The following is a 70,448-nucleotide window of genomic DNA, read 5'->3' on the forward strand; positions in this document are numbered from 1 at the left end:
TCTGCTGTGTCCACAGGAAGAAGAGTCTCCATGTGGGGAGGTGACACTGAAGCGGGACCGCTCTTTCTCAGAGCATGACTTGGCCCAGCTTCGGAGTGAAATGACATCGGGCCTCCAGTCAGTCCTTCCACCACCAGATTTGGAATCATCAAGGCCCCGAGCCAGCAGTGCACACACCTGGCGGCCAAGCACACAGGAGCAGGGCAAGTCATACCTCTCACTCACCTTGCATTCCATTTGGAGTACCCTGGCCCTCTCCATCCCAGCAGACAGCATCCTGAGTTAACCAGGGCTGGTGCTCCTGAGGTGCTTGCCCACAACCTCAGACAGGCAACCCCATTGTTATAACTTAAAAACTTCTCTTTTATTAGTAATTCCTGCCAGCTGTCCTGACAGGGCCTCTGTGTTCTCCCTCCAGGTCCCCTCCCTGTGAGTGTCCAGTCCCGGCTTGACCCCAGCTCCCTGCCTTGCAGCAACCAAAGTGCAGTGAAGGACAGGTCTGAGGCCTCTCCTGCCCCAGATGCCAATCACCGGTGGTTGGTGAGTGAGGATACATTGTCATCTGTCATGGGGGCTGGGGTACATCCCCATGACTAGGTAGGTGCCAGCCAGTTCAGGAATGGGTGGGTGTGGCCGTCTCTGTCAGATCCTAGGAAAGCTGGTCTTTGCTGCCACCTGCTGGGCCTTTGGGGCTCAGCAGCCCCAGGTCAGAGATAGAACTCACTTCCCCTGCACCTCTCAGATATATTTATATATATGGAGAGAGAGAGAGAGAGAGAGAGAGCGCACGCGCGAGTGAGCAGTTCTGGTGGTTCTGGGGATTGAACATGGGACCTTTGGTGCCTCAGTCATGAAAGTCTTTTTCCTGTCTCCTCAACCTGTAGCTCTCAGTTCCATGGGTCCAGAGGGACAGATATCTGGATGCCCTGTGCCTGGGCAGCTGTGTACTGTGACAGCTTTTATTGGGGGACGATCACGTGTGCCAAGTGATGCTCTGGTATCCTACCCCCTTCCCCTCTTTCTCTCATGAGTAAATAAATACAAATCTTTTTTTTTCTTTTTATGTACAAGTGTTATATCAACACCAGGTACTGAGACTTTTTTATTTTCTTTTTTTACAATTTATTTGATAGAACAGAGATATTGAGAGGGGAAGGGGAGATACAGAAGGAGAGGGAAAGACATAGCTGCAGCTTGACCTCACTACTAGTGACACTGCCTCCCTACAGGTGGGGACTGGGAGGCTTGAACCCACATCTTTATGCATGGTAATGTGTACACTCAGCTGGATACACCTCTGTCCAGTCCTGGTTGTATGAAAATTAATACTCCCCCACTAAAGGGGATAATTCCCCTTTGAGTCCTTATTAGTTACCTGTTGATGTGTAAAACATCACCCCATGAAGGATGATAAATGACATAGTGGGGGTTGTATTGTTAAATGGGAAACTGGGGAATGTTATGCATGTACAAACTATTGTATTTACTGTTGAATGTAAAACATTAATTCCCCAATAAAGAAATAAATTTTAAAAAAATCACCCCAAAACTTACTGCTTATGCCAGTGCATCCCTTTGTCATCTCAAGTTTCTGGGAGTCAGGAACTCAGGCTGTCTCAGCTGGATACTCTGACTCAGAGTCTTGGGAGGTTGCATTTGGATGAGAGCAAATTTGTTGTCTTGTGGGAAGGTTTTTACCAGAGCTAGTGGGTCCAGCTCTAAGGGGCTTACTGGCATCAGCTCTAAGTGGCTTCCTGGCATATCCCAGGCCTATAATTCCTCTGGTGTAGATCTCTGTACAGGGCTGTCTTCGCTCTATGGTGCCAGTTTCCTTGAGAGCACATGGTCCAAGACAGAACATAACAGAAGCCACAGTGCTTGTATACCCAAGTCTCAGAAGTAACATATTGTCATTTCCCCTTAATCTGTTCATTATTAGTGAGTTACTGTACCCATTCTAAGAGGAGAAACTCAAGGCCCAATTCTTGAAGTGAATATGAATAAATGTCAAATACTTTTTTTTTTTCTCTCTCTGCCTCTATGCTTTTTGCTGGGGCTTTTCCAGCAATGATATCAGTGGATTTTTTTTTTCTAATAGAATGGGAGAGAGGAGAGATATCACAGTACTACTTTACCATTTATGAAACTTCTTGGAATGGGTGGGGATACATAGCATAATGGTTATGCAAAGAGACACTCATACCTGAGGCTCTGAAGTCCCAGGTGTAATCCCCTGCACCACCAAAACCAGAGTTGAGCTGTGCTCTGGTAAATAAATAAATAAATAAATAAATAATTGAGGAGATGGGTGGTAGTGCAGTGGGTTTAGCATAGGTGGCGCAAAGTACAAGGACTGGCATAAGGATCCCAGTTCAAGCTCCCGGCTACCCACCTGTAGGGGAGTCACTTCACAAGCGTTGAAGCAGGTCTGCAGGTGTTTATCTTTCTCTCCCCCTCTCTGTCTTCCCCTCCTCTCTTCATTTCTCTCTGTCCTACCCAACAATGACAACATCAATAACTACAACAAGGTCAAAAGAGAATAAGCAAATAAATAAAAATTATAAAAATAAATAAAATTTTAAAATTGTAGCATGTGAAATTTCCAGAGTGTTCTTTGAGATTTGCTTCTTGTCTTGAGTTCTGCACTTGAGTCAAGCTTCCCATGCTGGGGAGCAGGCTGTGGTTCCTCTGGACCCAACATGAGAGGTGTTGGGCACATGTGCTATCAGGGGGGCTTTTACTGGGAGTGGAAGCAGTACCACCAGACTATTAGAAACCAACAGAGAACCTGGATGCTCCCAGTCTTGGTGGAGAACTGGGGTCCCAGATGCTACCCTAAATCAGCTGTAACATGCTCAGCAATGCTAGTTAGGATGACTTACTGAAAATAACATGGGAGGTTTTGTTGCCTCCTCTAGTGACAACAGACAAATTAAACTATGGGTAACAGACATTGCATGAAAAGCTTTTGTGTCATCTCACTTACAAGGAGGAAATGGGGCTTTCAGAGGCTGAGTTCTCTGCTAAGCCCTGAGGACAACCCGGGGTATGTACCAATGGGCAAACTCAGCACCACTGGACATGCACTCTGGAGTGAGGCAGGAGGCTTCCCAGGTCCTTCTTGGCTTTGAGCAGCTGCAGTGTATGTGTTTGCATGTGGGGGACAAGGTGGAGACAGTTGTTGCAAAGGTAGGTGTGGGCTGAAGGTAGCAAGTGTTAGGGAGGCTTTGCTTGCAGGACCTCACCTGAGGGTATGTGTGTGCATGACCCCTGGGGAGTATGTGTGTGTGTGTTGTGTGTGTGTGTGTGTGTGTGTGTGTGAGAGAGAGAGAGAGAGAGAGAGAGATCCCTGAGCAGGGATAATGGGAGAACAGAACATTTTAGGAAGTTTATGGGCCTGTGAAGACTGAGCCTTACAGAGTGCTGAACTGGTGTAGAGAACAGAACATTTTAGGAAGTTTATGGGCCTGTGAAGACTGAGCCTTGCAGAGTGCTGAACTGGTGTAGAGAACAGAACATTTTAGGAAGTTTATGGGCCTGTGAAGACTGAGGCTTACAGAGTGCTGAACTGGTGTAGTGGCTCTGCACATGGCCTCTGAGGCAGACAGAGCTTCAGGTTAAAAACCGCTCTCACCAGAAGCCAGAACTTCACCCCTCTAGGAAAAAAAAGACAGAGGCTTGGAGCTGTGAGCGTCTTCAGAGAGACTATGGGGAGACCCTGACTAAGCACCTCTGGACGCTCTGCCCCAGGAGTTCAGCCATCCCGTGGAAAGCCTTGCTCTGACAGTGGAGGAGGTCATTGATGTGCGCAGGGTGCTGGTGAAGGCCGAGATGGAAAAGTTTCTGCAGAATAAGGAGCTTGTCAGCAGCCTGAAAAAGGGAAAGGTGAGGGACTGGGACCCTGTACTGACCCCTCTTGAGCCAAAAGCCCTGGGGGTAGGTTGACGAGGCCAGGATTGGAGAATTCTGGACACTTGGGCTTTCACCAGGCATTTCCTTACAGATTTGCTGCTGCTGTCGGACCAAATTTCCACTATTCTCCTGGCCATCCACCTGTCTCTTCTGCAAGAGGTAAGCCTTCCCTAATTAAGCACTGTGACTATGAAAAAGATGGGATGAGAAGTAGGGAGCTGGGGCCAGCATTGTCCAGTAGAGTTTTGTGAGTATGGAAGTGGCCATCATGTACCTTGAGACAAGGGCAGTGCATCAAAGAAAAATAATTTAAATTTAATTTCAAATTGAATAACTTTTTGACCAAGGTGGAGTAATAGACATCAGACCAGGTAATATTTACCTGGAATACCAAAAACAGTAGAAAAACAAACTGTTGGGTTGTTGGAAAAATCATGACATAGTTTTGCATAGAAAAATACCTTGTGATTTTTTTTTTGACAACCCAACATATGAAACAATGATACTTAAAATACTAGATATGAAACAACAAACAGAAAGCAGATAGGATAAGCCCCACAGTGGCCTCAGTCCCTGAAATCTCTGGTCCTGAGTGAACCTGTTTTTTAAATCTTCCTACTTTACCTGATAGGACAGAGAGAAATTGAGAGGGGATGGCAGACAGAGAGGGAGAGAGGGAGATAGACATCTGCAGTCCCTCCAGCAAGTGGGGGGTAGGGACTCAAACCTGGGTTCTTATACATGGTAATGTGTATGCTATACTCGGTGTTCCACTGCCTGGCTCCTAAATTATAATTCTGATGTTTAAACATCTATAAGAAGGTACTTACTTTTGAAACCTGGCATGGGGAATAAACAAAAATAATTGTTTTTTTTAAATTATTTATTTTCCCTTTTGTTGCCCTTATTGTTTTTTTTTTATTATTGTTGTAGTTATTATTGTTGTTGTTATTGATGTTGTCATTGTTAGACAGGACAGAGAGAAATGGAGAGAGATGGGGAAAACAGAGAAGGGGAGAGAAAGATAGACATCTGCAGACTTACTTCACCGCCTGTGAAGCAACTCCCAGCAGGTGGGGAGCCGAGGGTTCAAACTGGGATTCCTTATGCCCGTCCTTGCGCTTTGCGCCATGTGCACTTAACCCGCTGCGCTACCGCCCGACTCCCAAAATAATTGCTTTTTTTAAACTGAGTACCTCAATCAAGACTTCGGCTCAGAAGGTACGTTGAAGGGAGATGTGCCAGGTATACACAAGAATGGAAAGCAGGAGAAACTCAGAGCCGAGAGGGGCAGCAGTAATTTGTGTGTACATACGAATCAGGAGAAAACCAGTACTAGAGAGTAACATGAAAGTCAAGCACTGCAGTATCTGGGGGTCAGTCAGGTGTGTGGGGTAGGAGGGGATCCAGAAGCAGTCATGTCTTTGTGAACCTCTTGATAGCTGATACCCTTCTTTTCTTCCAGAGCCGTCTGCAGCTCCTGCAGCATCAAGGTGATGACATTTGGGACTCTGAGGGGTCCTGGGGTCTGAGTGGTGAGGGGCCAGGGTGGAAAAGATTGTCACCCTTCTTAGAAGATGCAGCCTGATCAGTCATCCCTCTCTTCTGGCACAACCACTCCTACACTTTTCTTGACAGTAGGTTTTTATTTATATATGAGAGAAGAGAGAACCAGAGCATCACTCTAGCAGATTATCCACAGTGCCACTTCCTAGGTTTTTACATATTCCTTGTTAGTAGGTCAATGTCAAGAAACCCTTCACTTAAGAGCCAAGAGGTAGCTCACTGGATAGGATGTATGCTTTGCCACTTGTATGACGCAGGTTCAAGCCCCAGTATCACATAGGATTGCTCTGGCACTGGGAGAAGCTCTGGTGTACACATTACAGTATACAAGGACACAGGTTCAAGCCCCTGATCCCCAACTGCAGGGGGAAAGCTTCATGAGTGGTGAAACAGGGCTTCAGGTGTCTCTCTGTGTTTCTCTTACCTCTCCCTCCCCTCTCAATTTCTCTGTCTCTATCCAATAATAAATAAAAATATTAAAAAATAAATAACCCGTCCAAGAGGTGGTGCAGAGGATAAAGCACTGGACTCTCAAGCATGAGGTCCTGAGTTCAATCCCTGGCAGCACATGTACCAGAGTGATGTCTGGTTCTTTCTCTCTCTCCTCCTATCTTTCTCATTAATAAATAAATAAAATCTTTAAAAAAAAAACAAACCAAATAAAAGAAAATCCAAATATTAAGAAAAATCAATCTGAGGGTGATGAACTTGAGAACATGTAAGACCCCCAACTCCTGGCAGTGTCACTCTCAATAAGCCTTCCTCCTAACACAACTTCTGTGAGTGTTGGGAGAGGCTCTTTACGGCACTTCAAGGTGGTGCACACATCCAGCTATACATAGAAGTGCAAGGATAATATTTAGAAGTATATCACCCCATTGCACCTCAGCTCCAAAATAAGAATCTACTAAGTGCTAATTTTACCACCACTATTTTCTCTTCTTTCTTTTTTTCTTTCTCTATTTTTATTTATTTACTTTTATTGCTACCAGGGTTATTGTTGGGGTTTGGTACCTGCATGATGAATACATAGCTCCTGGAAGCTTTTTTTTTTTTTTTCCTTCATTTGATAGGACAGAGAGAAGTTGAGAGGGGAGGGGGAGATAGAGAAAGAGACAGACACCTGCGGTACTTGTACTGCCACTTGTGAAGCTTCTCCACTGAAGGTGGGGAGCAGGAGTTTAAGCCCCAGGTCCTTGTACATAGTGATGTGTGCACTTAACCAGATGCACCACCACCCACCCCCCTTTTCTTTTAAAATATTTATTTATGAGAGAGAGAGAAGACACCAGAGCATCACTCTGGCACATGAAGTGCTGGGGATTGACTTGGGACTTTGTGCTTGAGAGTCCAAGTCTTTATCTGCTGCATCACCACTATTTTCAAGCCTGATCAGTGTTGCCTCATAGTAAGTGTTGACTGCATACATGGCTTGGTTCTAAAACCACCAGGAAGCACCTGTCCAGGTAAGAAAAGGAGACAGCTGATGTAGAGAGTAAGGAGGTGGGATGAGTGTAGGGTGGGCAAGGAGTAGGTCAGAGGGCATGGAGGGCAGGTGGTGAACTCCGGTGTGGTCCCTGCTGCACATGATCTGAAGAGATGGCATTCAGAGGTTGCTTGCTGTGGCTCTGCTTCTGGGTGCCTGCCCATACCTCCATCCCTTTCTGTGTCATAGATGAAGATGCCTTCTAAGAAGTTTGCACACATCCCCGTCTACACACTGGGCTTTGAGAGTCCTCAGAGGGTGTCAACCGCCAAAGCCACACCAGCACAGAGAAGAGACATCTTCCAGTACGTTCTTTTTCCTTGCTGATGTCACTATTTTGGCATGACAGTGACATGGGAATAGGAACAGGTCTCTCTTTGTTGGGATACCCCTTAGAAATGGGACTCCAGAGTAGCTGTTTGAAACAGACCTTCTCATAGGTCTGGGAAAGTTTTTGTGGTGGAGACATGTCTGGACACAGGTTCTTCTTTAAGAACTTTGCCAGGATAAACTTGACTTGTTTAGGTAAACCTCCACCTGCTGAGGTGTGGGCTGTGGAGTGAAGGGGTGGTCCCCCCTGATGCCCTTTCCCCTTCAGGTCCCTGCAGGGGCCCCAGTGGCAGAGTGTGGAGGAAGCATTCCCACACATATACACCCATGGCTGTGTCCTCAAGGATGTCTGCAGTGACTGCACCAGCTTTGTGGCCGATGTGGTGCGCTCCAGCCGCAAGAGTGTGGACGCCCTCAACTCAACGCCACGGCGCACACGCCAGACTCAGTCCCTCTATGTCCCCAGTACCTGGACTTTGGACTTCAAATGACAGCCCCTAACTACTCAGGCAGAGGCCTGCTAGGAGGAGCTGGGCTAGTCCTGGATGAGGCCAAGAAAGGCCCCTCCTGAGTATACATGTACATATATATATATAGATATGTTTATGTAATATACACACAGCCTATATATTTATACGCCTTCTTGCCCCAGGTTCATATGGGCCAGGTTTACCATGGAGGCAGTTTCCTTTCAGGATCCCTTGGGTTGTGCAGGGGATGGACTGGGAAGGGGTTTTCTCACTTGGATAGGAAGAAAGATGAGTTGGAGGATGAGCAGAGGATCCAGGTGGTGGGGCTCTTGGGAAGCCCTCACCCTGTACTAATTCTCTTGTATATCTGAGGGAGACTCCATCCAGATTCCTGGGATCATGGGAGCTCTGTCTGGATGCTTATTGGGGCTGTGAGCTTTAGAGGCACCTGGGGAGCCTCTGCAAGCACTGAATATCTCCCAGCAAGCATCCTAGGCACCCTTTCCCTCCAGCTGGAAGGTCCAAGGCCTCACTTACTCACTGCCTCCCAGCTTGGCATCTGCTCCCCAGTCACCTGCCACAGGTGGGCGCTGTCCTCACATACACGGGCGCAGGGGTGGGCTATCAATGGTGGTGTTCTGGCACCAGCAAGAACTCTGTAAATCTGTACACATGGTCATTCTTGGCCTAATAAAGATGGTCTCACAGTCTTCTGAGGTGTGGCCTGAGAATTGTCAGCACAGCAGTGGGTGCTGTGGGGCGGGAGTACTGTGAGGACCCACCTGTCACCTGGGTGCAGTCAGGGGACCCACTCCACACTTGAAATCTGACTCTCAGTCTGGTGTCCTGGTCCTGTGACTATCAGAGCTACATGTAGAACAGTGGCTGCCAGTGCATGGGCAGCAGAGGATCCTTCAGCCTCATCCTAAGAGCCCTGTTCCTGCCTCAGTAGAGTGGTAGCAGCTTCACCTACTCTTCCGGGAAATGGAACTCCTGCAGATTTAGGTTGCCCACAAGTGCTGGGGAGTGGCTTCTGTCATCGTCACTGGTGATGAAATTGGTTCAAAATGGTGAAAGAATTTGGCCAAAGATATATCAGTAGTTTGCCTGAGATCAAGCCAAGGCTCCAGTGCCTGCCTCCCAGACATGGCTTAGAAGGGACCTAAAAGACAGAACTTATAACACATGGACCTGTAGGGTGGATAGTTTCACTATATGGAGTTCATGATGTCCAGTTACACAAAAGTTAGAACATCCAATAAAAAAATTACTGGGTTCAGCACCTGTTAGCAGGCAGGGAGTAATAGTGTTTTTTGTTTGTTTTAATTGCCACCAGGGTTCTCACTGGGGCTCAGTGCTGGTACTACTAATCCACCACTCCTGACGGCCATTTCCCCCCTTATTTTCATTAGGATAGAAGGAAATTGAGAGAGGGTGAGGGTGGGGGGAGATAGAGGGAAAGACAGACAGCTGCAGACCTGTTTCACTGCTCATGAAGCAGATACTCTGCAGGTGGGGAGCAGGGGCTCAAGCCTGGGGCCTTGGTACTTGGTAATTTGTGCACCACAGCCTGGCCTCAGGAGTAATAGTGTTATTTTGAAACTAGATTGGAACTGAGGGTAAGGAAACTGGCCACAGGGCCAGCAGGGAGAGAGCACCTGGGAATTAGGAGGTGCTGGAGAGAAAGTGCTGTTGTCACTGCTCTTATTCCATGAGTGAGGAAATGAGCCACAGTTCCAATGGAGGCAGACCCTGTTTTTTTTTTTTTTATTTGATAGGAAAAAGAGGAGTTGGGGGTGGGGGGGGAGAGAAAAAGAGACATCTGTAGCATTGCTTCACTGCTTGTGAAGCTTCCCCCTGCAGGTGGAGATCCCGGGTTCCTGTATGTGATAATGTGTGTGCTCAACAAGTTGTGCTACTGCCTGGCCCTAGGAGACCTAGTTCTTTTTTTTAAAAAAATATTTATTTATTCCCTTTTGTTGCCCTTGTTTTATTGTTATTTATGTCAACGTTGTTGGAAAGGACAGAGAGAAGGGGAAGATAGAGAGGGGGAGAGAAAGATAGACACCTGCAGACCTGGTTCACTACTTGTGAAGCGACTCCCCCGCAGGTAGGGAACGGGGGAGGGGGGTGGGCTGGAACCGGGATCCTTATGCCAGTTCTTGAGCTTTGGGCCACATGTGCTTAACCTGCTCTCGACTCCCTGGGAGACCTAGTTCTAATGTACACATGCATGCTTGAAAACAAGTCCATGGGCCAGGTGGTGGTGCACCTGGATGAGTGCACGTTACAATGCACAAGGAACCAAGTTCAAGGCCCTGGTCTCCTCCTGCAGGGGAAAGCTTCACAAGTCGCGAAGCAGTGCTGCAAGTGTCTCTCTCTCTCCCTACCACCCCCCTCTCTCTCAGTTTCTGGCTGCTTCTATCCAATAAATAAAGATTTTTTTTTAAAAAAGGTTGCATGGCAAGAAAAAAAAGTTCATATGAAAATAGTAAAAAAAAGAAAAAAAGAACTTTGGGGACTGCAGACAGAGGCAGTCGCAAGCTCCACTAACTTCCAGCTTCTTGCCGCTGTCCTTGGTGCTGCAGAGCAACTCCCCAGACCCTGACATAGAAAGCTGAGACCAGGAGCTGCTGCACAACCCCTCCCTCCACTTCACCTGGTTCATATCTGGAAAATCGGGGCACCTATTCTGGAACTGACTCATCCTACTGAGAATGCCTTCAGCAGAATGGGAAAGGGGATGAGGGGTCGGTGGACTCATGCTCAGAGCTCCTTGTTCAAGGAAGGCGCTGTTCATGTGCAGCCTAACGCTGTATGTTCAGTGTCCACACTACTGTCTCTTGCAGCACACAGCAGAAAACAGTTTCAGGGTGACTCTGCGTTTCCACCAACAGGCAAAGAAGAAGCCTGCGTATCATTCTACTTCACTAAGTAACACATAATTCATTCAGTCACTAGCAGTAGTACTGAACAGTCAGAATAAGAAGGGAGAGACCCTCCATGTGCTGAGCGTAACTCTTCAGTAACTGCCTTGGTGGTTGTGATGGGATGTCCTAGGGCACTCCAGCTGGAGTATGCAGGGTATGCAAGGGGCTTGAGGCAGGAGCTGTGTGTCAGCTCTGTTGAATTTCCCAGTACCCTAGTAGCCAGACCGGCAGACTGGTAGCATGGCACATTGCAAGTGCACTCCGGAAACACTTCCAACTGAAGTGAGGAACAATCAGACCCATGAAGGATAAGATGAGGTCCTCGAGACCACCCTGTCCCAGCTCCTCCTCCTTGGTCTCTGTCTTTATCATTTGAACTCTGTGGACTCACAGACCTAAAAGCAATTGTAGATGACCCCAGGGCCAAAACCTACTTGTAAAAAGGGGTATCAGTCTCCCAGGATGAGTGAGACACCTTCACATCTGCTGTGGGACTCTAGCCCCTAAAGAGAGTTTATTTTTTCGCTAGAGACAGAGTGAGAGACCACAGCACCGAAGTTTCCTTTAATACAGTGGGGGCCAGGCTTGAACCAGGGTCATGCACATGGCAAAGCAGAGTGAGCTATTCCGCTGACCCCCCTAGAGAGTCCTTAGACCTCAAGGAGGGCTCCATCTCAGAATTGCTGGGGGCGGGTCATCGGTAATTAAATCGAATTTTCCCCCATGGATCAGACACACGTGGAAGTGGCTCAGGGGCTCTGGGATGTCACCCGGCTCGGAGCTCCCTTCTAGGGGAGGTAGGCGGTGGACTGAGGAAGAGCGCTGGATGGAGCCTGCACATATCTGCAGCAATCACCTGCTGCACAGCCCTACAGGTATCCGCCTCACTCCAAGAACCGGGTCTAGCCCAACCGCCCGGGGGTCTGATGCAACCCGGAGCGTCCAACTCGCGCGATAACTCGCAGGGACTTTGCCGCAACTTTTCTGACGCCAACCGAGAACCGGAGGGGAAGTCGCGGACAGTCGCAGCGCGCAGGCGCTACAGGCCAGCTCCGCGCCAGCGCACCGTCACTGCGCAGGCGTCACCGCCCCTCTCAGCTCTGCTTCTGCGGGTCCCGGGGCATCCGCGGCCGTTGGGTCTTATGTCGCGCCGGGCCCTCCGCCGGCTGAGGGGGGAACAGCGCGGCCAGGAGCCCCTGGGGCCCGGTGCCCTGCACTTCATTCTCCGCGATGACGACGATGCGGAAGAAGGCCCCAAACGGGAGCCAGCTGGCAGGCGCCCCCGAGCCGCAGGGAAGGAAGGCGTCCGTGTCAACAACCGCTTCGAGCTGGTGGGTCAGGGGCACCCGGGGGAGGGGGGCAGCCAGTGGGGGATCGAGGCGGGGCCGCGGGGCGTGACGTCACCGGGGCGGGGCCTGGGTCGCAGACAGGTGGCGAGGTCAGACTGGCCGGGGCCGCAGTGGGGTGGGGGTGGTGGTGGTGTAGGCGTGACGTCGTGGGGGGCAGCGGGGGCGGGGCCGTGACCCTGGCCGGAGCGTGGTGGGCGGGGCGATGTTACGTCGGTCTGCCTGTGGGCGGGCCTTTGCCTTGGGGTCTGGGGGCTTCCTTCTCATCCCCCGACTTGTTCGTGGATTGACCATCACCTTGCTTGGGAGCTCTTGCTGAGTCTATGAAAACACCTGGTCTCTGCCAGCCCAGGAAGTAGTGTCTTGCTTTTGAAGTTCACCCCAGAGCTGTGATCTGTAGAAAAATCAAGGTAGATGTGCCTGGAAGAATGCTCTCTGACCTCCTCGAGCATCTGCTGTGCTCCCCCTGGACCCTCACCCCCTGTACAAAGATAGGGATGAAACAGCCATTTCAATAGGTCTGAAAGAGGAGAGGCCAGCTGCCCTGTGAGCTCTGACCCAATCTTGCAGTTGTTGCCAACTTTATTGAAGTGCGGGACCTACCCTAGGACATTGGAGTGTAGAGATGGCAAAAGGTCTTCCACCTGAAGATGTGAGACAGCTTCACCCTGTAGTCTCTGAAGGCAAAGCAGAAGTCCCCTTTCCATGTTTTCCATACTTTGTGACCACCTCTTCTGTTCCTGAATTCCGTCACGTCTACTGCCTATTATTTCTTTTCATCTCTTTCAAATTTCTTTATTTTGGAAAATTCCAAACATAGGCAAAAAGTAGAGTAGTATGTAATTTACTGATTATTTTTCTTTTTTTTTAAAAGAGCTTTCTTTTTTAAAAAAGATTTTATTTATTTATTAATGAGAAAGGTATTAGGAGAGAGAGAGAAAGAGAGAGAGAAAGAGAGAGAGGGAAAGAGCCAAACATAACTCTGGCACATGTGCTGCTAGGAATTGAACTTGGGACCTTCTGCTTGGGAGTCCTGCACTTTATCCACTGCGTCACCTCCTGGACCACTACTGGTTATTTTTCTGACTTATATCCTAAAACGGTCAAGTCTTCCTTCTCATCACAGTTGGGAAATATTTGAAATCTATGCTGATACTGGCTTGTTTTCATGAACATTTTTTTTTTATCAGATGGTATGTTCTCCCTATTCCCACACCCTCCAGATTTACCTCATAACAATAATTATTATTCACAAGGCATTTACAAGTCATAAGCACTGCTGTTAAAATGATGCTTCTCTCACAGGGGTAGAGCTCAGATTATTCCCATTGTACAAACAAGGTAGTGACATAGCAATGTAAATCCAGGCTTCTACGCAACTGGTACTCTGTACTAGGGCGTTGTCTGTGAAGCAAATTCTTATTCCTCCTGAAGAAGAAAGGAGGGTAAATGATCAGGGGTCTGGGTGTTTGGGAGAAATTTAAATGTGGCAGGTGATAATGTGCATGAATGGAGGAGAAAGTGCTTACAAGGATCTCCAGTGAAACCAGTTGGGTGGGATTGGAGGCTATGTCTGCATAGGGCTTTGCTATTTGTGTGTATGCTTCTGCTTTCTGACAGGATGTTAAATTTTCCTTCTTGATATTTGGGTTCATTTGTCCAATTCGTCTGCTCCTAGGTATCTCACAGGCATCTCAAACCCAGTGTCCTACTCTGCTAAGGGTCTCTTTGTTCTTCCTGTTGTATGGACTGCAGTCTAGAAAGCTTCTGTGACAAACCATCAGGAAGTCCTGTGGTGGCTCCTCAGGTGTGGTGACCATAGGTCATCCCTGCTTTTGTTCCTGTCCCCTTTTGTTCTTGTTCCTCTGAAGTTTGTGGGCACAATAGCCAGTGATCTTGTGAATGCTCTGATGTCACTCATTTTTCATCCTCCAGTCCCCCACAAGTTCTCCCACCTCTTGTTCACCATTCTCTAGCCACATTGATGTCCATGTACCTGGAATGCCTTGTATTCGTATGTGATATGTTCCACTCCCTCTCCTTAGGCGTTGCTTCACACCTGACTTAAAAGTACCCTCACCCCTCTAGGGATAACAAGTGGTTTATGCAACAGAATCTTATGCTTGAGAGTTGAAAATTCCAGGTTCAGTGCCCATTGTGCCATTATGTACAGCCATAAGCCAGAACTGAGCAGTGAGTGGTTTGGTGAAAAACACTCACTCACGGGGAGTCAGGCAGTAGTGTGGTGGACTAAGCGCAGGTGGCGCAAACCACAAGGACCGGCATAAGGATCCTTATAAGGTTCTAGCCCCCGGCTCCCCACCTGTAGGGGAGTCTCTTCACAAGCAGTGAAGCAGGTCTGCAGGTGTCTGTCTTTCTCTCCCCCTCTCTATCTTCCATCTTCTCTCCATTTCTCTGTCCTATCCAACAATGACAACATCAATAACAACAACAATAATAACTACAACAGTAAAACAAGGGCAACAAAAAGGGAATAAATAAATGAATAAATATTTAGAAAAAAAGAAAAGAAAAACACTCACTCACATTCTTCTTTGGTCTTCCTCCTTTTCCCTGAAGTTATTACAGAATAACCCGTATGAAAAAGAAGATACTATACAAATTACTTGTGTTTTGGGACAGAGACTTTGTTGTTAACCAGATGTAACTAGGTGGTCCTAGCTGCACTGAGACTCGGTAGGAAAGCTTACTTTATGGGTTGTCATTTTCTCCATCAAGCTCAGCAGTTACTGTCTCTGGCCAGAGTTCACACACACCAACTTTGGAGTCAGGAAGACCTCGATTTGAACCCTGTTACAGCTGTGAGAACTAGTGTCTATTTCCACATTTGTTGGTGATAAAGCTTATTTACTTCATGGATGGTCATGAGCAATCAGTAAAACAATGTGAAGTTTTTCATTCATGCTGGGCATGATTAGCATTTAACATGTGTTTATACTAAATGATGGTGAGGACAAGTGGCAGATACTGTAGAACTTCAGTGGAAACCTGTGACTCTAAGTAGTTGACTTAGAAACATTTCTATGTAACATTAATCTCTTCCTTGGATGACAGAAGAGAGCAGAGAGATAGCATCCTTTGTTTCTTTATGGCTTTGATTCTCCTCATTGCTGGCTTCTGAGTGAATTTCTTTGAAATTGGATTAGAAGACATTTTTCCTGCTTCTTTCAAATTGATTTTAAAGAATATTTAATATTTAAGAGGAAATAACACCAACTTTATGCAAATTATTTTGGGAAAGAAAGAAGACATTTGTCTTTACAAGTCTAATATAATATCTTTATTTAAAGCCTGACAGATTTTACAAAAATCTTTACCAAAACATCAGCAAACCAGTTCAGCAATATTATATCATGTATCATGACCAAATGGACTGTATCCTAGGGATGCAAAGTTGGTTAGTACTGAGAAGCAAATCAGTGTAATTCACTAGTTTACAGAATAAACAAGAAAAACCATATGACAATCTCAATAGATGTAGGAAAATTTCAGTATCTATTCATAGTGAACATTCAGGGAATGAGGGGAACTTTCCTAACTTGGTAAAAGACATCTATGAAAAGCCTAAAGTTAACATACATGAATAACTCAATGCTTTTCCCCCAAGATCTGAGACAAGGATGGCCACTTCTAGTCATCATTGTAAGAGGATCTCAGCTAGTATGACAAGGTAAGAAATAAAAGACATCCAGACTGGCAAGATAGAAGACAGTAAAACTGTATTGATAGATAGCATACATAGGATATTGTCAATAATGTACAAAGGAGTTGGGAGATAGCTCACCCAGGAGAGTGCTCACCCTACTATACATTAAGTGCATGATACATGTGCACTCTACTGGGTAAGTCACCTGGTGGCTTCATCAATTATAGTTCTTTACATTAACAATGAACAGTTGAAAATAGACTTTAAAAGTTCTACTTATAATAACATCAAAAATAAAATAAGATAAATTTTAGTAAAGACTTGCAAGATATCTGTGCTAAAAAGTAAAAAGCTGCTGGGAGAAAGGAAAGTTTAAATAGAAAGTTATACTATCTTCATGAATTAGAAGACTCACTAGTGCTAAGATGTCGGTTCTCATCCAAGGTGATCTATAGATTAAATGCGTCACAATGAAATTTCTGAGCAGACTTTATGAACAAGGTAATTACAAAATTTATATGAAGATACAAAGTAGAATGGCCAAAATAAAGATGTGTTTAATTGGATTACCAGATTTATTATTATTAGTTCTGATAACTTAAGGTAGTATGGTATTGGGAGTCAGGCAGTGGCACAGCAAGTTAAGCGCACGTGGCACAAAGCACAAGGACCGGCGTAAGGGTCCCCACCTGCAGGGGAGTCGCTTCACAGGTGGTGAAGCAGGTCTGCAGATGTCTATCTTTCTCTCCCCTTTTCTGTCTTCCTCTCTTCTCTCCACTTCTCTCTGTCCTATCCAACAATAATGACATCAATAACCACAACAATGATAAACAAGGGCAACAAAAGGGAAAATAAATATAAAACAATTTTTTTTAAAAAAAGATAGTATGGTGTTGACTTATAGCCAAATAGATTTATGTGATGGAATAAAAAATTCAGAAATTTTTTATTCATATTTATATAATCAACTAATTTTTAAAATATTTTATTTATGGGGGCCAGGTGGTGGCACACCTGGTTGAGCGCACACATTACAGTGCGCAAGGACTCAGGTTCGAGGCCCTGGTCCCCACCTGCAAGGGGAAAGCTTCACAAGTGGGGAAGCAGGGCTGCATGTGTCTCTCTGTCTCTCACCCTCGCTATCCCTCCCCTCTCAATTTCTGACTGTCTCTATACAATAAATAAATAAAGATAATACAAAAAAAATTTTATTTATTTAAATGAGAGAGATATAGGTAGAACTGAGTACTGTTCAGTTCTGGCTTATGGTGGTGCTGGGGATTGAATCTGAGACCTTTAGTGCCTTGAAGATAATTTTTTAAAAATATTTATTTCCTTTATTGTTCCCCTTGTTGTTTCCATAATTGTAGTTATTGTTGTTGTTGGTGTCGTCATTGTTGGATAGGACAGAGAAAAATGGAGAGGGGAGGGGAAGACAGGGGGAGAGAAAGATAGACACCTGCAGACCTGCTTCACCGCCTGTGAAGCTACTCCCCTACAGGTGGGGAGCTGGGGGCTCAAACCTGGATCCTTATGCCGATCCTTGCGATTTGCTCCACTTATGCTTAACCCGCTGCGCCACTGCCCGACTCCCGAACATGAAGATAATTTTACATAACCATTATGCTGTCTCCCCAGCCCCCCAATTCATTTTTTTTAAGCAATTCATTGGGAAGGGTGAGGGCAAAAAAAAAAACATCTGTGTAGTAAGTGGTGCTAGAATAACTGGCTGCATAGAAGGAAATTAATTACACATACATATACAGTATGCTCAGGGGAGACTAGACTGCACAGTAAAACTGTAATGCTTTTAGAATAAAATGAATATCTTTAAAACTTTTTTTTATTTACTTATTAACAAGTGAAAGAGGAGGACAGATAGAGAACCAGAACACGGCTGATGCCAGTGATTAGAAATAGGGCCTCATGCAAAGCACAAGGACCGGCATAAGGATCCCGGTTCGAACCCCGGCTCCCCACCTGCAGGGGAGTCGCTTCACAGGCGGTGAAGCAGGTCTGCAGGTGTCTATCTTTCTCTCCTCCTCTCTGTCTTCCCCTCCTCTCTCCATTTCTCTCTGTCCTGTCCAACAACGACAACAACAATAATAACTACAACAATGAAACAACAAGGGCAACAAAAGGGAATAAATAAAATAAATTTTTTTAAAAATTAAAAGAAAAAAAAGAAATAGGGCCTCACTCTTCAAAGTCTGGTACTTTATCCACTGTGCCACCTCCCAGGCCCTCAGGCTAAGTTCCAGAAAGGATTGGTAAGAAGTGCTTCTTTGGGGCTGGATGGTATTCTGCCTGCTTGAACACATGTTACAGTGCTCAAGGACCTGGGTTTAAAGCCTCAGGCTCCACCTGCAGGGGGAGGCTTCACTGGTAGTGAAGAAGTGCTATAGTTGTCTCTTTCTCTCACCCTTTTTGCTTCCCCTGACCTTTCTCAGTTTCTCTCTGTCCTTTCGAATAAATAAAATTAAATGAAGTATTTCATTAAGTTTAAATAGTTTCTACTCATCTAAAGATGTAGTTAGGAAAATAAATATGCAGTCTACAAACAGGATGAGAGCATCAAGTATCTACAATAGACTTGTATCTAGAATACATGAGTGGATATTATAGATTGTAAGTGCACCCAGTTAATGAGATTTCAGGAGACACTTAGAAAGAATGATATGGTACTCAACATTATTCATCAAATGCTGATTGTGGGGCATGGAGAGGTGGCTGCTCAGTAGTAGATTGTCTGCCTTATGTAAGACGTTGGGCTTTATTTCTGATACTGCAGAAAAACAGGAAAGACCAAAACATATTGAACATCGTAAATGGTAGAAGAATGCTTTGGTATTTCATTAAGAAATAGCGTGGGAATTGAGTGGTAGTGCAGTGGGTTAAGCGCACATGGCACAAAGCGCAAGGGCTGGTATAAGAATCCTGGTACCTACCGGGTTAAGGATCCTGGTTCGACCCCCCAGCTTCCCACCTGTAGGAGGTCACTTCGCAAGTGGTGAAGCAGGTCTGCAGGTGTCTGTCTTTCCTCCTCTCTGTCTTCCCCTCCTCTCTTGATTTTTCTCTGACCTATCCAACAACAATAACAACTACAACAAGGGCACCAAAAAATGGTCTCCAGGAGCAATGGATTCATAGTGCAGACACCAAGCCCCAGTGATAACCCTGGAGGTAAAAAAAAAAAAAAAAAAAAAAGGAAAGGAAAAAAAGGAAAAGAAAAGAAATAGCATTATGGATGGGAGAGATAAGGTTATACAAATATTTTTATGCTTGAGGCGCCAAAGCCCCAGGTTCAGTTTCTACCACTATCATAAACCAGAGCTGAGTGGTGCTCTGGGAGAAAGAGAAGAGAAAGGTAGACAGAAAATTGTACCACTTTATACTGCAAAAATTAGAAGTATGGATAGTGTCCATTGTTGGTGAGAATGTGAGGCCCACAGCTTCCCAGGAGAAAAGGAGATCTGACCATTCCACACTAACTTTGCCCCAACAACCCAGTTATTCTACTTATAGATGCTTATTCTTGAAACTTCCACATTAATATTCATAGCAGCTTTATCATAGAAGTTGCAGATAGGGACCAGGAGGTGGTGCACCTGGTTAAGCGCACACATTACAGTGCGCAAGGACCCAGGTTCAAGCCCCTGGTCCCCACCTGCAGAGGGAAAGCTTCACAATTGGTAAAGCAGGGCTGCAGGTGTCTCTGTATAACTCCCTCTTTACCTCCCCCTTCCCCCTCAGTTTCTGTCTCTATCCAATAATAAATAAATAAATTTTTAAAAATTAAAAAAAAAGTTGCAGATAGAAAATAACTGAGGGGTCCTGTGATAGCAAACACATACAGGTAAAATAGTATGTTCTGTCCACACAGAGGCCCACTGGTAGTAACAAAGAACTGACTCATGGTATAAGCAACAATAAGATGGACTTGTAAAACATTAAAGTCATACTCTTTGATTCTGTTTTCTTGACTGTCTAGAATTAGGCAAAAGTCCTCTTTGGTAAAAAGATGTTAGTGTTTGCTAGGGTCAGTAGGAGGTACTGTTTGGGAAAAGCAAGCAGCACATTTCTGGGGTTGATGCTTCGATCCTGATAAGATGGGTCACACAATTACACAATTGCCAGTACTTTCACTGTACATTCATTTGAAGATATGGAAATTCTACCTTAGGTCTGATGGATAGGACCTTTTTGAATTTGTTTCTCATAGGGACCTTGAAATTGAGGAATGTGACAACTTTAGGATACAAATAAAATTTATGTCAGGATGTTGGACAGTTTTCTTTGTGCATGCCATTGTACATAAGTGGTGATCTGAACAAGCTAGATCCTCCCTGCAAACAAAATTAGTCTGGATATGCTGTTAGTATGCTCTATGGGTATATGTAGAACTTTCCTTTGCAGTAGGAACTAAGATTGGCACAGAGCTTATCATGAATTTGAATTTCTCAGAACACCTGAAATTAAAAAAAACAGAGAAGGAGGGGGCTAAGAAATTATGCTTTTAGCAAGTGAATATGACATTGTAAAAGTAAACCAGCACCACTTCCCAGAGGTGCCTTGGCAGCACCATTGAGTTGAATGTTTAAGAGAGTGTAGGTGCCCCACAGTTTAACAGAAATGTCCAGGGAGAGTCCTGTTCTAGGTCTTAGCCAGACCACATATCGCCCCCACCCCCACTCCCCCAGTGAAAGCACCTGTGATGGGAATCACCATCACACCAACATTACATAATGTTGTTAGAAGTATATAATTCCTGCATTTGCAAGGAATTATTATTATCTTTATTTATTTATTGGACAGAGACAGCCAGAAATCAGAATGGAAATGGGGTGATACAGAGGTAAAGAGACAGAGACCTGTGGCACTGCTTCACCACTCACAAAGCTTACCTTGTAGATGGGGACCAGGGAGTCCAACCCATGTCCTTGAGCATTTTAACGTGCACTCAACTCGGTGCACTACCACCTGCCCCCCCCCCAGGTACTCTTTTTTAAAAAAAATATTTATTCCCTTTTTGTTGCCCTTGTTTTATTGTTGTAGTTATTGTTGTTATTAATGTTGTTGTTGTTGGATAGGACAGAGAGAAATGGAGAGAGGAGGCGAAGACAGAGGGGGAGAGAAAGATAGGTACCTGCAGACCTGCTTCACCACTTGTGAAGTGACTCCCCTGTAGGTGGGGGAGCCGGGGGCTCAAACCGGGATCCTTATACTCATTCTTGCACTTTGTGCCACTTGCACTTAACCTGCTGTGCTACCACCCGACTCCCCCCAGGTGCTCTTTGTATGAGAAAAGAATCTGTGGGTTTTCTAGGTGGACAGGCATATTTGCCTGAATTTTATTTTTTTGCTACATAGAAATTTTTTTGATATTTATTTATTTTCCCTTTTGTTGCCCTTGTTGTTTTTTTTATTGTTGTTGTAGTGCTACATAGAAATTTTTACTGGTTTAAAATAAATAAAAGCATAGTGCAGGAAGTCATCTCAGATACTGGCAACTTTCAATCTCTTTATATCTATCATGGGGAAATCTGCAAGTACAGAATCCTAGTTTTATTTTAAAAGTCATCTCAGACTTGCTGGGGTTAAAGTAGATTTTGTTTTTCTTTTTTAGAACTTTATATTTTTCAGATGTTCTAAATTGGACCTTTGTGTTCCTGATTGAAGCATCAGATTTGGTTTATAAAGCATTGTACCATGTTAGCTTTTTACTTGTGTATTCATTTACTAGCTAAAGGACCAGAACTTGTGTGCACCACTGCTTCTTTCTTCCCACACTTTCTCTCTGCTCCAGAATGTGTGTGTGTGTGTGTGTGTGTCTGTCTTGAGACATTTCCCATTCAGCATTGTGCTTGTAAGGTTCGTGTGTGTGTGTGTGTGTGTGTGTGTGTGTGTTTCCTTCTACACTCTGCTATGGAAGGCTCCACTGCGTGGACTGTTATTTTTATGTTCATGTATTTTATTATCAGGAAGAAATTTCTAGATGGTTGGGTCCCTACTGGCTACTTTTTTGCACTTTGATTGTTGGGCATCAGAGGGAAGAGAAAAGGAGTGAATGTGTTGGTTGAACATATGTATGTACACTTTTTACCCTGGGGCTACTCCTAAAGGAAATAGATTATGATGTTGGAGGATTCTTCTTTCTGTTAGTTTAGTTCTGAGGTAGATACTTTATGCCCATACGCCCCAGCCAGCACTTACTGAGACCCACCAGTGAAGTAACCCTGAAATAAAACAAGCACTATATCCCACCAGATATTAATATTCTTCCCATCATCCTCAAAGTGACCTTGAGCATATTACTCACTAGCTCAGTTCTGCTAACACATGCCATTTGGTGACTGGATAGGATGTAACATACTGTTTTTTTTTCCCATCCACCTTACAGATAAACATTGAGGACCTGGAGGAGGGGCCTGTGGTGAATGGAGAAAGGTCTGATGGCCAGCTCACAGACAGTGTGGTGTTGGGCAACAAGAGGAGGTCTCAGAGTGGAAGTGTAGAGCCTAAGAAAGATGGAGAAACAACTGGCAAGACCTCATCCCCTGAGCAGGTGTGGAATCATGGGGAGACCAAGAAGCCTCAGAACCCATGCTGTCTTATTTTCTCAGTTTTATTTTATTAATTTTTCTGGCTACCCCAAATTTTCTTGGGAGCCCTGATCAGCTTTGCTTGGAATCCTCAAGACATGGCTCTCAAAAATACCAGCTGCAGGACCCCTGAAGCAAGTATCTCTGGCAAGAGATTTTCCTCCTGTATCTTGGAGGGTGCTCTGGGCATATGAGCACATCCGTGTGTTCTATGTGACTGCCAGCACTCCAGTTGGGGGCTGGAGATGTGACCAGCTTGTCACTCCTTCAAGAACTGTGCAGTCAGGTTTGTGTTGGAGTGTGACTTCAGTGCTTCATGCCATATAAGAGTGTCTCCACAGGAGGTCTCCTATCATTTAACAAGTGCCAGTGTGAATCTGGTAGAGATGACCAGACAGATACAGCTGCCAGGTGCAGCCAGGGGACTTGATCCAGCAGAGTTCAGGCAGCAGGAGACTTCTCTGACCAAGGAGGGGCCAAGTGACAGGACTGGAGTTTTTCAGGCAGTGAGTCAGTGGTGTGGGCTGGTTGGGAAAATAAGGCTTTCTGGTGGAGAGAGGTTGACAGATGATGAACAATGGTTCAGATCCCTGGGAGCCTCATGAGGAGAGACAGGATGGGAGACCAGGTGGTGATGCACCTGGTTGAGTGTATATGTTACACAAGGATCTGGGTTCAAGCCCCCCAGTCCCCACCTGCAGGGGGAAAGCTTCACAGTTGGTGAAGCAGGTCTGCAGATGTCTGTCTGTCTCTCCCTCTCTGGCTCCCCCTTCCTCTCTAATAAATAAAGATAATTAAAAAATTTATTAAGAAAAGGGGGGGGTTGGGAGGTAGCACAGCGGGTTAAGTGCACATGGTGCAAAGCACAAGGACTGGCCTAAGGATCCCAGTCAAACCCCCCAGCTCCCCAGCTCCCCAGCTCCCCAGCAGGGGAGTCACTTCATAGGCAGTGAAGCAGGTCTGCAAGTATCTGTCTTTCTCTCCCCCTCTCTGTCTTCCCTCCTCTCTCCATTTCTCTCTGCCCTATCTAACAATGATGACATCAATGACAACACCACCCATGTTCATCGGGGAAGCAATTACAGAAGCCAGACCTTCCACCTTCTGCATCCCATAATGACCCTGGGTCCATGCTCCCAGAGGGCTAGAGAATGGGAAAGCTATCAGGGGAGGGGGTGAGATGCAGAGTTCTGATGGTGGGAATTGTGTGGAGTTGTACATCTCTTATCCTATGGTTTTGTCAGTGTTTCCTTTTTATAAATAACAATAATAACTACAACAATGAAAAACAAGGGCAACAAAAGGGAAAAAATATATATATATATGGAGATGCGGAACTTGTAAGAAAAAGAAATTTCCAGACATCTGGGAAGTCAGAAGGGATATTGCCACAGCACTCTATCTCACAAATTTTTCATGCCATGCATCTGCTGTATTTCTTGGTGTTTAGGACATCTCTATCTTTTTTGTTTTTAATTTTTTATTTATTGTCCCTTTTGTTGCTCTTGTTGTTTTTTTATTGTTGTAATTATTGTTACTGATGTCATTGTTAGATAGGACAGAGAGAAATGGAGAGAGGAAGGGAATATGGGGAGAGAAAGATACCCGCAGACCTGCTTCACTGCCTGTGAAGTGACTCCCCTGCAGGTAGGGAGCTGGGGATCCTTATGCTGGTCTTGGCGCTTTGCACCACGTGTGCTTAACCTACTGCGCTACCACCTGACTCCCATGGGCATTTCTATCTTTATTGATAAAAAAACGTGCTTCTTTTGTTAGTCTAATACAAGTGGCAAACTCCGAAAGAAGAAAAAGAAGCAGAAGAACAAGAAAAACTCTACAGGTGAAAGCTCGGTAAGTGTGGCAGACCAGCTTTGGCTTGTGTTTCTGCTTTCTCCTCTCTGTTCTGGGATAGGCGTCAGTTCCTCTCTTCATTAGGAAAATGGCTAATTCAGTCATGGAAAATTACTCAACCAAAAATTGCTTCTGTATTGTTGGTTCCTGTGGGCTCAATTACCACTCTTGATTGAGCTTTCCATTTTCTGGCAACCATCCAGAAGGGAGGCTCTCGCTTATTGGTGGTACGGGGAATTGAACCTGGGACTTCAGGGCCTCAGGCTTGAGAGTCTCTTTGTATAACCACTATGCTATCTCCCCCGCCCGAGGCTCTTCATTCAGTGGCACAAGTCCTTCTGGGTCTACTGACCCCTGGGCTTGAACTGTTTCTAGTGTTAAAGGTCTAATTTGATGATCCATCGTGAAAAGTAGATATATTCCCATGGTTGCCCCATCCTCATCTGATTGTATTTGTCTTGAAAAGAGGTGAATCTTTTGTTACTCTGCTGGCATCACAAGTTTGGCTCAGTTACCAGAGGAAGAGAGCAGACCTGAAAGACATATGGCCTTCAGCCCCAGTGCTCTCCAGTCTTTATGGTTCTGTGATTCTCTGTGTTAAGAGATTCTTTCTAAATGCAGGTCCAAAAAACTGTTTGAATGATGCTGTTTTTCAGGAAGTAAAAAAATAAAAAATATACTGCTTGTTCTTTGTAAGAAATAAATCTTTTATTATTATGGTATTTATTATTTATGCATTTATTAATGAGAAAGGGAGAAGAGAGCAAGAGAACCAGATCATCACTCTGTTACATGTTTTGCTAGAGATTGAACTTCAAGGGCCAGGTGATGGCGCACTTGATTGAGTGCACATGTTATAATGTACAAGGACCTGAGTTTGAGCCCTTGGTTCCTATCTGCAGGAGGAAATTTTTGCTAGTATTGAAGCAGTGTTGCAGATGTGTCTCTATATCTCTCCCTCTTGTTTTCTTATTTTTTTAATTTTTTTATCTTTATTTATTTATTGGATAGAGACAGCCAGAAATTGAAAGAGAAGAAGGAGACAGAGAGGGAGAGAGCCAGAGAGACACCTGCAGTCCTGCTTCACCACTTGTCAAGCTTTCCCCCTGCAGGTGGGGACCAGGGGCTCGAACTTGGGTCCTTGTGCACTGTAATATGTGCGCTCAACCAGGTGCACCATCACCCAGCCCTTCTCTCCCTCTCTTATCACCCCCTTCCCTCTTGATTTCTGCCGGTCTCTGTCCAATAAATAAATAAAGATAACAAACTTTTTTTAAAAAGGATTGAACTTGAGACCTCATGCTTAAGAATCTAATACTTTATTCACTGGACTACCTCTTGGGCTGTTGTGACAATAAAGCCATTGTGGTGATTTTGTTTCATATGTTGTTTTGGGGTCTTAGGAAAACGGACTGGAAGACATCGATCGCATCTTGGAGCGGATTGAGGACAACAGTGGCCTCACCCGTCCAGGCCCACCACCTCTGAGCTCCAAGAAACATGTCCTGTATGTGGAGCACAGGTGCGCCTCCCTCCTGCCATCCTACAGACTCATTCTTGAAAAGAATAAAGTTAACTTATAAGCCAGGCAGTGGCGCACCCAGTTAAGTGCACATATTACCATACTCAAAGGTGCAGGTTTGAGTCCCCCACCCCTCACTCCCACCTGCAGGGGAACACTTCATGAGCGATAAAGCAGGTCTGCAGGTGTCTGTCCTTCTCTCTCTCTCTCTGTCTTCCCTCCCTCCTCAATTTTGCTTTATCCTGTCATATCAAATATAACAGAAAGAGAGAGAGGAAGAAAAAAAGAAAGAAAAGAAAAAAAAAAAGGCCACCGGGAACAGTATATTCTAGTGTTGGCATTGAGCTCCAGCAATAACCCTGGTGACAATTAAAAAAAAAAAAAAAAAGAAAAGGAAAAAAAGTTAACTGACTTTATTTAAAAATATTATGAGTTTCCATCAAAGAGAGAGGGACGGAGAAAGAGATGTCCAACCCTCTTTCCAGGGACCCTTCACAGTACTTTCTGTTCTTAGAGCATCTTTTCTGATCTGCGTTTATTTTTTGTTTGTCTGCTTTAGTTTAGAGAAAGAGTTAAAGAGACTATAACACTGAGACATACTTCAATGTGGTGGGGAATAAGCTCGATCCTGGGTTGAGCACATGGCAAAGTAGCACACTATCCAAGGGAGCTATTTTGCTGGCCCTTGAACTGTGTATTAAGGAAGCTGTCATTTGAGGGCCAGGAGAGAGCTCACCCAGTAGAGTGCACACCTTACCATGCCAAAGGGTCTGTGCTCAAATCCCTAGCCACCCACAGCAGACCACCGTACAGGGTATAGCTTTATGAGCAGTGGAGCAGTGCTGTGATATCTTGCCTCTCTCCCTTGCTGTCAGAAGTAGTGGAATTGTGTAGGGATGAAGCCCTGGCAAAAGCCCTGGTACAAAAAGAGAAAAAAAGTAAGTTATCATTCTGGGATGACCATCCATCTCTTGTACCTGAATGTACTGTTTCCAACCTTAAAAAGCCATTTTTTGGGGGGCAAGGTGGTGGCACACCTGGTTGAGTGCACATGTTACAATGTGCAAGGACCCAGGCTCGAGCCCCCAGTCCCCACCTGCAGGGGGAAAACTTCACAAGTGGTGAAGCAGGGTTTCAGGTGTCTCTCTCCCTTTCTATCTCTCTATTCCTTCTCAATTTCTGGCTGTCTCTATCCAATAAACAAAGATAAAAAAAATATTTTTAAAAGTAAAAAAAAAGAAGAAGCCGCCATTTTTATCCCAACTCAGTTCAGTCAGTTGCCCATACTCTCTGACCTGCCTTGGTCATTGTGGTTTTGAGACAACAGTCCTCTAACTTACCTTTTACACCAAAATACCTGTTCTCCTAGATGGATTTTTATGTGACTTTCTAAATTTCTAAAATTCCTAGAATCATTGAGTTAAAATTTCAATTCTCTAGACACTTGAATCCAGACACAGAACTGAAGAGGTATTTCGGTGCTCGAGCAGTCCTGGGGGAACAAAGGTAAGACTGACTCCTGTGCATTCTCAAAGAGGAGGGAGCATTACTGAGGTCAGCTAGATCCCTGGGAGAATTTGTTTTTTAATATTTATTTATTCCCTTTGTTGCCCTTGTTGTTTTATTGTTGTAGTTATTATTGTTGTTATTGATGCCATCATTGTTGGATAGGACAGAGAGAAATGGAGAGAGGAGGGGAAGACAGGGGGGAGAGAAAGACAGACACCTGCAGACCTGATTCACTGCCTGTGAAATAACTCCCCTGAAGGTGGGGAGCCGAGGGCTCGAACTGGGATCCTTACGCTGGTCCTTGCACTTTGCGCCACCTGGGCTTAACCCACTGTGCTACTGCTCAACTCCCGGGAGAATGTTGAAAGCCATAGTGAGATGACTGTCCCGGTTGAGCACACACTTTATCATACATGAGGAACCAGATTCAAACCCGTGTCACCACATGGGAGCATCTGCACTAGGAAGTTAAATGAGCAGTGGAGCAGTTCCAGGCAAAACCCTGGTGGCAAGACAAAAAAAAAAAATCTAATGTCATTTTTGGGATATAAATTAGTGGTAAGTTGTATGCTTTGCATTATGAGGTCTTGAATTTGATCCTGGCGGTATTCTTATCCGCCAAGATAAAAAGAAAAGTTAAAAAAAAAAGTAAAATAAAACTTTATAACATGGGGGTAGGGGAACAAATGAAAAATCATAACACAGGTGAAAAATAGCCTTGATGTGGGGGCTGGGTGGTAGCACAACGGGTTAAGTGCACATGGTGCGAAGCACAAGGACCAGCATAAGGATCCCGGTTTGAGCCTCCAGCTCCTCACTTGCAGGAAGGTCGCTTCACGGGTGGTGAAGCAGGTCTGCAGGTGTCTGTCTTTCTCTCCCCCTCTCTGTTTTCCCCTCCTCTCTCGATTTCTCTCTGTCCTATTCAATAACAACAACAGTGACAACAATAATAACGAGCAATAAAATGGGGAAAATGTCCTCCAGGAACAGTGGATTCGCAGTGCAGGCAATAACCCTGGAGGCAAAAAAGAAAGACAGAAAGAAAAAAAAATAGTCTTAATGTTTGAAGATTTATGTCTTTGTTTTTGTTTGTGTGTTTTTTTAGAATGTATTTATTTATTCATGAGAAAGATAGGTGGAGAGAGAAAGAACCCCTCTGGTACATGTGCTGCTGGGGATTGAACTCCAGACCTCATGGTTGAGAATCCAGTGCTTTATCCACTGCGTCACCTCCCAGACCATGAGTTTTATGTCATTGTTTATGAATAAAGTTGAGATTTTTTTTTCCTTTTTGTATTTTGCTTTTTTTGTTTTATTATGTTATTTATGATACTAGCGTTCTGACTTTATGCCTCCTTTTTGAAATATTAGTGAAAAATATGCTTGTTTCTGAGTATTTGTTTCCTTCTTTGTAGGTCCTCAAATTTTGCTTCATTTTTATCTTTTCTACCATATTATTGGACTGTCTTTCTTTTTTCTTTCTCTGTTCTTTCAGATTCTTGTTTCCAATTTGGTCATGCAATGGCTGTGATATTTGTTACACTGTTTTTTATTCTTGTCACACTTGTGAAAGCCTTACCACTACCACCACCCCTCCTGACCCCACTACTCCCCCAGCCCCCAGTTTTGTTTCCACAACTCCTGCAAGGTCAGGTATTAAGGTAAACTGTGCTTTGTCCTCTCTCCAGGCCACGGCAGAGACAGCGCATATATCCCAAGTGTACGTGGCTGACAACCCCTAAGAGTACTTGGCCCCGGTACACCAAACCAGGTGAGGAGCTGTGAGGGATTGACTAGGCATGCTTGAGTGTGTGCACCTTGGGTCAGGCTATTCGTCTGTGGAAAACCAGTGTATAATTGTGTGAGTTTATGTTTTCCTCTTCAAGCCAGACCTTGAACATACTGGCATAGCTTAGAGCCCAAGACCCTGGTGTCTGGGCTCAGATACCAGCAGTATGTGTGTTGGGCTCCATCTCGTACAATATTGCTCTGGATCATGTTATATAGGAAGCAATCAACTTCATTTTCAAAGTGTTTGAAACTAGTAAATACATATAATTTAAAGAGAAATTTTATTGTATTGTAAAATAGCAAATACATACAATTTATTAAAGAGAAGTGACAGAAAAGCTTGGGGTACACAGAACATGCCCTGTTGGGTACTTGGATGTATGATATGGAGGCCATTTGAGAACCCTCAAACCTTTGGGATTCCAGGTCTGTGCAGGCAGAAGGGAGTCAGGGATATTCACTATGAGTGACATCGTTGAGATGTGCTTTGACGTCACAGACAATGAGCCTTAGTTCCTGTTGGATATCTTCTGTCCTGTCTTCCCCCATACTCTCACCTCCCTACTAGAAGGCCTGTGCATGAGCAGAAGTGGAGCATATTGGCTGCATGGCTAATGCCTACCTGTGGGGTTTAACCTTTGATGCAGCTATCAGGAGAGAAGGAACTAAGGCTACCTAGAACCAGCAGCTCTTTCACGAAGCACTAAAAGGAGATGTAGGTTTTTGATTTTCTCACAGGGTGCTGAACATCAACCCTCAGAGTCAGACACAAGGAACAGAGAGAAAGGCTTCAGTCCTGGGCAGTAAGCAAGCAGTGTCTAGCTGGTGAGATGGCAGGGCCTGTGAGTGCTCCCAGACATAGTTGTGCATCCATCCGTGCTTTTAGAGGAACAGAGTAGACACACTGTTGCATCCTGAGCCAGCTGCCAGGCCAACATGCCCATTGGTGCCCACGAACAGAGGCTTTTTGCCAGGAGTTCCAACAGATGGATGTGCACTCTCACCCAGGTCTGTCTATGCGGCTGCTGGAATCCCGGAAAGGCCTGTCCTGGTTTGCATTTGAGCATAGCGAGGAGTACCAGCACACACAGCACAAGTTCCTGGCTGCTGTGGAGTCCATGGAGCCCAACAACATTGTGGTATTTGCACTTGGGAGGCAACTGACCTGTGTCCTTGACCAAGAGCAGCCCATCCTCCAGGCTTCTCTGACTCGCATGGGCACATGGGTTGCAAGGGATCCACTATTTTCTTCTGAGCAGAAGCAGGTTATGGGCTGGCTACATAGCTCACTTGGATAGTGTGCTGCTTTGCCATCTGTGCAACCCAGCTTCGAGCTCAGCCCCCACTGCATTGAAGGAAGCTTCAGTACTGTGGTCTTTTCCTTGCACTCTTTCTACCCCTCTGCCTCTGCCTAAGGAAAAAAAAAAAAAGAAGAGGGAGTCGGGCAGTAGCTTAGCGGGTTAAGCGCATGTGGCGCGAAGCGCAAGGACTGGCCTAAGGATCCTGGTTCAAGCCCCGGCTCCCCACCTGTAGGGGAGTTGCTTTACAGGCGGTGAAGCAGTATAACAACGATAAAAAAGCAAGGGCAACAAAAGGGAAAATAAATAAATATAAAATAAAAAAGAAGAAGAAGAAGAAAGCTGCCTGTGTCTTAGGCCTGGGGGACAGTGCAGTGGGGATACTAAGCAGGGATCAGTCGTATGTGCATGGTTCCCTGGGTTGAAATGTTGGAAGGAAGGGCCTGCCTGGAGCTTGGGACCTTCCTGCCAGTAGCCCTCAACCTTCCTGCCTCTCCTGCCTTCCATTAGGTTCTACTGCAGACCAGCCCCTATCACGTGGACTCGCTCCTACAGCTCAGCGACGCCTGCCGCTTTCAGGAAGATCAAGAAATGGCCCGGGACCTTGTGGGTAGGTGCCGCCTGCTCCACTTACATGCTGCTTAACATAGTTCAGATCATTTTCATCATTCACCCAGGCGTCCTGCAAGCAACTGCTTTCTGCTTTCTGCCTCTGAGTTTGCCTGTTATGGTATTGCCTGTGCATGGAGTCAAAGGATGATCTGTGGCGATGAGTTGCATGTCATGCCTCCTTTGGCTCAGTGATGCTCTGCTGTGAGACTGGACCAGGCTTTGTTTACCTGCCAACCCTTGAGACATGCTTGGCCTGTCTCACTTCCTGGCCTGGGGAGTGGATTCTGTGTGAAGGTGTGCTGCCAGATTGCACTTCTGTTGGATGTAAGTTCAAAGTGGTGGCAATGCTCTGAATGCATGTTCATGCCTGGTTACTTTCAAAATTCCAGTGACAACGACCTTCCAAAGCTTTCCTTGTTAGCGTCAGACACATTGGGGCTACAGTTATCACGGAGTGGCTGTGACACCTGCTTTACTATTTGTGTGGCCCACAGAGAGAGCTCTGTACAGCATGGAGTGTGCCTTCCACCCTCTCTTCAGCCTCACCAGTGGAATTTGCCGGCTGGATTACCGCAGACCTGAGAACAGGTAAGGAGCTGCCTGAGCACTTCCTGCCCTTTCTTGGGGTTGTGTCAGTATGGGTGACGTAGGTACCTGTGTGTGCCAAAATAAAGTGACCAGGGCCCATTCACAAGGGGTGTCACTCAGTAACTTAGAAAAGCACTTTTACCTGTGGAAGTCCAGGTTCTAGAAGGATGGATTGGACTGGTAGAGGCAAGTCTGTCCCAGTCCACTGTGGCGGGCCTGTAATTGTGTTTTCTTGTACTTTTGGACAGAGGGTTCTGCCTCTGAGTTTATAGTATACTGGAAAGCTTTGTGGGCATATGTGATGCTGCTGAGATCAATTGGTAGTCCGAGTGCAACCTCATCCTGCCCCTTGTAAGGATTGAGGGGTGGTATAATAGAAGCTCTGTGCTGTACTGTCTCTCTCTCTCTCTATTTGAATGAAAAAGCAATCCAGAAGTGGTGAATTCATACATGTACAAGACCTAAACTCGAAAGAAAGAAGGGAGGAAAGAGAGAGAGAAAGAAAGAGGCTGGGTGGTGGTACACTGGGTTAAGCACACAAAAGGGAAAATAAATAAATTTAAAAAAATTTTAAAAGACTGCTAGAAAGGAAAAAACAAAAAAAAAGGTAGGGAGGAAGAAAGAAAAAGAAAAAATGGCTGCCTGGAGCAGCGGATTCATAATGCCGGCACCAAGCCCTAGCGGTAACCCAGATGGCAATAAAAAAAAGAAGAAGAAAAAGAAAAGGGCCAAGCAGTGGTGCACCTGGTTAAGTGCTCACATTATAATACACAAGGACCCAGGTTCAAGCCCCTGGTTCCCACCTGCAGGGGGAAAGCTTCATGAGTGGTGAAGCAGGGCTGCAGGTGTCTTCTCTGTCTCTCTCCCTCTCTACCTCTCCCCTCCCTTCTCAATTTCTCTGCCTCTACCTGATTATAAATAAATAAATAACTGTAAAATCTAAAAAAGAAAGAAAAAAGAAGAAATTACTAAATAGTGACTTAATTATAGGAATTTTTTTTTGTTCCCTTAAATGATAAATTGTAATAACAATAAAAAGCAACAAGACTAAGGCTTCAAATAGCAAACTTGGTTTTTTGTGGATACACATATATAACTACAAGCAACAAGCAGAGTGTCACCTTCTCTGCAGACACAAGGATACTCACAGAGATTAGGGCACATGCATGCAAGGACCCCAGCAGCAGAGGGTGGACACAGTAGAGTATGCAAGGCTTCCTGCCATGGCCTTGCCGCCTCTCATTTACCCAGAACTGTCTTGGGTTTAGGAGCTTCTACCTGGCCCTCTACAAGCAAATGAGCTTCCTGGAGAAGCGTGGCTGCCCCCGCACTGCGCTGGAGTACTGCAAGCTCATCCTGAGGTAAGTAAGTGCTCACCTTGCTGCCCAACCTGCACAGTGACCATGAGCCCAGGATGTGCACACCTTCCCACTCTGGGTATTCTCTCTACTCCCCTCTGTTCATGTCATTGCCTTTGAAGCCTGGAGCCAGATGAAGACCCCCTGTGCATGCTGTTACTTGTGGACCACCTGGCCTTGCGGGCACGGAACTATGAGTACTTGATCCGCCTCTTCCAGGAGTGGGAGGTAGGTATGAGTATTGTCACAGTTGGTCCTATGTGTTCCAAGGTGCTTCTGGGTCCTTTTGTTCTTTCTTTTTGCAGAGGAGGTCCCTGGTGTGGGCTGGGCAGTGGCACACTCAGTTAAGCACACATAGTACTATGTACAAAGATCCGGGTTCCATCTCCCACTCCTTGCCTGCAGCGAGAATGCTTAACAAGTGGTGAAGCAGGTCTGAAGATGTCTCCCTCTCTGTCTTCCTTTGTCCTAGTGAATAAAATGGGGGAGGGGAGGGAGTGGCCAGCAGCATAGTGCCAGCAGCAAGCTACAGCAGTAACCCTGGTGGCAAAATAAAATTAAAAAAAGAAAGAGGGAGTTGGGCATTAGCATAGCGGGTTAAGCGCAGGTGGTGCCAAGTGCAAAGACCGGTGGAAGGATCCCGGTTCAAGCCCCCAGCTCCCCAGCTGCAGGGGAGTTGCTTCACAGGCGGTGAAGCAGGTCTGCAGGTGTTTATCTTTCTCTCCCCCTCTCTGTCTTCCCCTCCTCTCTCCATTTCTCTCTGTCCTATCCAACGATGATGACAAAGAAAGAAAAATCCTGGTATGAGATGCAATAACCCTTATCCTATATAAAGAGATGCCAACAAAAGCCCTGGAGCTGGTCACGGAGCTCTCAGGCCACCAAAATGTCTATGAACTTTGCATTTTTTCCCTTTATCTTGAAGCCCCTACTTCGTTTCCTCACCTGATATAGGCTCATCGGAACCTGTCCCAACTCCCGAATTTTGCCTTCTCTGTGCCATTGGCATATTTCCTGTTGAGTCAACAAGCAGACCTTCCTGAGCAGGAGCTCAGCTCTGCAAGGGACAAAGCCTCCCTCCTGATCCAACAGGCACTCATCATGTTCCCTGGAGGTGGGTGTGTCTGGCAGTCCCCACCACCAAGGATGAGACCCAGCTCTACTTCTAAAAAGACACATTCTTTAATAAGACCCTAAAACATGCTCTAGTTACAGCTTAGAGACTGAAAATGAGTCTGAACTGATTTTGAATTCAGAGTAGCTTGGGTTTTAGAGTCTTTCAATATGGACAGTTTATATGAGATAATTCTACCATCTTAAGATGTGGCATTTTCTAGAGAAGGGAGCATCACATAAAGGCTGGACATTTGAGAAGGCAGGAAGTAGGACTAGAGAGGCCATATCAACAAACTAGTGTTTTGCTCTACAAATTCATTTTCCATTGGTTTGAAGAACTTAAGAGATAAATTGCTTCCCCACCTGTAGGGGAGTCGCTTCACAGGTGGTGAAGCAGGTGTCTATCTTTCTCTCCCCCTCTCTGTCTTCCCCTCCTCTCTCAATTTCTCTCTGTCCTATCAGACAACAATAACAACACTGATAAACAACAAGGAAGGGCAACAAAAGGGAAAAAATGGCCTCCAGGAGCAGTGGATTCGTAGTGCAGGCTGAGCCCCAGCAATAACCCTGGAGGCAAAAAAAAAAAGAGAGAGAAAGAGAGAGATTGCTCTGGAGCCACACAGAGGCCCTTGTGGGTTCCCAGAAAAAGGTCAGGTGTAGATGTGGAGACAGACCTATGGATTCATGTCCTGGTTGACAGTTGGCCACTTCCAGCACATCCTTAAAATGCTCTGTGACCCGAGAAGCTTGCTGTCCTATCACCGTCCTGGTGGAGGAGTCCTCCCACCGTCAACTTCACAGGGAGCCATGTTCCGGGGATGAGCCATGTAGCTTGTGTGTGATATCCACATGGTCCCCAGTAGGTGCTAACTGAGAGGGGTGGCACTTAAGGCCTGGCCCCAGTGCCTCCCCCCAGCCTACAGGTGGAGCATGTAGTTTTTACAATCAGAATGTCCAGTTCAGGTGCTTGGGGGCCAAGGGTGATTATTTCAGGTGCAGGCAGGGCTCCCGTAGGACTAGTATGGGGGGGACCCAGTCTCATCACCTGGATGTTGGCTCCTCCCTCAGCATTAGGCTGCAGGGGGTGACATAATGTCTGCTCCCCCTACAGTGCTAATCCCGCTGCTCGAGTACTGCAGTGTGCGGCCTGATGCAGCCGTTGCCAACCACCGCTTCTTTGGCCCTGACGCTGAGATAAGGTAGGAACTGCACACTCCCCTGTGAGAGGAATGGGCACCCCACTGGGCAGGGTTAAGAGCACAGACTAAGGATGTCTCACAGCACTTACTTAGGCCTTGCACTTCATGTCCATGGTGTCATCAGCCTGGCTTATGAGGCACACGGCCTACAGCCTAAAGCGTCAGATCTCATGGCAGGCAGGCAGTGGGTGGGGCATTTGGAACATTTGCTACTATCAGTTGAGAGCTGACTTACTCTTTTGCAGGGGTTAATGCGGTCAAAATCTCTGTGTTGACTTGTAATACCTTTTGCAAATTTCCTGTAAGAAATAAATGCAGGATGTGGGTTGACATAAAGCAGGGTGGGTCTTCTTGGTCTCTGAGTGGGAAGATGTGTGTGTTCTTTTTCTTTTTCTTTCTGCTAAGGCGCTCAACGCCTACTAAAGAGTACGCACCTGTGTACTCATCCTGGGCAATGGTGTGCCTGTCCCAGCCCCCTTGGAAAGCTCCCTCTCCAAGCTGCTGGCTGCCCTATAGGTGCCAATGGGCTCATGGAGGCATGGACACATGGGGTCTCCTGACAGGCCCCACCCTCCCACAGCCAGCCCCCTGCCCTGAGCCAGCTGGTGAGCCTGTATCTTGGGAGGTCACACTTCCTCTGGAAAGAGCCTGCCACCATGAACTGGCTGGAGGAGAATGTCCGTGAGGTTCTGCGAACAGTGGATGCAGGGGACCCTGCTGTAGAAGCCTGTGAGAACAGGTGAGTAGGGACAGCGAGCAGGTATATGAGCTAGGCGCCAAGTGGGAACAGGGTCTGGTCCCATTTCACATGCTGCTTCTTGTTTCCTGGGTGCCAGGCGGAAGGTGCTCTACCAGCGTGCACCCAGAAATATCCACCGCCATGTGGTCCTCTCTGAGATTAAGGAAGCAGTGGCTGCTCTGCCCCCGGTAAGAAAAAGGGCTGAAAATGGGAGCTTTGTGTAAGTTGGTTGGTCACATGTACTTAGTCCTCCTGCAATTAGACTATCCCCCAGGGCTGGCAAGCTGGGTTTTCATGTGCAGAAGTTCCTGCTTCTACTGCTAGTGTTCAGATACTCTAGTTTGAGAAGCAGAGCCCCGCCTGATGCTGTTAAGACTTTAGGAGCTCAGCCATGGCTTAGTGGCTCATCTGCAGCCCTGACATGACATCTTGATATTATCTTAGGTCACAATATTTGTGAGCAGTGACTGTGGGACTCCTCTTCACGCTACACACATTAGCTCAGCAGTGTAGTCACAGTCTTCTGACTAGGATAGAGCATCCCGGTGGGAAGTGGGACCCCCTCCCCATTTCTAAGTACAGTAGCCACAGCCTTTCAGCCAAGCTCACACCTGTCAGACTACTGACTCTCAGCAGGTAGTACCCATCCAAATTGAACTCCACTCAAATACTCTTCTGTGTCCCTTTCTCAAGGATGTGACTACGCAGTCTGTGATGGGATTTGACCCTCTGCCTCCTCTGGATACCATCTACTCCTACGTCAGGCCAGAGAGGTACTTCCCTACCTCTCACTCTGCTCTTTGCTTAGCCAGTTCTAAGGTCAGTGCTGGAGGCTCACTCAGCCTTGCTTCCTGCAGACAGAAGCAAGGTCCTCAGAGATGAGTACCTATGAATACATATAAAGTCAAAACTGCAGTAAGAAACTATAAACAGGGCTGGAGAGTGGTCTGGGAGGTGGCACAGTGGATAAAGCATTGGACCCTCAAGCATGCGGTCCCAAGTTCAATCCTTAGCAGCACATGCACCAGAGTGATGCCTGGTTCTTTCTCTATTTCCTGCTATCGTTCTCATTAATAAATAAAATCTTTAAAAATAAATAGGGAGTTGGGCAGTAGTGCAGCGGGTTAAGTGCATGTGGTGCAAAGCGCAAGGACCAGCCTAAGGATCCCGGTTCAAGCCCCCGGCTCCCCACCTGCAGAGGAGGAGTCGCTTCACAGGCGGTGAAGCAGGTCAGCAGGTGTCTTATCTTTCTGTCCCCCTCTGTCTTCCCCTCCTCTCTCCATTTCTCTCTGTCCTATCCAACAACGATGACATCAACAATAGCTACAGCAACAATAAAAACAAGGGCAACAAAAAAAAATAAATATTAAATAAATAAATAAATAAATAAATAGGGCTGGAGAGACAGTACAATGGTTATACAAATAACTTTAAAGCCAGAGGCTCTGATGTCTCAGGTTCAGTCTCTGGCACCACCATAGCTAAAGCCAAGCAGTGCTCTGTGAAGGAAGGGAGGGAGGGAGGGAGAAATGAACTGTGAATAAAACATGATGATCTGACTCAGGAAGTGACAGTTACACTGAGACTGATGGAAGTGCCTTAACTGAGTTCTGGGTGGAAAGGGTTCCATGCCAGCACATGTGAAGGGCATATCTGGATAGCTGCCAGTGGGTATGGCATCTTTCAGAACTGTGTTGTGAAAAGTCTTTTTATTTTTTTTTATTTTTGACCTTTAGCTGAGTCATCCTCATCTTGAGCCCACTAACACCATAATGTTAGTCACAGGTTTTCCCAGGGAACATGTGTTTCCAGCCCTCATAGAACCATAAAGTTCTTTTTTTTTCTTTTTTGCCACTATGCTTATTGCTAGGGCTTAGTGCCTGCATGGCAAATTCACTGCTCCTGGCAGCCATTTTTCCTTTTTTCTTTTGGTGTGATAGAAATAGGGGTAGAGAGAAAGACCAAGTGGTGGCACTGGTGGCACACCTGGTTAAATGCACACATTACAGTGTAAAAAGACCTGGGTTCAAGCCTCAGTCCCCACCTGCAGGGGGAAGCTTCACAAGTGGTGAAGCAGTGTTGGCAGGTGTCTCTCTCTCCCTATCTCCCCCTTTCCCTCTCAGTTTCTCTGGCTGTATCCAAGATAACTAAAAAATAAAATAATTGGGGAGTCTGATGGTAGCGCAGTGGTTAAGCGCATGTGGCACAAAGCGCAAAGACCAGCATAAGCATCCCGGTTCAAGCCGCCGGCTCCCCACCTGCAGGGGAGTCGCTTCACAGGCGGTGAAGCAGGTCTGCAGGTGTCTATCTTTCTCTCCCCCTCTCTGTCTTCCCTCCTCTCCATGTCTCTCTGCCCTATCCAACAACGACGACATCAATAACAACAGCAACAATAAAAACAAGGGCAACAGGGAAAATAAATATAATAAAAAAATTTTAAAATAAATAAATAATTTGGGAAGGAAGGAACCTGCGATCGATTCCACTGCTCATGAAGCTTCCACCTGCTGATGGAAACTGGAGTCCTCACCCATGGTAACTTGTGTACTTTACTGGTGGTGCCACTGCCCAGCCCCAAAATCCTCTTTTTTTCTTCTTCTTCTTATGAATTATATTGTAAAACTTAGATTATGTGTTTCTAGGGAATTAGTTTCCAGTTAAATCCTCCAGTAGGTTATGATGAAAATCATCGTTAGTTTTGTTTGGTTTAAAGAGAAGCTGCCCAGCTGGGCGTGTCCACTGAGGAATACTCATAATGTTTTGCTTGCTTCCCTGCACACCACAGACTTCCTAACTCCAAAGTCTAGGTAGTTGTTCTGGAGCAGGACTGCAGTGCCATGTTTCACCAGGTGGGGTCTCCACTAAACATGTCCTAGAATTACTCTGGATATGACCAGTTTATCCTCCCTCTATTGTTAAGTGCTGAAAAACTAGAAATAACAGCTTTTCTTAAACGCATGATACCTGGGAGTCAGGCGGTAGTGCAGTGGGTTAAGCGCAGGTGGCGCAAAGCGCAAGGATCGGCATAAGGATCCTGGTTAGAGCCTCCGGCTCCCCACCTGCAGGGGAGTTGGTTGACAAGCAGTGAAGCAGGTCTGCAGGTGTCTGTCTTTCTCTCCCCCTCTGTCTTCCCCTCCTTTATCCATTTCTCTCTGTCCTATCCAACAATGACGACATCAAGAACAATAATATCTAAAACAATAAAACAACAAGGGCAACAAAAGGAAATAAATAAATCTTAAAAAAAAAGATTAAAAAAAAAGCATGATACCTATGCAGTAGCTGATGCCCACTTGGCTCATCAGGCCAGGTTCTAAAGCACCTGAGCCATGTCCCCGTTATCTCTGATATCCACAGCCTAACCCAAGCTGATTAGGAGTCTTTAGGCCTGTCCCTCCTTTGGAACCCAGTGCCCCCAGCCCAGCACCTCTACTTCTCTCCCAAACTGCTGCTTGGGACTTCTTTTCTGTCCCTATTCAAGTGAAGAAGAACACAGAAATACCTTTATTATTTTATTTTATTTTAAACCTTTATTGGCTCTCTTTCAGACTAAGTCCTGTCAACCATGGAAACACTATCGCCCTCTTCTTTCGGTCTCTGTTGCCAAATTACACTGCAGAGGTATGTGGCATGGGGTAATAAGCTGGTTCTGGCACACACACCTAGGGTTCCATTAGCTTTTCCAGGAAGCTGGGCCTGCCTGCCTGAGACTAGCTGCCAAGTTGGGGGAGCATCACTGGCAATGACTTTGTGACCTTGCCTGGTTAGATTTGGACATCAGGTTACTAGGGGCTTCCTCCCCTCAGCAGGGTGCTGGGTGGAGTGCTGGGTGGAGTCCTGGATACCTGGATAGCACTTCCTCAGACAAGTCTCATTGCTTCAGGGGGAGAGGCTGGAGGATGGAGGAGCTGGGGGTCTGAACCCAAACCAAGGCTTGAATAGGCTGATGCTGGCTGTGCGGGATATGATGGCCAACTTCCACTTCCAGGACCCTGAGCTGCCTCGTGAGGACCACCCTGAGGGAGACCACCCTGAAGGGGACGGGGAGTGGGACTGAGGGATGGAACCCCACCCTGTGTAATTATGTTCCTGATTACTGTTCTGGTCAGAATTGGCCAGTTCCCTGCAGTAGAGATGCTGACTCTGTTATTGGCTTGTTTCTCATATAAACGTGATGGGTCACACTCTGAGGGGGACTCTTCTTTCCCAAGTTGGGCCAGTGCCTATCATGAGACAGGTAGTTAGTTCCCTGTCCACACCATCCCCTGAGGTTTCCCAGGGAGACCATGTCACATGGGCACAGAGAACTGGCCTTGAGCCCCATGTAAGCTTTGACTTGCTCTATAGAGTTGGAGGTAGTGGGGCAGTGAGGGGTCCTACAATTTCTAGCTTAGCAACCCTGCTGGACACGAATGTGTATAAACTTGAGACTGGAACCTGGAATAGCCAGACCCAGGGAGGTCCCAAGTCATTAGGGTAGACACCACAGATCGGTACCTATCTGATCTGACAGAAATTTTTTCCTGTAAAGTTTCAATGCACTGTTGAGTTAGAAGTCTGAGACAGATTTGGGAAAAGAAATTGTGCTGGCACCTCTGGGAATGTGCACACACAAATTAGGAGATTGTTTATTTTGGGGGTGAATGTGGCTTGGGGCTGATTTCAATTCTGGCATACTTGATTGACAGCTCAGACTCATAGGGAGGCTGATCATTTGATTCTGGAAGGATCCATGACACAGGTTTAAAGCTGCACTAGGGGTTTGGCTACCAATAATTTTCAATACCCTTTCATTATTATTATTATTTTTAACCAGAGCACTGCTCAGCTCTGGCTTATGGTGGTATGGGGGATTGAACCTGGGACTTTGGAGTCTCAGGCATGAAAGTCCTTTGCATAACCATTATGCTATCTGTCTCCACCCAATTATTACACTTTCATTATCCTTATGCAGTAGATAAGAGGCTAAGAGGAATCAGGCAGTAGTGCAGCGGGTTAAGACAGGTAAGGATCCCGGTTCGAGTCCCCAGCTCCCCACCTGCAGGGGAGTCACTTCACAGGCAGTGAAGCAGGTCTGCAGGTATCTATCTTTCTCTGCCCCTCTCTGTCTTCCCCTCCTCTCTCCATTTTTCTCTGTCCTATCCAACAACAATGACATCAGTAATAACAACAGTAATAACTACAACAATAAAATCTTTAAAAATAAATAAATAAAAGGGCAACAAAAGGGAATAAGCGAATAAATATTTTTAAAAAAAAAAGGAATCATTATCCCACATGCTCCTAGGCAGTGCTTCTTCTACTGGATTTGATGGGAAGAATAGATATGGTTGAAATAATCCCATCTGTGGTCCAGGAGGTGGCATCGTGGATAAACCATTGAACTCTCAAGCATGAGGTCTTGAGTTCAATCCCTGGCAGTACATGTACCAGAGTGATGTCTGTTTCTTTTCTCTCTCTCTCTCTCCTATCTTTCTCATAAATAAATAAACTAGCATATATATACATATATATGTATAAGAAATAATTCCATATGACCTAGAACCACCTGCTTCTACTGTTCCACTCAGGATTACTTGTGGTGAGCTTCAGTCAGTAAGACCAAGTCTATTGAGCATCATATGGAGGTGGGCTTGTTCTCTGAAAAAGACGAGCATGCCAGAAGAATGTGGCACTCTGCCTCCACTAGCCTTAAATGCATCCCCGTAGGGTCTGGGTGGTAGCGCAGCAGGTTAAGCAAAGCACACCAACTGGTGTAAGGATCCCAGTTTGAGCCCCCAGCTCCCCACCTGCAGGGGGGGGGTCACTTCACAAGCAGTGGAGCAGATCTGCAGCTATCTTTCCTCCTCTCTCAATTTCTCTCTGTCCTATCTAGCAATAACAACAACAGTAAATAATAAGGGAAACAAAAGGGAAAAAATGGCCTCCAGGAGCAGTGGATTCATAGTGTAGGCACTGAGCCCCAGCAATAACCCTGGAGACAAAAAAATAAAAATTCTCACCCCCCCAAAAAAAAATTGCATTTCAGCACAGTTGTGATGTCTAGAGCTACTGCAACCATTTTACAACCAAGAGTTTACATTAAAAGAAAGATAGTGGGGCCGTGTAGTAGTGCAGTGGGTTAAGCACACATGGTGCAAAGTGCAAGGACCAGCATTAGGATCCTGGTTTGAGCCCCCAGCTCCCCACCTGCAGGGGGGTCTATCTCTCCCTCTCTGTCGTCCCCTCCTCTCTCAGTTTTTCTGTTCTATCCAACAACAGTGACATCAATAACAATAATAATAACAGCAATGATAAAAAGGGAAAAAATAACCTCCAGGAGCAGTGGATTCATAGTACAGGCACTGAACCCCAGCAGTAATCCTGGAGGCAAAAAAAGAAAAAAGAAAAAGAGTGGTCCGGGAGTAGATAAAGCATAAAGCATTGGGCTCTCAAGCATGAGGTCCTTAGTTCAATCCCCGGAAGCACATGTACCAGAGGTTCTTTCTCATAAATAAATAAATAATAGGACAAGGATATAGTTTACTATAATTACATGCCTGAGATCCTAGAGGTCCCAGGTTCAATCCCTGGCATCACCCTATGCAAGAGCAGTGTTCTGAGTTGATCTGTGTGCCTCCTTCCCCTACACACCCCTCGTCTTTCCCTCTCTCTCCCTCTTTCCCTTCCTCCAGATTCTCTTCCTCATGAAGTATGTTGATCTTAAAAAATAATAGTAATAATAAATAATAATAATATAATGAAATAAAAGAGAGGGACCGGTTAAGTGCATGAGTTAAGTGCACACACTACAGTGTGCAAGGACCCCGGCTCAAGCCCCTGGTCCCTACCTACAGGAGGAAAGCTTCACAAGTGGTGGAGTAGAGCTGCAGGTGTCTCTCTCCCTATCTTCCCTCTTCTCAATTTCTGTCTCTGTCCAATAATAAATAAAATTTTATTTTAAAAATAGTAAATAGGAAAGACTGTGTTCTAGGAGGAGGCACATAAATTGAAGAAACTGTTCACCTCCAGCCCTGTTCTCCAGAGATCATTAGATCATCCATGCCGTGGTCACTGTGCTGCTTGGTTTACATCATTACTTGCAAATGAACCTTTTTTAATGGAAATGGCTTTGAAGTGTCTGCCCAGTGTCTGGGCAAGAATGTGTTGATCCTTCTCAGGCCTGCTTCCCTGTGTCCTTTCCTATTGAGTCAGACCCACCTCAGGGTCATTATTGTGGACATCTGAAGGGGTCATATAATTTACCCACTCCTTGATTTTAAAGGAACTCACAAAATAGACTTCCCTTGAACTAAAACACCAGCTCTGGATCAGGCTTTCTTGCAGTCTCATCCTGGATAGCCACCTAAGGGCTGGCCTGTGGCTGACCCTCTGGAACCTTCATGAAGAAGCAGGGTCAGGTGCCAGCTTGGTGGCCAGGCAGTGATCTTCACCTTTCCCCAGGGTAGCTATCACTGGATGCAGCCACCCCTAACTGCAGTGAGACCATGCCCAGTTCACTGAACGCCAGTTCTTGATGTTGGAGGTGCGGAAGAACAAGACTAAGGAGTGTCACTCACCCCCTACATGAAGTCAAGCACGTGACCTCTTGGTGGGTGCTCTGAAAGTGTATCGCTGCACCCACACACACACATACACCCGCTTTATGACTGTCCTCACTCAGTTTCTCCAGGACCACCAGAGGTGGAATTGATGCAGTAACCTTAGGACTAATGGATTTCATGTAGACATTTCCACTATGACCACAACTGATCAGAAAGCTGACCTACCAGCTCAGCTGTACCTGTATCCCCATAAAGCCCTAGTAGGAATGCTACCAATAACAAATGAGAGTTCTGAGGCAAATCCAGGAAGAGGACTGTGGTCTGCCAAAGGCTACGGCATTCTCACGCCCTTTGAAGTTCCAGGCTGGGGGAAGGGGCTTGTCCATTTCAAAGGCCTCATTTATGGAGCTAGAAAGACCGACATCCTTGAAGTGGGATGACACAGCTAGGGGCTGTAGACGCTCAGTGGGACTGGGACACTGATGGGAGCCCCTGGGCCCTGTCCTTGCCTCCCTACCAGGAAAAGAGTAGGAGGGGTGTTTATGTCCCCCTTCCTCACTGGGGAGTGAAAGGAGGCTTCATTACCAGCTGACTACTGGGTTTCACCATCAGAAGCACATGCTTGTGCCCCCTGGGGCCTATTCACTGACCACCACACAGACAAGGCTTAGTGCCAATTTTGTGTGGAGCAAGTTCCAAAATGAGGAAAGGCAACTGAAGATCCAGGAGAGACCCTGGGCTGAGGTGACTCCAAGGTTTTGGGGCAACAAGGCTTTACAGATGATTGATTTGGGTGCTGCTTTTCTAGTTTTGTCCAACCTGCATATTTATAATTTGTGTACATTTATGTCTGATGTGCTTCAATAGAAAGCACAAAAGTAGAGCTACTCAGGAGGTGGCACAGAGACTAGAGCATCAGATTTGCAAGCGTGAAGTCGAGTTTGATCAGCAGCATCTCATGCTAGAGTGATACTCTGGGTCTCTTCTCTCATTAATAAATGAGTAAATCTTAGGAGTCGGGCAGTAGCCCAGTGGGTTAAGTGCATGTGGCGCAAAGCACAAGGACCCGTGTAAGGATCCCAGTTTGAGCCCCGGCTCTCCACCTGCAGGGGAGTCATTTCACAGGCGGTGAAGCAGGTCTGCAGGTGTTTTTCTCTCCCCCTCTCTGTCTTCCCCTCCTCTCTCTATTTCTCTCTGTCCTATCCAACAATAACAGCAATAATAACTACAACAATAAAACAAGGGCAATAAAAGGGAATAAATAAATATTTAAAAAATGAGTAAATCTTTAAAAAAAAACAAATTTTAAAAAAGGTGGAAAGAGCTTTGTGAGCTAGACACTGCAGCTGCAAGAATTACAGCCAATCCTTGATATGAGTGAATATGATCGTATGGTTGCAGTGTGTGGGGCTTGGCTGAGAGTGGGTGTACCACAAGCACCTCCCTCCACTTCCCCTTCAGTGAGAAAGTGCTTGAAGGGCTGGACAGTCCTGGACTGTTCCTGGGCCCTTGGAATACCACACAGCTGGAGGCTGAAATCTCCCTCTGAAGTAGGCGCTGGCTGCAAGCCTCTGATGCTTTCCACAGACGAAGTAAGGGCTGTTCTGTCATCTGTGTCCCTGCCTGACTCCAGGATGAACCGGAGGGGGTCTCATCCTTAGAAAGCAAAGGCCAGCAAAGAGGATTTATGGGGGGAGGGTTGTCCTCAGCATATACAGTGGGGTAGAAGTTAGGCCTGGAAGTGGACGACAACAGCCATTGGCTTCAAGGCAGAGATCAAACAAGATTTCAAGGAACTGGTGCCTGGGACAGTACAGAGGGAGGGACAAGTCCAGTGGAAGTCCCACATAAGACTGGGAATGAAGGCCTGGATGAGAACACTAGGGTTGAGGGCCAGTCCTGGGTGACATTCAGGCCACCTGGCGGTGGAGTGAGGCGCCAGTGCTAATGGGAACACACCCATCATGTGGCTACCCTGAGGAGGAGGGGCTCTGGACAACTAAAGAAGCAAAGAAAAACTCCATTCTTCCTTGAACCACAGCCCACCCCTGGCCTGGGGAGAAGCAGGAGACAGCAAGAGGTATTGCAATGTCCTGGCTGAGTGACCACAGCTCTAAGGAGGAGGTGGGTGGTGGGCTGAGAAATAGAAGAGAGGAGGCAAGTCCAAGGGCTGGCACCACAGCTTGGCCCACCTGGGAGAGAGTGAATGAGTGTATGTGTGTGTCCTTTCAGGAAGACATACTCAAACTGGCCTTTGTACAGCCAGAGAGAAGTTGAGGGGAGGGCAGCCCTGCGGGGACACAGGAGCCCTGCCGATAGCATCATGAGCTGAGTAGAGGAGCCAGAGGGTGAGTATGGCGGTGCAGGGTACCCAATGTATACTGCTGGGCTCTGTCAACCTCACCTCCCTAGCCACCCCCCACTTTGGGCTGGCTGTCAACCAGACGGGGCCAAGGTGCCTGGAGGTGACCATTCCTGATGGACTCTTCCTCTGCCTGGGGCTGGCCAGCCTGCTGGAGAATATGCTGGTGGTGGCCGCCGTGGCCAAGAACTGCAACCTGCACTCACCCATGTACTTCTTCATTGGCTGCCTGGCCGTGTCTGACCTGCTGGTGAGTGTAGGCACCCTGCTGGAGACTGCTGTCATGCTGCTGCTGGAGGCCCAGGTGATGGTTGTCCATGCCACCCTGGTGCAACAGCTGGACAACGTCATCGATGCTTTTGTGTGCAGCGCCATGGTGTCCAGCCTCTGCTTCCTGGGTGCCATCGCTGTGGACCGATACATCTCCATCTTCTACGCACTGCGCTACCACAGCATCATGACACTGTCGCGTGCCTGGAGAGCCATCGCTGTCATCTGGGTGGCCAGCATCCTCTCTGGGGCCTTCTTCGTTGCCTTCTATAGCCACTTGGCAGTCCTGCTGTGTCTTGTCAGCTTCTTTGTGGCCATGCTGGTGCTCATGGTGGTGCTGTATATCCACATGCTGACCCGAGCCTGCCAGCATGCCCGGCACATCACCAAGCTGCACAAAGCCCGGCACCCTATTCACCAGGGCATCAGTCTCAAGGGTGCTGCCACCCTCACCATCCTGCTGGGTGTCTTCTTCCTCTGCTGGGGTCCCTTCTTCCTGCACCTCTTGCTTATCGTACTCTGTCCCCAGCACCCCACTTGTGGCTGTGTCTTCAAGAACTTCAATCTCTTCCTGACCCTCATCCTCTGCAACACTATTGTGGACCCCCTCATCTATGCCTTCCGCAGCCAGGAGCTCAGGAAGACACTGCAGGAGGTCTTGCTCTGCTTCTGGTGAGGGTCGGGCTGAGTGCTGGGAAGAGGGAGGCTGTGGCACCCTGGGGTCCTTCTCCTGCATAACCTCGTCTATCAAAGATGAGAAGACACAGAGCCTCTGGGACTGGGGAGAAAAAAAATTGAGTATATCCAGGAGAAGCTTTTGAGGAGACAAGGGCCATAACTCCTGCACACTCAACCTCCACCCAGATCATGGAAGGACCTGTCTATACTCGAGTTGACTGTCATGTTATGCATGTACAAACTATTGTACTTACTGTTGGATGTAAAACATTAATTCCCCAATAAAAAAAAAGTGAGAAGGAAAAAAGAGTTGACTGTCAACTCTGGGGACATATGTCTTGCCCATGTACTGACAAAACTGCATCGACAGAGTGAAACTAGCCATCAGGAGCACAGCTGTGAGGACTCTGTGACCAGCTGAGATCTGACTTTGCAAGACTGCCTCAGGCAGAAGAACTGGGCTCACTGACCAGGAGTTGGAAGCTCAGTGGTGACTGCAGTGTGTGTGTGTCTGGTAGGAGGTAGGTTTCAGCCTGTCTGCACTACCCAATGCCTGAATCAGGGACTAGGGCTGGGGTCTTATGGCTGCAAAGTGATGGGTAATAAATGCATTATCATTTCAGCTCCTTCCAGAAGTTGCTAGGAACTTGATGAGCTTGGGGAAAAGGCTAGGGACAGAAGGAGGAGAAGTGAAGAGGGGGGAAAGTCCCAGAAACCACAGATGAGGACACCAAGTGCCAAGGGGAGAGAGTGGAGACCCCAGTGGTACATACTCTGCTGCTGCATCTCTGCCTTCTCTCTGTGGTGCAAAGCCCAGATCTGATGAATTAGAGCACAGAGCCCCCTTGATGACGAGACTAGGACACCATCCAGGCTGCCCTCAGCTGCAGTAGAAGCAAGACACCATGTGTATCCCTAGCCAGTGCTTATCCCTCTCCCCAATATTGCAACCCCCTTCCTCCATGTCTGCTCAAGAGCTATCCAGTGGCCCATAGTGTGGGGGAGCAAGCAGCTATGATCTTCTGCCCTGCCCCCATGACAGTACAATCCTCTTGGGAGAGGGTCAGTGCTCAGTCATCCTGGGAAATATCTGAAGCAAGATCCCCAAGATGAGGTGAGGCTACCCTGGGACTAGGGGTGTCCAAACCTAAGTCACAGGGGATTGGGTGTCTGGGTCAGACCAGTTCTCTGAGTCCTCCCTCTACTGCAACCGTGAACCTCTCACTGAACAACCCATCTGTCTTCCACACTCAAGCCCTTACTGGTCCAGACTCAGTGGAGACAGCTTTCCCAGTGACTGCAGCCCCCTTGGCAGCCCACCCGCCTCAGCACTGCCAGTCAACTCCCACCCTTCATGATACGTGACCTCAGGACTGGGAGCTGCTTCCTGGCAGGGCAAGCCTTTGCTGGGAGACAGGACGGTGAGTCAGCCTAGAGCCTGCACCAGAGCCCTCTGGGGACAGAGGGAGACTGGCCTGGCAGGAGGCCATTCTACAGGGAGGAGGCTGGGATGATGCAAAGTCCCTCCCTTGGCTCAGACAAGGAGGCATCGTGGGCTTCAGGAAAGAGCCAGATGCTCAGCAAGGACCCCAGAACAGAGATAGGGAGGGACCCAGGCAGATGGAAGCCAACCACAGAAAGCCACCTCACCATACATTGTGGGGGAGGGCATCTCCGGAGAACAAAAGACCCATTTCTAACTCACCAAACTGGGGAGCTCAGGAGGGGAACCAAAGGGACACACACACAGACACACACACGCCCAAGCACTGGCTACAGGCATGCCCTCAACCTGTTCAGCCTCCTGTTGTAGCCGGTGCACTGACCGTGGCTGCAGCCTTCCCGGAAGATGCTGTCACTGAAACCTCAAAGGGTGATTTCCCCTAGTGTCCAGCCTGGAGAATATGAGGCCATGATGGCTGTATGAGCACAGTGGCTGTACTGAAACCTTACCCCCGCCCCCGACTCCCTTTTGACCAGTAGACTCACTCCTGGTCCCTCCACCCCCAGGCACAAACCAGCTTTCTGCACAGCTGCCCCTACCTCTATTCGCCCCCCACCAAGTTGGTCTCACTTGGCCCTACTTGGACCACGAGTGTCGGAGAGAGCCAGATGCTGCCTACCTCCCTCCTCCTGCCAGTCCCCTGCCTGCCTGTGTTCTTGCTCAGGACTCCTTGCACCACAGCTAGAGGCCAACACTTTTCTGGCTGGGGGCACAAAGCACTCCCACAAGTAAAGTGCTCTTGGAATCTCATGGGGCAAGAGGGCTATGGCAAGAGGGAGCTTTCTTTCTTCTCCAGGCTCAGTGTCTGCTGGAGCTCTGCCTTCCTTTCCAGCCATGGGGGATCGCACGAAGCTCCGGGTACCTAGTCTGTCCTCTCCTGCCACGTTTGGAGTGGGGAGCGGGGGCCGGTCCCTAGACCCCTAGACGGGTGCGGGGAAGAAATATCATCCACACAAAGCGCGGGGCGGGGCTGCTGCCGGGGTGGAGGACCGAGAGCCGGGGCTCCCATTGTCCTCACCGCATCCAGCCGCTGGCCCCTCCCCTCTGCCGCGCGGATCCGCAGATCCCGAGGAGGGGCGGGGGTGGGCGGCTGCGGGCCAGGCGGGCCGCGGTGCCGATGCTGCTACCACATCCCGCAGCCGGTGCCGCATTCTCTGCAGCGGCTGGATTGGCCACACGGTGACGTCAGCGGGCGGGGCCGGGCCTATAAGAGCGGGCGGCGGGGGCGCCCTGCCCTCCGCAGCCCCCGGCCCGTCAGCGCGTCTGCAGCCGCCCGCCTCGCTCCGAGCATGAGGGAGATCGTGCACATCCAGGCCGGCCAATGCGGCAACCAGATCGGGGCCAAGGTGAGACCGCGTCCCAGCGCGCACACCCCACACCTCAGCATGCCCGCACTGCGCACACCCTGATCCCCAGCGGGACCCCTAGGGCGCACAGCCCACGCTTCAGCTGGGCAGCACTGCGCACACCCCAAGTCCCAAAAGGACCCCCACACCCCCAGTACACACACCCCGCTTCCCCTCCCGCATCCAGACTCAGGTGGGAGAAAGCCAGAACGGCGCGCACACTCCGAACCGCACCCCTGCAAAGCCAAGAACAAAGGGACGAGCTGGGTCTCCGCGCTAAGGGCTGGGATGCAGGGTCCCTGCGCGCTGCTATCACCCTGCCTACCCTGTTCCCCGTAGGGCGTCCACGTTGTGCCGTCTCCACTGCGGCAGGTGCAGCTGGGACTTAGGGCGTGGCCCTCTCGTTCGAGGTCACAGCTCAGCCCTGAGCCAGATGAGGGATTCTGTAGGTTTGTGTCTGCGTGTGTGTGTGTGTGGGGGGGGAGTGTTCCATTCAAACGCAGCCTGATTTTCTCTATCTCAAATGTCGTCCAAGGGATTAGAGCCGCCGCCCCCATGCCCCCACCCCCCAACCGCAGCTCCCAGGCTTGCCCTGACAACCTTCATCCTCCTGGCCACGCCCTATTCCTTTGTTGGAGGGGGAAGGGCTGGGTCCGAATTGAGGGTGACCTTGGAGAGTCCCTCCGCATAGCCCCTTCTCAACAAACTCCTGTGAGTGACCGCACCCTGCCAGGACCACGAGTCTAGGGTTCAGAGGCGGGAACAAAGAAGAGAGATGCCACACCCGCCCTCTCCTATAGTCACCACTTCACAGATGTTGAGACTGAAGGGGCAGTCCCCACTCCCCCAAATTCAGCAGGCAGTCACACGTCCCCAAATCTGGAACATTACTTCTACCAAGGTCACCCGCAAGTGGAGAGACAGAGCCCCAACGCCCCTGGTTCCTCCCAGAAAGCCACTCAGGCGGGGTGGGTAGGGTCCGTGTCTGGTGGGTTCCCCTCAATCTGGGGGAAGAGACACCTTTGTCAGGACCAAGGCCAGGGACCCAGAGAGGGGTAGTTTGCAGAAAGAGGCGGGGTAGGAGAAAGGTCCTGGAGGGGAAGGGACCGGGAAAGGTTTCTCTGGAGGCTGTTGCCATAGAAACCAGGGGAGAACAAAAAGCTAATTAAGATGGGGCTGGGGTGGCCACGTGGCTGACATGTAAATTGCAGGTTGGGCTCTAGGGTGGAGGCGCCTGAAATGGGGTAAACCAGAGAGACTCCCTAATCCCCAGGAAGAAGACAGCTGTGCCTGCCAGGAAGGAGGCTGGGGGTGGGAGGGAGGGAAGGGGGGCCTCTGAGACAGGCCTCAAATCAAATCAAGGCTCCTGGGGCAGTGGCTGACAGCTGCCCTGGTCAGGAGGGAGGAGCCTTCTTCATTAATGTGGTCACAGGGGCCAGGCCTACCCTGAATATCTGCTCCTGGTAAGGCCAGGGGTCACTGGGGGATGGTCTCCTGCTTGGGTAGGGAGTGGCCATCCAGGGAATGGCTCTGCATCCTCTTCCATGGCTGGACTGGCCAGTGTTGTGGCCCTCAAGGTCACAGAGGAGGCAGACAGGCCCACACCCAAGCTACACCGGGAAATAGACACAGGCAGCCCGAATGCTGGATCATACCTTCCTGCTCCTCTGTGCTGAAGACCTTTGGCTCATTTATTCCCTTTTATTCCTTTATATTTTTCTCTTTTCTCTTTTTTTTTAAATTTCTTTATTGGGGAATTAATGTTCTTTTTTCTTCTTTCTGAAGTTTATATTTGATTTTCTTTAAAGAATGGATTTTTTGGAAGTTTTTTATACTCTTTTTTATTAATTTTTAATGGATAGAGACAGGCAGAAATTGAGAGGAGAGGGTATGTAGAGAGGGAGAGAGACAGAGAGACATCTGCAGCAGCCCTGCTTCACCACTCATGAAGCCTTCCCCCTGCAGGTGAGGACCAGGGGCTTGAACCTGGGTCCTTGTGCACTGCAGTGTATGCGCTTAACCAGGTGCGCCACCGCCTGGCCCCCTATATTTGATTTTTTAAAGCAATTCAAAGAACAGAGAGGTGAAAGGGGGAGGTAAAGAATCTATCTCCCTCATCCACTGCTGCATTTTACATACCAGTGGAAATACATTAGCCCTTTGGGTTTGGGGAAGAAGGCATAGAGGTGGCTTAATATTCTCTGGGATATTAAGATTGCTGGTCCCACCTGTATGGGGACATTGTTCAGAAACTGGTTGTGGACTCCCCAAAGGGGGAACTCCAAACTTCCTGTCTATCTCCAGCAGCAGCTGACCGGGTGGGCAAGAGACTGCGCCTCTTGAATGCAGGTCCTTGTGGGATGCCTGGCTCAGCAGAAAAAGCCTGCCTGCTTTACAGTGTTATGGGTTGGGGTGGGGTTGGTGAATGTAGGCCTTTGGGGGTAGCAGAGAATATCCCTCTCCTGGGAAGGAGTACAAGGGCACCAAGGACTTTTGACAGTGACCAATCGCCTTGGGTAGCCTTGTAAGAATTCAGGGAAATAGTATATCACCCTTCCCCAAGCAGAGATGCCAGGAGATTGAGACCCAAAAACAGGAATTCCAGTATTGGTCTGCTTAGACAACTCAGGTTGGGCGGGGGACCCCATCCGCATTCCTCCTCCCCTAGGGAGGGCAGGGCAGTCCTGGAGTCTTTGTCTGCGCCCCTCCACCGCCACTGGGAGGGGCATGGGGCGGGGCCCTGGTCCTTACTACCAATGAGAGGAGGAATTTCTTTCTCTCCGCCCCGCTCCCCTCCTCCCTGCCTGTAAATAGGTCAGGGCGTGGGGCTTGGTAGGGTCATGTTACTGGTGGGGGGGGTTTCCACCTCCTGAGTTGAGGAGCGAGCCCCCTTAAAGCCCTGTACTGCATAGCCTAGGACTTCCGAGTTCAAGGCTTGACAGCTTGTCAGCACCGCGGACAGCAGCACATAACTCCCCCACTCCCACACCAAAGCAGGCAGATGCTCCCTGTGGTCTGGAATGGGAGTGGAGCCTGGTCCCAATATTTTCTCCTCTGTAGACTTGATCACAGTAATTAAAAAAAATTTTTTTCTCTATGTGAATGAAAGAGAGGAGAGAGAGAGAGGACCATAGGGTTGTGATGTAGTACTGGGGACTGAACCTGTGGCCTCTGCTCTAATAAGCTGAGCTGTCTTTTCAGCTATGGTAATTTCTATTAATTTACGTATTATTTATATTTTATTATATGAAATATGAAGTTTTATTTTATTGTTAAATACTACATATTTCACTAGGAATTTATTATTTTAGGTTACATTTTTTCATTTAAAAATATTTCTTTATTCCTTTTTGTTGTCCTTGTTATAGTTATTATTGATGTCATTATTGTTGGATAGGACAGAGAGAAATGGAGAGAGGAGGGGAAGACAGAGATGGGGAGAGAAAGATAGACACCCGCAGACCTGCTTCACCGCCTGTGAAGCAACTCCCCTGCAGGTGGAGAGCCAGGGGCTCAAACCGGGATCCTTATGCTGGTCTTTGTGCCACGTGTGCTTAACCCTCTGCGTTACCGCCCAACTCCTTCGTTTTTTAAAATATTTATTTACTGAGCTGAGGAGGTAGCATAATGGCTATACAAAAGACTCTCATGCTTGAGGCTCTGAGGCCCCAGGTTCAATTCCCAGAGCCACCATAAGCCACAGCTGAGCAGTGCTCTGGTCTTTCTGTGTCTGTGTTTCTCTCTCTCTTTCTCTCTTAAATACCGGGTTCTATTTATTTATTTCTTTTTTTAAAAATATATATATATTTTTATTTATTCCCTTTTGTTGCCCTTGTTGTTTTATTGTTGTAGTTATTATTGTTGTTGTCATCATTGTTGGATAGGACAGAGAGAAACGGAGAGAGGAGGGGAAGACAGAGAGGGGGAGAGAAAGATAGACACCTGCAGACCTGCTTCACCACCTGTGAAGCGACTCCCCTGCAGGTGGGGAGCCGGGGTTCGAACCGGGATCCTTATGCCGGTCCTTGTGCTTTGCGCCACCTGTGCTTAACCCGCTGCACTACAGCCCGACTTCCTATTTATTTATTTCTTTACTTATGTATTTACTTATGAGAAAGATAGGAGGAGAGAAAGAACCAGACATAACTCTGGTACATGTGCTGCTGGGGATTGAACTCAGGACTTCATGTTTGAGAATCCAATGCTTTATCCACTGTGCCACCTTCCTGACCACTCTCTGTGTGTTTCTCCATCTCTTTCTCATTAAAAAAATAATCAAAGGGAGTTGAGTGGTAGCGCAGCTGGTTAAGCGCACGTGGCTCAAAGCGCAAGGACCAGCATAAGGATCCTGGTTTGAGATCCTGGCTCCCCACCTGCAGGGGAGTCACTTCACAAGTGATGAAGCAGGTCTGCAGGTGTCTATCTTTCTTTTCCCCCTCTGTCTTCCCTTCCTCTCTCCATTTCTCTCTGTCCTATCCAACGACATCAATAACAACAGTAATAACTACAACAATAAAACAACAAGGGCAACAAAAGGGAATAAATAAATATATATTTTTAAATATTAAAAAATCAAAATATTTGAAAAGTATTTATTAATGAGAAAGAGATGGAGGGAGGGAGAACTAGAGCATTATTCTGGCACATGCAGTATCAGAGACTGAACTCAGGACCTCATGCTTGTGAGCTCAGCACTTTGTCCACTGCATGACCTACCAGGCCACTTAAGTTACTGCTTTTATTAGTTTTTTTTTTTAATTTCTTTATTGGGGAATTAATGTTTTACATTCAACAATAAATATAATAGTTTGTACATGCATAATATTTCCCAGTTTTCCATATAACAATACAACCCCCACTAGGTCCATTGTGATCCTTCTTGGATCTGTATTTTCCCCATTCACCCACCCCAGAGTCTTTTACTGTGGTGCAATACGCCAATTCCATTTCAGGTTCTACTTCTGTTTTCTTTTCTGATCTTGTTTTTCAACTTCTGCCTGAGAGTGAGATCATCCCATATTCATCCTTCTGTTTCTGACTTATTTCACTTAACATGAATTTTTCAAGGTCCATCCAAGATCGGCTGAAAATGGTGAAGTCACCATCTTTTATAGCTGAGTAGTATTCCATTGTATATATATATATCACAACTTGCTCAGCCACTCATCTGTTGTTGGACACCTGGGTTGCTTCCGGGTTTTGGCTATTACAAATTGTGCTGCCAAGAACATATGTGTATACAGATCTTTTTGGATAGGTGTGTTGGGTCCTTTTTTTTTTAATTTAAAAATGGAAACACTGACAAGACCATAGGATAAGAGAGATAAAATTCCACATAATTCCTACCACCAGAAATCTGTACCTAGCCCCTCGCTTGATAGCTTTCTTATTCTTTTTTTTTTAATTAATTAATTATTTATTCCCTTTTGTTGCCCTTGTTTTGTTTTATTGTTGTGGTTATTGTTATTGTTGTCGTCATTGTTGGATAGGACAGGGAGAAATGGAGGGAAGACAGAGAGGGGACCTGCAGACCTGCTTCATCGCTTGTGAAGCGACTCCCCGGCAGGTGGGGAGCCAGGGCTCGAACTGGGATCCTTACCCCGGTCCTTGCGCTCTGTGTCACCTGCGCTTAACCCGCTGCACTACAGCCCGATTCCCTATTTTTTTAAAAGACTCTATTTATTTATTCATGAGAAAGATAGGAGAAGAGAAAGAACCAGACATCACTCTGGTACATGTGCTTCCGGGGTTCAAACTCATGACCTCATGGTTGATAATCCAGTGCTTTATGCACTGCACCACCTCCTGGACCACAGCTTTCCTATTCTTTAACCCTCTGGGAGTATGGACCCAGGGTCATCATGGGGTGCAAAATGTGGAAGGTCTGGCTTCTCTAATTGCTTCCCCACTGAACATGGGTGTTGGCAGGTCAATCTATACTCCCAGCCTGTCTTTCTTTCCCTGCTTTTATTAATTTTAACTACCAATGGAATTATTAATATAGTCTTCTTAAAAAAAAAAAAAGACCATTTTGGGAGTCAGGCAGTAGCGCAGCGGGTTAAGTGCACGTGGCACAAAGCGCAAGGACTGGCATAAGGATCCCGGGGTCCTTATGCTGTGTCTGTCAGAGCATCTTTTTATAGATAAGCACGTGCTAACAGTTTCCAGACTTCTAACTGAGCAGTTTTTCTGCTTGCCCATAATTCACATAGTAGAGACCCACTGTTTTTGGTGTTCTCAGGGCCTTAACCGTCACTAACCTTTTTGAAGTCAGCCAACCCTCAAGCACAAGGGGAGGGACCCAGACTGTGCTGCCTTCACTTCACCCCAGGATGTGTCTACAAGTGCTGACACTCATCCCATACATGCCTTTGTCCACATTCACTTCCTCTAGTCTCACAATGGCCTATTTCAATCATCAGGTTGGGAACAGAGTTGGGACATGAAGTACATGAATGCTCAGCCTGGCCACTAGCCTGTGCTTTCCTGCCCTAAGGCAGTAGGGTGGGCAGCATAGTCTTGGGAAATGTGGCCCTATGTGGGAGTCTCGGTGACTCAGTCAAGTGGTGGCCACTTGAGGACCCTGTGGTCCCCATGAGTTACAGCTTAAGATGTTCACTCCGTTGGACCCTATCCCATGCCTTGACACTGAGAGCATATGTTTCCTGGATTCCCTTGCTTTTTGTGGGCAGTACTTTACCTTCTTTGTGCTGCATTTTCCTTACCTAAAAGGGAATAATGAATGACTCTCTCTCTTTTTAAAATATTTTTATCTTTTTTTTAATTTAAATTTTTTTAAATTTTATTTATTTACTTTCCCTTTTGTTGCCCTTGTTGTTTTTATTGTTGTAGTTATTATTGTTGTCATTGTTGTTGGATAGGACAGAGAGAAATGGAGAGAGGAGGGGAAGACAGAGGGAAGGAGAGAAAGATAGACACCTACAGACCTGCTTCACGAACTGTGAAGCGACTCCTCTGCAGGTGGGGAGCTGGGAGCTCGAACCGGGATCCTTACGCTGGTCCTTGTGCTTCGTGCCACGTGCGCTTAACCCGCTGCGCTACCACCCAACTCCCTTTGATTATTGTTTTTAATGAGAAACCCAACTCCCTTTTAAATATTTTTTAAAAACTTTATTTATTATTGGATAGCGACAGAGATAAATTGAGAGGGAAGGGGGAATAGAAAATGAAAGAGACAGAGAGATGCCTGCAGTCCTACTTCACCACTCATAAAACTTTCCCTCTACTGGCGGGGACCAGGGGCTTAAAGTGGGGTTCTTGGGCACTGTAGTGTATGTACTTAATTAGGTGCACCACCACCTGTCTTCATGAATGACTCTCCAACTGAGTGCTGATGACTCATCCCTGGGGCAAAGGTGGACACAGTCCTTCATGCCTGGATGGCTGTGTCTGGAGGCTGACTCTGTGTCAGTGAGCCCAAGTCACCCAGTACTCGCTCACAAAATTCCCACAATTTTGTAGTATGACAGCTATTTCTGAAGTCATTCAAAGGGATTAGTGCAGGCCTAGGGTCCAAGTCCCTCATTTCATACTCAGGGTTATGAGGTAAGGAGGAAAGGGCTCTGGGACTCATGGCTGCCTCCTTATCTGTTTCCCCTGCAGTTCTGGGAGGTCATCAGTGATGAGCATGGAATTGACCCAAGTGGCAACTATGTGGGTGACTCGGACCTGCAGCTGGAGCGCATCAGCGTGTACTACAACGAGGCCTCCTGTGAGCCTACCCTGCTGGGCCCCCAGAGTGGGAGGGCTCTCGGGTGGTGGACACCATATGGGATTCAAATATGATCACTAGCCAACATGCATGGTACAGGGGGTTGGGCAGAGCTGGTCATGTCCCCTTGCAGCAGTCCTTGGGGATAAGCAGAGCAGATTTCACCTGGAGGGCTCAGATGGTCTAGCAGTGTTTATAGAATCTAGTGACATCCCCCTGCCCATGTGGCCTTGGGGTTGGCCCTACTGTTCAGACTCACCCATGACCCTACATGGTCAAGTTTCATGTGAAGAGTGTCTTTAAACTCACCTTGGGTTCCAGCTCTGCCCCAGAGTCCCAGCTCTTAGAGTGAACATATATAGCTGGTAGGCTGAAAGGATAGAGAGGCAGGAAGAGCCCTAACCTCTCATTTGCAATCTGCCCCTCTCCCCTTAGCTCACAAGTATGTCCCCCGGGCCATCCTGGTCGATCTGGAGCCTGGAACCATGGACAGTGTCCGGTCTGGGGCCTTTGGGCACCTCTTCAGGCCTGACAACTTCATCTTCGGTAAGTTTTCCCCTGCCCGTGGAAATGGGGACTGGAATGGACTCCATCATGAACAAACCAAAAGGTTCCAACACTACCTTACAGAACAGGACTCATTTCCTCATTTTGCAATTGGCAAAATTTTTGCAGAACAAAAACCACTTGTATTTCAGGCAGAACAAGATGTGAAACAGAATGTTTGTTTGTTTATTGGATAGAGACAGACAGAAATTGAGAGGAAGGGAAGATAAAGAGAGAGACAGAGAGACATCTGCAGCCCTGCTTCACCACTTGTGAAGCTTCCCCCTGCAGGTGGGGACCAGGGGCTTGAACCTGGGTCCTTGAGCACTGTAATGTGAGCACTCAACCAGGTGCGCCACCACCCAGCCCCGGAAACAGAATGTTTAATGTGGATAAATGTCACAGAATCTGCACAGTCAGGACTTCAGAAATGAGTGCTCACATTTGCCATGTGATCTGATTAGGAGGCTAGACCAGCCCAGGCCTGTGACTCTGGTGACCATGGATGCTCTCCCATTTCTCCTCCCAGAGTTTAGTACCCCAACTGAACACCTGCTAGGGACTCTGGAAGTTGCAGTTTACGACTTCCCACAGGAAGCAGAACAGGCAGCAACTCAAGATTATCAATTCTTGACCAGAGCCCTGAATCCTATGTGCCAGTATTGGTATCCCCAACACAGAGTGGTTGGCAAGGGGAGGGGAGAGTTATGGATGGAATAAGAGGCTGTACTCCATGGCACTGCCTCACTTTATACAGCTCAGCTCCCATTGTTATTGTCCTCTGGGGTGAGATGTTCTGGCATGCACTTGACATCTGATCCCACCCGTGTCCCCAACTCCCTCACACACAGGTCAGAGTGGAGCGGGCAACAACTGGGCCAAAGGTCACTACACCGAGGGAGCCGAGTTGGTAGACTCAGTTCTGGACGTGGTGCGGAAGGAGTGTGAGAATTGCGACTGCCTGCAGGGCTTCCAGTTGACCCACTCTCTGGGTGGTGGCACGGGGTCTGGCATGGGCACCCTGCTCATCAGCAAGGTGCGTGAGGAATACCCTGACCGCATCATGAACACCTTCAGCGTGGTACCCTCACCCAAGGTGTCAGACACGGTGGTAGAGCCCTACAACGCCACCCTGTCCATCCACCAGCTGGTGGAGAATACAGATGAGACCTACTGCATCGACAATGAGGCCCTCTACGACATCTGCTTCCGCACCCTCAAGCTGGCCACCCCCACCTATGGCGACCTCAATCACCTGGTGTCAGCCACCATGAGTGGCGTCACCACCTCTCTGCGCTTCCCTGGCCAGCTCAATGCTGACCTGCGCAAGCTGGCTGTGAACATGGTGCCCTTCCCACGCCTGCACTTCTTCATGCCTGGCTTTGCCCCACTCACAGCGCGAGGCAGCCAGCAGTACCGTGCTCTGACCGTGCCTGAGCTCACCCAGCAGATGTTTGATGCCAAGAACATGATGGCCGCCTGCGACCCCCGCCATGGCCGCTACCTGACCGTGGCCACTGTCTTCCGGGGCCGCATGTCCATGAAGGAGGTGGATGAGCAGATGCTGGCCATCCAGAGCAAGAACAGCAGCTACTTCGTGGAGTGGATTCCCAACAATGTCAAGGTGGCTGTGTGTGACATCCCGCCCCGGGGGCTGAAGATGTCCTCCACCTTCATCGGCAATAGCACGGCAATCCAAGAGCTGTTCAAACGCATCTCAGAGCAGTTCACAGCCATGTTCCGGCGCAAGGCCTTCTTGCACTGGTACACGGGCGAGGGCATGGACGAGATGGAGTTCACTGAGGCCGAGAGCAACATGAATGACCTGGTGTCTGAATACCAGCAGTACCAGGACGCCACAGCTGAGGAGGAGGGTGAGATGTATGAAGATGACGATGAGGAGTCTGAGGCTCAGGGTCCCAAGTGAGGCAGCTGCTGGTGTGGCCCAGCTACCCAGCTGCCCAGCTGCCCAGGGGCCACCCCTGGGGCCTAGTGTCTGTCCTTCAGTATTTGCAGCATTCCTACCCCAGGGGCCATCTTGGTGGTCTTCCTGACCAGGTCGTCTCCATTTTGTGTTGTTCGTTTGTCTCTGTTTTGATGTGGGCTGCAGTCCTGATGTTTTCTTTCTTCTTCTTCTTCTTCTTTTTTTTTTTTTTACTAGTTTTTGTTTATATTTGGGGGGACACTTAATAAAAATTATTGCTGTCAGATAATCTTGTGTGGTTCTAAAGATTTCTTTTTCATTCTGCAACATTGGGTCTTCAAAGGGGGGGAGGAAGGTCAGACTGATGGAAGTGGGGGTGAGGAGAGCTGGCTATTAGATTGAAGCTAATGGCTTTCCTGGAGCCAGCAGGTGTCTTCAGGTATGGCCTCTGGACCACGTGGGATTGGAGAGGTAGGGGTTCAGGAGGAAGCACATGAGAATGCCACCCCCCGAACCTCAGGCATTCTCTGACTCGGGAGCCATCTCTAATCTCACAGAGGAGAAACACTTCAGAACTTTCCTTTGACTTATCTGAGTATTGGACCTCAAAGGTAGACAGTAAGGTACCCAAACTAGGGAGTTGAGGGGACACCTTGAGTGCTCCCTAGAATAAATGTAAATCTGTACTGGGGAGACAGCATAAAGGTTCTGATGTCCTTGGTTCAGTCCTTGGCACCACCATAAGCCAGAGCTGAGCAGTCACTCCCTCTCTCTCTCTCTATGTCTATCTATCTAATTAAAATAAAACATTAAAAAAGGAGAGCCGGTGGTAGCACACCAGGTTAAGCGCATATAGTGCGAAGTGCAAGGAATGGCACAAAAATCCCAGTTTGAGCCCCCCGGCTCCTCACCTGCAGGGGAGTCGCTTCACAAAAGGTGAAGCAGGTCTTTCTGTCTTCCCCTCCTCTCTCAATTTCTCTCTGTCCTATACAACAGCAACAACAATAACAACATCAATAGAAAAAAAACTGTTTGCCATTCGTAGTGCGGGCACTGAACCTCAGCAATAACCTTGGAGACAAAAGAAAAGAAAAAGAAAGAAGAAAGAAAAGAAAAACATGGACAGGAGGATCAGGGCTTAGGCCTGAAAGCAACATGCAGGCCTGTGTGCCCTTTAGTGGTCATTTCTAGGGACATCAGTGGCAGCCCAGAGATGCTGCACAGAGATAACTGGTGGAGCACAGACCTCTCCACTCCGCCTCTCTGCCTTCCACACCTTGGGGGGGGGGGTGTCTCATCAAGCCTGGTCTCCAGCCCCTTCCAGTATGAAAGCAGCCCCACTGCTGGTAGCACCCCAAGTGTGAGTCTGCAGAAGAGGAGAGACAGGTGCTGCCAATCTTGGCTCTAGACTGGGATCCTGATACCCTGGAAAGACCCAGGTCTGGGTTTCTGGCCCTGAGCCAGGGCTGGAATGCAGATATGAGCCCTCTCTTTGTAATTTTATTTATTTCTTATTGCGTGGAGACAGAGTAATTGAGAGGTAAGGGGAGATGGGAGGGATGGAAGGGAGGAGGGAGGGAAGGAGGGAGAGAGAGGTGAAGCACTGCTTCACCAGTGATGAAGCTTTCCCCCTAAAGGTGGGAACTAGGGGGAGTCTGGAGGTAGTGCAGCGGGTTAACTGGCGCAAACCGCAAGGACCTACATAAGGATCCCTTTTCAAGTCCCAGGCTCCCCACCTACAGGGAAGTTGCTTCACAAGTGGTGAAGCAGGTCAACAGGTGTCTTTCTCTCCCCCTGTCTTCCCCTTGTCTCTCCATTTCTCTCTGTCCTATCTAACAACAATGACATTAATAACAACAACAATACTACAACAATAAAAAAATAAGGGCAACAAAAGGGAATAAATAAATTTTAAAAAAACATTTAAAAACAGGTGGGGACCAGGGACTTGAACTCAGGTCATTGCACATTATATGTGTGTCAACCAAGTGCACCACTGCCTGGCCCCCTACAGATGTGAGTCTAGGAGCTGGTGCTACTGGGGTCTAGGCAGTCACAAGTGCTCACTGCCCCAGAGCCATGCTCTGCCTCTGGGTTAGGGTGGTGTGGTGAGAGGGGAGACTTTTTTAAAAATAATTTATTTCTTTATTGGGGAATTAATGCTTTACATTCAACAGTAAATACAATAGTTTGTACATGCATAACATTCCCCAGATTCCCATTTAATAATACAACCCCCACTATGTCATTCATCATCTTTCATGGACCTGTATTCTCCCCACCCACCCACCCACCCACCCCAGAGTCTTTTACTTTGGTGTAATACTCCAATTCCATTTCAGGTTCGACTTGTGTTTTCTTTTCTGGTCTTGTTTTTCAACTTCAGCCTGAGAGTGAGATCATCCCATATTCATCCTTCTGTTTCTGACTTATTTCACTCAACATTATTTTTTCAAGGTCCATCCAAGATCGGCTAAAAACGGTGAAGTCACCATTTTTTACAGCTGAGTAGTATTCCATTGTGTATATAACCACAACTTGCTCAGCCACTCATCTGTTGTTGGACACCTGGGTTGCTTCCAGGTTTTGGCTATTACAAATTGTGCTGCCAAGAACATATGTGTACACAGATCTTTTTGGATGGATGTGTTGGGTTTCTTAGGATATATCCCCAGGAGGGGAATTGCAGGGTCATAGGGTAGGTCCATTTCTAGCCTTCTGAGAGTTCTCCAGACTGTTCTCCACAGAGGTTGGACCAATTGACATTCCCACCAGCAGTGTAGGAGGGTTCCTTTGACCCCACACCGAGAGGGGAGACTTTGTTGGTTCCTGGCAGTTAAGTGTCCTGACAGCTGGTGAAAAAGAACTTCTCAGGATTGCTGGTTTCCCCACAGTGGTGCCACCCTGACATTGTTCTGGTTCTCAAAGGTTTTGTGATCAAAGAAGAACTGAGACCAACCTAGTAGTGACAGGTCTTTCCATTTCCTTCCAAGGCCAGAGGCTCCTGCAGGGCTACCCCCCACTCTTCTGAGACAACACCCACTCTGTTGTGTGTGAGACCCAGGTTTCTCTCCCATAACTATGTCAGGGAAGGGTGCTTCCAGAGCGGTGTTTCTTCCAGTGTGGTCCTCCCCCTGGAAGGGTCTGTACAGTCAAGCCCCCCCTTACATCCCTACTCCCACCAAATACGTGCTTTCGTCACTCAGGAGCTCCCACCCTGACTTTATGAACTGCTTCAAGAACAATCCGTTGCTTCTCTCTCCAGAATCATACCCAGTTTCAGCTGTTGCATGTTGTGGAGGTGCTGGAGGAATGGATCCAGCAAGTAGCAGAGCATGGCACCCCCATTCCTCAGGAGAAGTGATGTACTTCCCAGTCATTCACTTGCAGTAAACCCTCACTGCTCCCCACATGACAGACACACCCAACCCAGGCTCTGCAGGCATTCCTCCTACAGCACCCCTGAGCTGGGGACTGGTGGCTGCTTCACTCACTAGCTTCAGAGAGACTGATTGGGAACATACATGGACTGTTGCTAGAATAGCCCACAGTGCTTGCTCCTACATAGGTCTGTTATCCTTACAGAAGGGAGTTTTTTTTTTCTTTTTTTTCTTTCTTTATTGGGGAATTAATGTTTTACATTCAGCAGTAAATACAATAGTTTGTACATGCATAACATTCCCCAGTTTCCCATATAACAATACAACCCCCACTAGGCCCTCAGAAGGGAGTTTCTTTCCAGGGAGTGGGAGCCCCAAATCAAAGAAGAAGCCAGCTTGGTGTCTGCTCACTCTGCAGAACTTCTTTAAGAGACTGCTGCAAGCACAATTCCACTGTGACGTTCGAGAATTATACACATGTTGGCCAGCAAAATAGCTCACCTGGATAGTGCACTTGTTTTGTCATTCATGTGAGCAATCTAGGCTTGAGCCTGAGTTTGTAACTTAAAAAAATTTTTTTAGAATTTATTTATTTATTAATGATAAAGATAGGAGGAGAGGGAAAGAACCAGACATCACTCTGGTACATGTGCTTCTGGGGATTAAACTTGGGTCCACATGCTTGAGAATCCAATGCTTTACCACTGTGCCACCTCCCAGACCACTAAAATTTTTTTAATATTTTATTTATTTATTAATGAGAAAGATAGGAGAGACAGAAAGAACCAGACATCACTCTGGTACATGTGCTGCCGGGGATTGAACTCAGCCAGTGCCTTAGCCACTGTACCACCTCATGGACCACTAAATTTTTTTTTAATCTTTATTTATTGGCTAGAGATAGCCAGAAATCAAGAGGGTAGAGGGTGATAGAGAGGGAGAGAAACAGACACCTGTAGCCCTGCTTCACTCGCAAAGCTTTCTCTCTGCAGGTGGCGGCTGGGGGCTTGAACCTGGGTCCTTGCACATTGTAACGTGCATTCAACCAGGTGCTGCACCATCACCTGCCCCACCCCCAGGTTTGAACTTTGGTGCTGTGATGCCTTTTCCCCATCCCTCTCTCTCTCTCTCTTTCTCTTTCTTTCCTTTCCCCTTCTCCTTTCTCTTTCCCATCTCCTACCCCTCCCTGTCCCTCTTTCCCTTCTCCCTCTGCCCCTTTCTCTTCATCTTCTATTTTTACCAGAACACTGCTCAACTCTGGCTTATGGTGGTGTGATGGATTGAACCTTGGACCTCACAGACTAAGGTATGATAGTATGTTTGCATAACCATTATGCTCTCTCTGCCAACTCTGTCTCTGTCTCTCTCTCTCTGAAAAAGGCAGACTGGAGCTGTGAAGCCCTGGTGATGACAAAAAGGACAAGGAGAAGGAAGAGGAAGAGGAGGAAAACAATATACATTGCTTGTGACTTTTCCACAATATCAGACTTGATTCATTCAATAGCACACAAAGGAAAGCAAATTCACTAGTTTCAAGTCATGAAATCAGGATACTCGGGCTGGGTAGTGGCACACCTGGTCGAGTGCATATGTTACAATGTACAAGGACCTAGGTTCAAAGCCCTAGTCCCCATCTGCAGGAGGGAAGCAGTGGTGAAGCAGTGCTGCAAATGTGTCTCTATCTCTTTGACTCCTTCTCTATCTTCCTCTTCTTTATTGGATTGTCTCTATCCAATAAAGAAGAAGGAGGAGGAGGAGAACGAAGATGAAGAGGAGGACAAGGGTGAGGAGGAGGAGGAGCAAGCTGTGCAGGGAGAGGAAAAAGGTCTTAGGTTGAAGGTCCCAAATGGAGCTGGAGGTGGGGTCCTGGAAAGGGAGTGACTTGTGGCTTCAGCTAGGTTTCAGATGTCAGTTTCTAGGTGTGAGAGCTTCAGGTGGGGCCATTATCTCAGCAAAGAGAGCAGGACCCTCTGCAATTCACAGCTGGCAGTAGTGAGAACAGTTCAGCTTCTGCAGTCCCTTTTTATATTGAATTTAAAGCAGGTGGTTATTGTCAAATGTAAGTACCTTATGCCTGCAATAGATTATTGTAATTGCCTTGGATGTTCACACTTGCTTACCACTTTTCACCAAAATGCAAAATGAAGTTATTACACTCATTACAGGGATGGTTGTGTTGGGGTCAAAGGTCTCAGTGGCTGTTTTACCCTCAGGTGTTCTGACTCTCACCTGGAGATGGCAGGGGTCCATTCCTGAGCACACTCCGGGCACTCATGAGGACCCCACCCATCCACATTTCCTGTGCTTCCTGCTTGGTTGCCGTGCAAGACCAGCCAGTAGTTGGAGATAAGGATGGCCAGTAACACCAAAACTTCAGACTGACAATGAATTACATTCTGCTTGGGAGCAAGTTTATGTTTTAATAAATTATTATTATTATCAAAGATTTATTAGGGATCACACGATGGCACATTTGACTTAGCACAAACATTACAAGGCACGAGGACCCTGGGTTCAAGCCCCTGGTACCCACCTGGAGAGAGGAAGCTTCATGAGGAGTGAAGTAATGTTGTAGGTATCTCTCTCTTATACTATATTGCCTCCAGGGTTATCACTAGGGCTCAGTGCCAGCACTATGAAGGCACTGCTACTGGGGGCCATTTTTCCCATTTTGTTGCCCTCGTTGCTCTTGTTGTGGTTGTTGTTGTTATAGCTGTTGTTGTTGTTGAATAGGACAGAGAGAAATCGAGAGAGGAGAGGAAGACAGAGAGGAGGAGAAAAAGACAGACCTGCAGACCTGCTTCACTGCTTGTGAAGCAACCTCCCTGAAGGTGGGGAGCGGGTTCAAACCGGGATCCTTACGCCGGACCTTGCACTTGCGCCATGTGCGCTTAACCCGCTGTGCTACCCCCAACCCCCCAATTTCTGTTTCTATCTAAAATAAACTAAAATATTAGAAATATTCTGAGAGAGAAAGAAAGAGGAGGAAAGAGAGAGATAGAGTAGCTTTGGAGAGATAGAGTAACTTTGGGAGGCCAGGCGGTGACACAACGGGTTAAGTGCAATGGTGCAAAGAGCAGGAACCAGCTCAAGGATCTGAGTTTGAGCCCTGGCTCCCCACCTGCGGGGTTGGGGGTGGTGGTGTCTCTTCACAGGTGGTGAAGCAGGTCTTCAGGTGTCCATCTTTCTCTCCCCCTGTCTCTCCCTTTTCTCTCATTTTCTCTCTGTCTAATCCAACAACAACAAAATGGAAAAAAAAGGCCTCCAGGAGCAAATGGATTTCTAATGCAGGCACTGAGCCCCAGGGTAACCCTGGAGGCAAAAAAAAATAGCACCATTTTGGCCTATATGATGCAGGGAATCAGATTCACATTTGAGACTGTAACTTTACCCTTTGTTGTATCTCCCAGGTTGAATAATAATAGTAGTTATTATTATTATTATTAGTAGTAGTAGTAGTAGTATTTTGCCTCCAGGGCTTTCCTGAGGCTTTGCACCTGTGTGATTCCATCTCTTCCAATGAACTCTTTTTTTTTTTTTTCCCCTTCAGCTAAGATAGCAGAAGAGGTTATTTATTGTACTAGGGTTACATTCAGCCACAACAAGAACACAACTAGTCCAGAATGTTCAGAATGTCCAATCCAAGACAAAGGATCAAAAGGGACTGTGTTTTGATATGAGCAATGAAGATCCCTTAAGATGCTTGCATAGGATCCAATGACAGTGAAGGCTCTAGATCCGATGAACCAAGTTCTAGGCTACAGCACAGAGTCCAATGTGTACCAGCACCTCTGGTCTCCAGCATCCCTTATTCCTGCTCCTGTGGCTTCCATGGGTGCACAAGACTACTTGGACCTCTGCCTCATCTTCCTTTTTTTTTTTTTTCTTTTCTTTTCTTTTCTTTTTTTTTTTACTCATTCACTCATTGTGATACTAGATTTTTGCTCATGTCATAGCACCTACACAAGTCCACCTCTCCCAGATAACATTCCCCACCCCACCCCTTTCAATCACAGGTAGAAATAGACAAGGGGCAGCAAGATATTTGACTTGAATAGTAGCGTGTTTGCTTTTTTTTATTTCTTTACTGGGGAATTAATGTTTTATATTCAACAGTAAATACAATAGTTTGTACATGCATAATATTTCCCAGTTTTCCATATAACAATACAACCCTAGGTCCTCTGTCATCCTTCTTAGAACTGTATTCTCCCCACCCACCCCAGAGTCTTTTACTTTGGTGCAATACGCCAATTCCATTTCAGGTTCTACTTCTGTTTTCTCTTCTGAACTTGTTTTTCAACTTCTGCCTGAGAGTGAGATCATCCCATATTCATCCTTCCGTTTCTGACTTATTTCACTCAACATTATTTTTTCAAGGTCCATCCAAGATCAGTTGAAAACGGTGAAGTCACCATTTTTGATAGCTGAATAATATTCCATTGTGTATATATACCACAACTTGCTCAGCCACTCATCTGTTGTTGGACACCTGGGTTGCTTCCAGGTTTTGGCTATTACAAATTGTGCTGCTGGGAGTCGGGCGGTAGCGCAGCGGGTTAAGCCGGGTTAAGTGCAGGTGGCACTAAGCACAAGGACCAGCGGAAGGATCCCGGTTCGAGCCCCCGGCTCCCCACCTGCAGAGGAGTCGCTTCACAAGCGGTGAAGCAGGTCTGCAGGTGTCTGTCTTTCTCTCCCTCTCTCTATCTTCCCCTCCTCTCTCCATTTCTCTCTGTCCTATCCAACAACAATGGCATCAATAATAACTACAACAATAAAACAACAAGGGCAACAAAAGGAGTAAATAAAATTAAATAAATAAATAAAATTTAAAAAAATTAAAAAAAAACAAATTGTCCTGCCAAGAACATATGTGTACACAGATCTTTTTGGATGGATGTGTTGGGTTCCTTAGGATCTATCCCCAGGAGAGGAATTGCAGGATCATAGGGTAGGTCCATTTCTAGCCTTCTGAGAGTTCTCCAGACTGTTCTCCACAGAGGTTGGACCAATTGACATTCCCACCAGCAGTGTAGAAGGGTTCCTTTGACCCCACACCCTCTTCAGCATTTGCTGCTGTTCCCTTTTCTGATGTATGCCATTCTCACAGGAGTGAAGTGGTATCTTGTTGTTGTCTTTATTTGCATTTCTCTGACAATCAGAGACTTGGAGCATTTTTTCATGTGTTTCTCGGCCTTTTTGGATCTCTTCTGTGTTGAATATTCTGTCCATGTCCTCCCCCCATTTTTGTATGGGGTTATGTGTTGTCTTGTTGAGATTTGCAAGTTCTTTATATATTCTGGTTATTAGCCTTTTGTCTGATGTAAAGATCTTCTCCCATTCTGTGAGGGGTCTCTTGGTTTGGGTAGTAGTTTCCGTAGCTGTGCAGAAGCTTTTTAATTTGATGTAGTCCCATAGGTTTACGCTTGTCTTAGTCTTCTTTGTAATTGGGTTTGTTTCATTGAAGATGTCTCTAAAATTTATGCAGAAAAGAGTTCTGCCAATATTTTCCTCTAAGTATCTGATAGTTTGTGGTCTAACATCCAAGTCCTTGATCCACTTGGAATTTACTTTTGTATTTGGTGAAATATAGTGGTTCAGTTTCGTTCTTCTGCATGTTTCAACCCATTGTTTCCAACACCATTTGTTGAAGAGACTCTGCTTTCCCCATTTAACAGTCTGGGCACCTTTGTCAAAGATTAGATGTCCATAGGTGTGGGGGCTTACTTCTGGGCTCTCAATTCTATTCCACTGGTCAGTGTGTCCATTCATGTTCCAGTACCAAGCAGTTTTGATTGACAATGGCCCTATAACACAGTTTGAGATCTGGGAATGTGATGCCTCCAGTTCTGTTCTTTTTTTCTCAAGATTGTTATAGCAATTCTAGGTCTTTTCTGGTTCCAGATAAACATTTGTAGTATTTGTTCTATTCTCCTAAAAAATGTGCTTGGGATCTTGATGGGGATAGCATTCAATTTGTAGATGGCTCTGGGTAGTATATTCATTTTGATGATGTTAATTCTTCCAACCTATGAACATGGAATATCTTTCCACTTCTTTATATCTTTTTTAACTTCCTTGAGTAGTGACTCATAATTTTCAGTATACAAGTCTTTCACTTCTTTGGTTAGTTTTACTCCTAGATATTTTATTGTTTTTGTTGCTATAGTAAAAGGAATTGATTTCTGGATTTCAATTTCTTCTAACTTATTGTTGGCATAGAGGAATGCCACTGACTTTTGAATGTTAATTTTGTAGCCTGACACCTTACTGTATTGCCTGATGATTTCCAAAAGCTTCCTGCTGGATTCCTTAGGTTTTTCTTTTTTTTTTTTTTTTAATAACACAATTTTTTAAATATTTATTTTATTTATTTATTCTCTTTGTTGCCCTTCCTTAGTTTTTTCTGTGTATACTATCATGTCATTTGCAAATAGGGAGAGTCTGACTTCTTCTCTTCCAATCTTTATCCCTTTAATTCCTTGCTCCTGCCTGATTGCTATGGCAAGAACTTCCAACACTATGTTGAATAGTAATGGTGATAGTGGGCAGCCCTGTCTAGTACCTGATCTGAGGGGAAATGCTTCCAGTTTTTCACCATTGAGTATGATGTTGGCTGTAGTTTTGCTATATATAGACTCCACTATCTTGAGGAATTTTCCATCTATTCCCATTTTTTGTAGTGTTTTGATCATAAAGGGATGTTGTATTTTGTCAAAGGCTTTCTCTGCATCTATTGATATGACCATGTGGTTTTTGGCCTTGCTTTTGTTGATGTGATCGATCACGTTGATTGATTTATGTATATTAAACCGACCTTGCATGCCTGGGATAAACCCCACTTGGTTATGATGAACAATCTTTTTGATATACTGCTGTATCCGGTTGGCTAGAATTTTGTTCAATATTTTAGCATCTATGTTCATCAGAGATATTGGTCTGTAGTTTTCTTGTTTGGTTGTGTCCCTGTCTGCCTTTGGTATCAGAGTGATGCTGGCTTCATAGATGCTGGCAGGGAGTATTCCAGTGTCTTCAATCTTCTGGAAGACTTTTAAAAGTAGAGGTATTGTCGGGGTCTCTGGCGGGGTGATCTCCAGGGGAAAGGTAACAGACCGGTTCTTTCTAGAGTAAAGACACCTGGGAGACTGCAGCATGCTGTGATCAGAACTCATTTATTAGCAGGTGGACATGAGTTAAATAGAAAACCAAACAGTGGTCTGGAAGGTGGCGCAATGGATAAAGTGTTGGGCTCTCAAGCATGAGGTCCTGA

The 70,448-nt window shown here is 46.9% G+C and overlaps 3 protein-coding genes across 4 annotated transcripts; all 3 read left to right on the plus strand.

The window, feature by feature from the left end:
* Positions 1 to 4: 4 nt before the first annotated feature.
* Positions 5 to 8,474, plus strand: LOC103120741 (protein spire homolog 2; the record flags this gene model as incomplete). The annotated part of the gene is made up of 7 exons (XM_060183839.1): positions 5 to 203; positions 419 to 540; positions 3,751 to 3,885; positions 4,004 to 4,071; positions 5,378 to 5,405; positions 7,154 to 7,269; positions 7,563 to 8,474. Coding segments are annotated over 7 exons (891 nt in total), but the record flags the coding sequence as incomplete, so codon positions are not given.
* Positions 8,475 to 11,754: 3,280 nt separating this feature from the next.
* Positions 11,755 to 40,082, plus strand: TCF25 (transcription factor 25). Of its 2 annotated transcripts, XM_007531203.3 has the most exons (18): positions 11,755 to 12,025; positions 22,108 to 22,272; positions 24,086 to 24,160; positions 25,564 to 25,682; positions 27,123 to 27,188; positions 28,880 to 28,962; positions 29,991 to 30,121; positions 30,791 to 30,890; positions 31,387 to 31,480; positions 32,749 to 32,841; positions 32,961 to 33,066; positions 33,793 to 33,952; positions 35,066 to 35,153; positions 35,734 to 35,892; positions 35,990 to 36,080; positions 36,586 to 36,665; positions 39,441 to 39,513; positions 39,776 to 40,082. In XM_007531203.3, the coding sequence occupies exons 1-18, from the start codon at positions 11,837 to 11,839 to the stop codon at positions 39,947 to 39,949; spliced, it is 2,046 nt and encodes a 681-aa protein (XP_007531265.1). In that variant the 5' UTR covers positions 11,755 to 11,836; the 3' UTR covers positions 39,950 to 40,082. The 2 variants fall into 2 exon arrangements, with proteins under 2 accessions (XP_007531265.1, XP_060039823.1); XM_060183840.1 differs by lacking the exon at positions 36,586 to 36,665.
* Positions 40,083 to 44,604: 4,522 nt separating this feature from the next.
* Positions 44,605 to 60,087, plus strand: LOC103121244 (tubulin beta-3 chain). The gene is made up of 7 exons (XM_007531767.3): positions 44,605 to 46,740; positions 48,634 to 48,667; positions 48,757 to 48,809; positions 49,314 to 49,596; positions 57,220 to 57,328; positions 57,764 to 57,874; positions 58,726 to 60,087. The coding sequence occupies exons 1-7, from the start codon at positions 45,791 to 45,793 to the stop codon at positions 59,799 to 59,801; spliced, it is 2,616 nt and encodes an 871-aa protein (XP_007531829.2). The 5' UTR covers positions 44,605 to 45,790; the 3' UTR covers positions 59,802 to 60,087.
* Positions 60,088 to 70,448: the final 10,361 nt, after the last annotated feature.

The sequence above is a fragment of the Erinaceus europaeus genome, unplaced genomic scaffold (assembly GCF_950295315.1).
Source record: "Erinaceus europaeus unplaced genomic scaffold, mEriEur2.1 scaffold_659, whole genome shotgun sequence".
NCBI classification, from domain to species: Eukaryota; Metazoa; Chordata; class Mammalia; order Eulipotyphla; family Erinaceidae; genus Erinaceus; species Erinaceus europaeus.

Coding starts and splice junctions, on each gene's coding strand:
- TCF25 (XM_007531203.3), top strand. CDS start 11,837: ATGTCGCGCCGGGCCCTCCGCCGGCTGAGGGGGGAACAGCGCGGCCAG. Junction 27,189..28,879: donor GCAGTCCTGGGGGAACAAAG/GTAAGACTGACT, acceptor TCCTCTCTCCAG/GCCACGGCAGAGACAGCGCA. Junction 33,953..35,065: donor ACTCATCATGTTCCCTGGAG/GTGGGTGTGTCT, acceptor CTCCCCCTACAG/TGCTAATCCCGCTGCTCGAG.
- LOC103121244 (XM_007531767.3), top strand. CDS start 45,791: ATGGCGGTGCAGGGTACCCAATGTATACTGCTGGGCTCTGTCAACCTC. Junction 49,597..57,219: donor GCAACCAGATCGGGGCCAAG/GTGAGACCGCGT, acceptor TTTCCCCTGCAG/TTCTGGGAGGTCATCAGTGA. Junction 57,329..57,763: donor GTACTACAACGAGGCCTCCT/GTGAGCCTACCC, acceptor CTCTCCCCTTAG/CTCACAAGTATGTCCCCCGG.